Here is a 72,089-nt window from a genome sequence, read left to right as displayed (position 1 = left end):
CCACTTTTAGAAGCAGAGAAAAATAAAAACATTAGACAAGGAAATTTAATTCCGATCCCGAACTGCTCAGGGCCAGTAGAGATAGAGTGTTTACTTGAGACCACCGCATAAGTGCTTTTGAAAGCCATACTCGGTATCTTTGCCTGGTTTGAAGTACTTCTTTATTTGCAGTGACATATACTGCAGGACTTCTAAGAGAACATTGTCACCTCTTCTTCTTCACCAAGGAGCACTGAAGGCCAGGTACAACTCCATGGTTTTCTTCTGCACGGTGTTTAAGGTATAAATTATCCAGCAGTTTAAGAAACAATGTGGAGGCGGCTTTAAATAAATCCAGGGTGGCTCTGGACAGTGTTAAGCCATCTGAGACTTGCGCTGGGGGTGGGATGGCTGTCAGGCCTCTCAAAGCAAGCAAAGATGGCCCCTCCACTGAAACGCATCATTTTAGGGAGTGGAAAAAAAAAGAGCAACAGTCTTATAAGAACTTAGGGAGGCGACTGCAGAATAAAGCAAGAGGCTCAAGATTTATAATTAGTTCTCACACTCAAGGAGCCCTGTGGGCCTGGGCCATTGACTTAACGGCTCTGAGCCCGTGTTTGCATTTCAAGTGTGGTAATGACAGTCATGGCACTCAGCTGAAAGGTTGTTGTTTGTGTCTGTAATAAATCTTGACAGAAACCTCTAGTGTCTTTTCCATGGGCTTGGTGGTGATTGTAAAAGGAAGAGAGGAGTTTCAATATTTGTAAATATATTTACTCTGTAGTAGTAGTCTGCACAGTACATCCCGTGTTTCCCAACCTCCTTGCTAGGAATAATACTAAGAATTAGAACTTTCAGATGCTTAAATGATACTGAATATTTAGTTGTTCATCCTCTATGTGCCTCGTGAAATGTCCTGTGTAGTAATAAGGACGCGGCGGGGCGTGTTACGGGAGGTCCTCCCACTCCTCCAGCCTATCACCGCTGAGATACCAGCCCCTTGGGGCGTGGTCTCTCAGCGGTGATAGGCTGGAGGAGTGGGAGGACCTCCTGTAACAGTCCTGTGCAAATGGTAGTGAGCCTGTATTTGTGTGTCAGGCACTTGTCTTAGGCCGTTTGGGATGCTCTAACCACATTCTTATAAAACAGGCATTTGTTTCATAAAACTCTGGGAGCTGGGAGGTCCAGGATCAAGAGGCCAGTAGATTCTGTGTTTGCTGAGGACCTGGTTTTGGATTCACAGATAGTCTCTTGCCATGCTGTCACATGGTGGATATGGACGAGGCAACTCTCTGAGGGTTTCTGAGGGCTCTTTTTTATTTTAAAGATTATTTATTTATTTACATACACACACACACACATGCATGCACATACACACACACACATGCACACACACATCATGGGTGGGTAGGTAGGCGGGTAGCCAAGGAGCCCAGGAGAAAATGTTAGATCTGCAGCTGTAGTTATAGGTGGCTATGATCTGCTTGACATGGGTGCCGCGAACCAAGCCCAGGTTCTTCGGAAGAAGGGCAATCCCTCTTAACTGCTGAGCCATCTCTCCAGCCCCTGCTGGGACTCTTCTGCAAGGGCACTGATCCCATTCACGAGGGCTCCACTATCATGTCTCCATCGCCTCCTAAAGGCCCCGTTCTGATAGGGTAACGTGGGTGGTTAGGTTTCAGTATGTGTGTTCTGAGGAGACACAGATGTTCAGACCACAGCAGCACAGGGTGGTATCCGGAGGAATAAGAACGGCTTATGGTATTAGCAGTCAACAGTTACTGAAAGTAACTTGGAATCAGAAACCTGATATAACTTGGCCCATGTTTTCAGGACTGGGCCAGGAAATGAGTACCATTTTTATCCTGAGAGAACACTGGTTCCGTGGGTCACACATCTTGTTTGCTGTCACCCAAAAAGTGAATGGTAAACTGGGCTCATCAGGGCCCAACAGTCTACCTGCAAGGGCTCTGAGCCAGGATTTGGTGTGGTAAAGAGAAGAGGCTGACGGGAGCTTCCGCTAGCCTTCCCTGTGCCGTCACCTCCCCCACACAGCTTATATAGACACTGTAGGTTTGTTTTTCCCCTAAAGTAAGACCCTCAGGATGAGACTAATTACTTGAGTGTGAAAAATGTGAGCCCCTCCCAAGTTTTAAAATAGTACAGAAAAGCCTTGCTGAGAGAGAGAATCGGAACTGGAATGGGGAGGGCACCTCATACAACTTCTTTCTCTGTGGGCAAGCCAGAAGTTCCTGCAGAAGCAGTCAGAGCAGGGCACGCTGAGGTAAAAAGACAATGTTCCAGGGGACCTAGAAAGGGGTGCTTTTTCAAAGCTGCCTGTCTTGTTTTGCTTCGCTCCCTCTCTCCTCTCACCTGTTTGTCCTGGGAGATGAAATAGTTTGGGTTTGCAGGCTGTCGCCAGGGAATGGAGCAAGACTGTGTGTCATAAACAGGAACACCTGCCAGAGCCCCTAGCGAGTAACCAGACTGCCAAGGAAACCTGGCCTGGTGACAAGGTCCATTCAGTATGACAGGGGTCACCCAAGAGTCTGGCTACTTGCTGGGGCCTCTGGCAGGACCCCATTCTGCCTTCAAGAGAGACAAATGTGGTCTTCCTCTACTGAGCCCTGTAGACCCAATGCATAGCCTCAGCCTGAGTGATTCAGAGCTTGTAAGAATAAGAAAAGTATATGTTTGTGTCTGTGTGTGTGCACACGTGAGTGTGTGTGTGTGCATGTGCTTATATGCGTGTATGTGTGGTCTGTGTCTGGCACACGAGTGTGTGTGCATTCATGCACGCATATGCATGCATGTGTGTGTCTGGGTTTGTGTGTGCGTGCACATATGTGTGTGTGTGTGTGTGTGCACATGTATGTGTGTGTGTTTTCACTTGTGACAACTTGTGGCACAAGCTCTTGTGGCAACTTTTTAGAAAAAAAAGGTCTAGAGCCTTGCACAAATTCCCAAGGACCCAGAGCTGTCACAGGGGAACCACATGCAGAAGGAGCATGCTCTGGGCCTTCTGAAAACAAACAGCTGACCCCAGCCTTTACTTCTGGAGCAGTCAGACCAAGGCTGTCAACCCATTGTCCTCTTATGAAATGGAGACACTTATGAGACCACAATATGGAGTTGAGGGGGTTAGCACGAAGCCTGCCCCTTTTCTAGTCTAAGCCTAATCCTTTTTAAACCTCGCTTGGCCCTGGCTACCAGGAACCATGCCAAGGCCAAATGATACGCTGTTTATTCATCTCAGGTCTAAACTCACTGCTCCGGAGCCACAGAAATCAAAGGGAGTTGGAACCGCCACCTACTGATGAATGGTAAACAAAAGGGTAGTTCAGAACCCACTGGGCCAGGCTTGGACCACAATCCCTTTGTGCAATTCCAGCTCAAATAAGGTCAGGGCTCCTTGGGAGCGGGGGCTGGAGACAGGCACAGATGCTTTTCTCAAGTAGCTGGGAATGTAGACACAGCTGCTCCTAATGGGCCTTTTTGCCTGGCTGTCCTTTCTAACTACAATAGGGCCCTAGTGACAGTGCTCCCTCCCAGACAGCTCCTCAGCCAGCTACGACTGTTTGAACAACACTTTCCAGATTATTCTGCGAGAAGCCTCAGATCTACACAGATCAGGTGGAGCGGAGCACATGGTCTGATCCCTATTTTTACCAGAGCAGTTGTTTTGGCCTGTTTTGTATCTGAGGGAGTCACAAGAGGTGTTGTTGGGGAAGAGGCGGGAGGAGGGGGACAGAATTCCGTTCTGAAAACTGCCTTATATTAGGTGTATTCTTACCTGAAAGAGTTAAAAAGGGAGAAATCTTTTGGATTCTGAGACCTACTGAGTTTTCTTTTTAGTATTCTCTGTTGTGCTTTATAAAGCTAATGTTCTTATAACTCTTTGTAGGAGCATTTGACAGTCCTGTCCTCACAGAGAGCATGGTCATGAGAACAGCTGGGTGTAGCCAGCACCCTATGACCCACTGATGTGCGGCAGCTCACATTAATTGCCCTACTGGAGCTCAAGGGCACCCTGTGATAGATGATCCTCCCTTGACTCTCTGTAGCAGCAGCTGCCTCTGTTTACCCAGTCCAAGCTGGAGTTTTAGAACCTAGTTGTTGTCCCAGTACAAAAGGTAGCCATTAATGCTCAGTGACGAAGAAAGGCATATGTATAAAAAAGATATGAATAATTAATAGTTAATAAAAGAGTATATCCTGAATCTGAGAATAGAACAATAGCAATTTCTTTTTTTTCTTCTTTGAATTCTCCCCCTTTATTTCAAAACATTTACATGTCAAAGATTGACAATGAGGGATACAATGTGATAATTATATACATGTACCTATATTACATATTAAATATATATGCTTACTATAATCAAATTAATTAACATGTCAGTCACCACCAGTTTTGAATATTAAATCTTTATAAACATTTATTTTGTCCCTGAACTGTTATTTATTTATTAAAGATTTCTGTCTTTTCCCCCGCCACCGCCTCCCATTTCCCTCCCCCTCCCCCAACCAAGTCCCCCTCCCTCGTTAGCCCAAAGATCAATCAGGGTCCCTGCCCTGTGGGAAGTCTAAGGACCACCCACCTCCATCCAGGTCTAGTAAGGTGAGCATCCAAACAATAGCAATTTCAAAAGAGCTTCTTACCATTCTGCAACCATTAAATTTCCCTCAGTCTGTTTTTATGCATTTTTTTAGCTCTTTGTATTAAAAAATAGCTATGATTATTTGGGCATATTTTATTTTCATTCTGTAACTTCACTTGACAGTGTAATATGATGATAGCTTTCATATTATTCCATATTCTTTTTCTTTTAAATTTATTTATTTTATGCGTGTGTGCATGACATATGCACATGAGTGTGTGCACATGCTTGTGGAAAAAACTGACAAAAAAAAGGGAACTTAAAGAAGGAAGGGTTTATTTTGGCTCACAGTTAGAGGATTCAGTCCTTCATGGCAGCAGTGTCAAGTTGACAGGAGCTGGAAGAAGCTGCTCACATTGCTCTCCCGGGTGATTCTGGAACCTGTCAAGTTGACAATCAGCACCGACCATAGCAATGCATAATTACACATCTGGCTCTTTCCCTTCCATGCAAAATGCAATCATGCGCACTGTCTGGCATTGGGCACTGTCTGGCATTGTGCACTATCTGGCTTTCTGCCCATGGGGAAGATTTTCCTTACCACTGTCCCTCAAGGTTGTCCCAAGAGGAGATGTACTGCTTCAGCTGTCTATTTCTGGGTTGTGCCTGCATAGTGTGCAGAACCATTTGCAAATGGGGGCCCAGTCTTCTCTTCCCGACCCAATCAATCACAGGACATACCCCCAAGAGACCAGAAGTATATTCCTAGGGACAGAATGAATTGTAACTAGAGCAGAAATCAAAGCTGCAATGTGTTGAATAGGAATGGCTTCTGTAGGGTCATCTAGTGAATGCTTGGTTATTAGGGAGTAGTGCTACTTGACTAGGATTAGGAGGTTGTGGCCTTGTTGGAGTAGGTGCAGCTGTGTTAGAAGAAGTGTGTCATTGGGAGTTGGCTTTGGTTTCAAATGCTCAAGCCATGCCCAGTGCCTCTGCTTCGCCTGCTGTCTGCAGATCCAGATGTAGAACTCTCAGCTACTCTCCAGCTCCATGTCTGCAGGCATGCCGCCATGCTTCTCGCCATGATGACAATAAACTAAATCTCTGAACTAGAAATGAACCTTAATTAAATGGTTTCCTTTATAAGAGTTGCTATGGTCACGGTGTCTCAACACAGCAGTAGAACATTTACTAAGACAAAGGGATTTAGATAACTTCTTCATTTAACTTATGTGATTTCGACTTATTTGGGATCAATCATGTAGTACTTCTGCTTGATAATAGATTGTTGATATATATTCCATTTTGTGGCTTGGTGTGTCAGATAATGCCCAGCTCATAAGGGGAACTTCAGGCAGGATGGTTAGCTGAAAGTCCATCGTCAAGGGCTCAGTTTCTACTAAGGCTCATGTCTCTCCAAGGGAAAAACAGATCTCTGCGGATGATGTTAGGTTCTTGCTCCAAGATTCCAAAGGCCTCTACTATTATTTGCCCTGACGGGCCTGCCAAAGGTTCCAAACAGTGTCCTTACTTGCCACTGATACCTCAAGTGCCACGGTGTATGCTGGATCATGTGAGCCAAGTGGTAGAGCAGCCTGCACGGTAGTCTGGGCCTGTTGAAGAGCTTTCTCCTGTTTCTGACCCCACTCAAAACTAGAAGCTTTCTGTGGCACTTGGTATATGAGAAATAGTACCACATCGCAGTGACAACATGCTATCTCCAAAACCCAAATGAGTCATTAGACCTTCTTCTTCTTTGCTGGAGAGAAGAAGCATGAACTCTAGAAGGAATACCACCGTAGACGAAATATTTCTGCCTATCTTACGGCCCTAGGCTCCTAGAGATGTTTCTAGCAAGATGGCCCTTGATTTGGGTTGTATATACTGATGCCATATTAAAGAATGAAAATGTTCTTCCTCTTAGCGTTTAGATCGAGAGTGAACACAAATTTGAATTCCTCACTTTTCTCCCTGTGGCTTCCATCTATGTCTGTTGTCTCTCTCAACAAAGAGACCTGCTCTGTCTTGTGGGCTTGACTCCGGTTCCCAGCTTGGTGGCATAACAAGCATTCTGTCCCACCGGTGCTCCCCTTCCCGCTGCCCCCTTATCTCTCTTCCATTCATGGAACCCTGTTTTTTACCACTGCTGAGCTGCGGGTGAAAATCTTAAACCTGGACCTTCAGCCAGCCCACTTTCCAACTTTCCATCAGTCCACTGGGATAACTGGTAAGACTGTTCCCTTTTTGGCCTAGAGCCTCTCACACGATTGCCCTTTCTCTGCTTCTCCCTTCGCACTGCACTGTTGAGCGGTGCATTCATTTTTGGGCCTAGGGACCCTCAGACACTGCTCCCTTTTTGGCCTACTGCCTCTTGCGTGACTGTCCTTTCTTGAGTTCTCCCTCACCACTGCACTCACTGAGCAGTGCATTCGCTTTTGGGGCCCAAGGCCCCTCAAATATTTTTCTGCTTCATTGCTTCCCATAGTTAAAAACGTGAGTGGACCACTCAGAGTGGTTCTTGTGCTGTTTAGATATTTTGTGTGTGTGTGTGTGTTTTTCTTTTGAACCTCTCATAAGTGGTCCTCACTGTTATAAGGACAGCTCAGAGCAGTCCTAACCCCTGGTTCCTGAGCCAACGGGCCAGGAATCATCTTGCCTTTATTATCAACCCCTGCACTAGCCTGGAGACGTCCAGCTAGTTGCCCTGGGGTTTGCATCGTTTTTGCCATTCTCACGCTTTTAGCTATGGAAAACCAACCACAGTTCTAACTTTTACCAGCAGATGCCTAAATTTAAATAGTCCCATCATGTGGACAACCATGGATGCTGCCATTTTCTTTGAACTTAACAAAGGGAGGAGCCAGAGGTTCTGCTCCTAACCAAAGCGCACTGGCAGTCTCTTACAAAAAAACACTGTCTATGTAATCCAGCCCTGCTTGAAAATATATTAAGCTGTTCTCCACGACTGTCAGTTCCACCGTTCAGCTTCTATTGCAAACAGTTTTTTCCTTGTTTGTCTTTCACAAGTACAAATATCACCTGTTAAGTTGAGAGCCAGTACAGTCAAGCTTAGACTCAGCTCTTCAGGCAGATTCTATACTCTAGTTATACCCAATAAACAGCCCTCAACTGCTCAGAGATCTGAGCAATATGGCATTTAAATATTTAATTATTAAAAGACTTTTCATAACAGAGACAGGTTGGTTCCTAGCAGCACTCTGTTTCCTCCAAAGAAGACAGAAGACAGATGGGCACAGAACAACATCCATCCGCAATTTGCTTCAACCGCCAAGTGCTGACCACTGGGCAAAGCTGCCTTTCATCTGAACTGAAGATCTCCAGACGTGGACAGAATCACTGGAATCGACAGCCTAGCTGCTCAGGTAAAGGAAGGCTTGTCTTCCTACAGATTTCTAACCCACAAGATTTTCTAAAACCCGGCAGGCCTTGCACTAACAGCAAAAGGCAAATACGACCCTCAATGACCATGGAGGACCCTGAGGAGGAGCTGTAGGTAGCCAACCAAGTAAGTTCTTTGTTGTTTTTAATCAATAACTCAAGTAAAATTTTGTCCTTCTCAAAGATCTCTGATGCATTTTGACAGCTGAGAGGTATTGTCAGTTTAAAAGGACAACCTCGCCAAACAAATTTCAGTAAAATACAAATACAAGTTATTAAGTGTGTGCCTGCAAGTTATAAAGGTGTGAGGACAAACACAAGTTATCAAATCTCTCTCTCACACTGCCTTCCATAGTCTTAAAAATGCTTTTCATTGTGCAAAAACATCTGTCACAGTTATTCTGACATAAATATGCTATTGTTTATATAATATATATGTCTAAAACTTATGTTTTTACAAACCCAAAAAATTCTTGTGAGTTCCAGGGAGCTGAATTGAAGAATCATATTAAATAGGTCAGATACAGCCTTCTCAATCCCTGATCCTGAAAAAATTTTTTCCTTTTCCTAAACTTAACTTTTTCCTCTGTTCTGCCAACACCTTGCCAGGTCCAGGAGACACGGGACAGTTCCACACCACAAACCCTGGACAGGAGTAAAGCGACCAGCTACCCCAGGATGTGACCAGCACCCAGCTTTCTAAGGTCCCACCCCCAAGATGATGCCACCTCCAACTCACTTGGTTCAAACAGCAAAATATAATCAATACAATGGTCCAGTGTGATACCTGTGTAAGAGAAAGATGATCAAGATCCTGAGAACTAAGTTATGATACAGGACTGTTGAAATGATATACCCTTGGTGCCAGGGACCAGCCTCAACAAAAATACCTCTCGCCGGGGTAGAGGCATGGGGAATTTAGAAATATAATAAAGAATATGAAGACGCGAATGAAAATAATGAAATGGAGAAAGAGGATAGTATCGGGAAGAAATTCCAATGAGTACTGAAAACTCACCCACATTTAATTTCCCACTGCTTAAAATACCCCTGACCTCAAAAGGTAGGAGTAAGGCAAAAGACTGCATTAACATGGTACAAGGAAGTGAATATACCAATTGAAAGTCGTGGGCTACATTCATAGTTAAACATTCTGTTGCTAAAACAAAACAAGTCACACTTACACACTAGACCAAAACATTCTGAGGCAAACCACTCCCTGGGTGGAATCCCAAGTTATCTCCATAAAGGGAACTTGACTTCCTGCTACCATAAACCTTAGTGGATTCTGAGGGACCCTGCAATCATTCCTATGTGAGACAGAGAAGGAAACTTCCTCTGGTGGTCTAGCAAAGGAACTGCCATGATTGGTGGTAAAGGGGCGAGACTGTGACTGGCGTAAGCATAACTCTAAGTCTGTATATAAAGTGTGCTCTGATTGGTCCAAATATCCCCCTGTGTTCCTCTTAAGTGGTCTTTTCTTTTCTTCCTTTAGAGATGCAGGATAACTGGTGATAGAGGGGCAGCAATGGCAGAGCTGGTGGAGTGTCAGTGACTGCAACAGCCAGGCAGTTGGAAGGCCAAGCTGCAAAAGTGGCCAGGAAGCTGACTGCTGCTTGACAGCTCAAGTGGGCAGTAGGCCAAGCTGCAGAAGTGGTGAGGTGGTGGGCTATTGACAGCTGAAGAAGAGGCTGCTGAGCAGAGAGTGACTGATGCCCAAACAAAAGATAGAACAGAAGTTGAGAGAACAGAGAGTTGATGTTGAAGGAGAGAAGGTTGTAAGAAGCCAGAGAAGACAGCACAGACCCTGGTCATTTGTAGAGCTCCTGAGAGTTCTCAAGCCTCCATGAAGCCAAGAGTCTCACTCATTTCCAGGCCTGGGAGCTGTGACAGGATAACCTTGTCAAGGGTGGAGGAATGCTGGCATGTAAGTAACCAACGGTTGCTGTGGACTAAGAAGTCATGATTTCCTAGGCTTACCCACAGCTGTTCCAGTTGGAGAACTGAAGTTGCCAGGACCTGTAACAAGCACACAGGATCTGACACCAGAATATACCACCCGTGGCCGCCTCTGCTGTCTGCTTGCGGAGACAGCTTACAGCCGCAAACTCTGAGTCATACAAAAGCTACCTAAAACCATTGCTTAATAATTGTTTATTCATTGTTAATAAAAAGTTGATTGGCTGGTAGCCAGACAGAAAGTATAGGCAAGACAACCTAAACTAAGGACTGAGAAAAATGAAGGGAGGAATCTGGAGTCGCCAGCAGATTCAGGGAGAAGCAAGACGGGCATGCGATGCTGAGAGAAGGTAGCAAGCCGTGTACCAAAGCATAGATTAATAAAAATGGGTTAATCTGAGTTGTAAGAGCTAGTTAAAAATAAGCCTGAGCTATTGGCCTAGTATTATAGTTAATGTTAAGACTCCAAGTGGTTATTCGAGAGCAGCTGCCAGCACCGGAAAACTCTACCGTGGAGCCATTTGACACTAGAGAAAATCATAGTCACCAGTTGAATGCTTTCAGAGACAGTCACCTCCGCTTGCAAGGAAAAAAGCTGCAGTCAGCCCCAAGGGACTATAAGCTTGTCTCTAAAGTTTTGTTTCCAATAAGGACCACGAGACAAACTTAAGTGGGGATCTAGACTGGAACTCTACCTGCTAAACTCTGAGCCTTCTTAACCTAGTGGTTCTCAACCGACATGTCACAGCGCATTTGGGGTCAAATGACCCTTTTACAGGGGTAGGCTAAGACCATCAGAACACACAGTTATTTACTTTACAACTCATAGCAGTAGCAAATCACAGACTTGAAGTAGCAACAAAATAATTTTATGGTTGGGGGTCATCACAACATGAGGAATTTTATTAATGGGTCCCAACATTAGGAAGGTTGAGAACACACACACACACGACACACACACATGTGTGTGTGTGTACATGGAGATAGTATGGTCCTAGCCATGGTGAACTGTATAATGGGAGAGAAGATAAGGAAACTAGCTTAGAGACAGCATTGTCTTGTCCACTTGTAGACAGGCTCTACACGGAGTACTTATGAATGTACTGCGTGGAGGACAGTTTTCATTCGGTACAGTACACATGTCCTATACAGTGCTGATATATCTTGGTATAGTAATACCTAAGGCTGCCACAACAAAGTTGCATAGACTGGATACCTCAGACAGAGGCTAACTTTCTTACCGCTATAGAGCTTAGATGTCTGGAGTCAAGAACTGGTTATTTTGGTAATCTTTATCCCTGATTTGCTGATGGCTGCCTTCTGCCTGCGCTTGCACACAGTGGTTTCTCTGTATATCCTTATGTCCTATAAGGTTTATAAGGATAGCAGTTGTACTGAAATAGGGCTTGACAAGCTTGTTTTGCCTTCGGTACCTCAATCAGGACCTCTGTCTGCAAAGACAGTGACATTTTGAAATGGTAGAGTTTAGGAATTTAACATATGAATTTGGGGGAGTGCAATTTAGTCCATAATACATGGAAAAAGAACTCTCCAGAAGAACAAAGCAATATCATTGGAGGGAATTCTATTTGTATGGGAAGGAAATGTCATAATATTGTAGTACTCCTCAGTAGAACAGAGCTTGTAAACAAGACACAATGGCTGTCAACAGCATGCTCATTCCTTGTTCCCAGTCCCATCTCAATACCTGCCCTGAGCTCTAAGGCTAAATGACCTCTTTCTGACTTCTATCCTTGAGGTTTAATCCTAAATCTGCTGTAAGCAAAAGCAGCGTTTTTCTCTTTTTCTGTTCTAGTCCCGTTTCATTTCTGTAATCTGTGTTCCAAAGCAGAATAAGAAGAGAGAATATAAATCATAAAGAGAAAAGAATTTGCCTATGTTGTCTCTAGGCAGAAGTGTTCCAGCAACCTCTATGCGCCTATCCTTGGTTGCCGAGACAGATTGCAATTATCCCCTCTTGAAGTGGGAAAGCGATCCAGAATGTTCTTTGTGAGGATAGCACCACGAAGGAGGTTTGTAGAGTACAAACCACAGTTTAGCAAGGTATTTCTGCACGAAGTTAGACCGTAGACATTGCAGAGCTCTATGCCCAGAGCATCTCTGCTGTAAACTCACCAGCGCTTTCACCATGGCACAGAGCAGCCATGGAGAAAAATAACACCATATCTAATAGAATCATATCACCAAAACAAGCAATAGGTCACCTTCAGTCTATGGGCAAATTGGCCAACCTTTATCAACTAATAATCCAAGAAAATAAAAAGTTACTAGATTGAACATATGCACCTGTCTGTCTGTCTGTATGCATTCTTGCTTGTATGTAGTGAGCCCAGACTTATGATGAACTATACTTTTTGTTGGCTCGTTTAACAAATTACATATGCATGAGTATAAGTCACAGTTCAGTTCCTCTGAAATATTTCCATCCGTGACCCACAGACTCTCTGGGTAAGAGGTCAGGCCATGGGTGGTTTCAAGGGCTCCCTGGTGAGTCTTCCCTTGGGCTAATGTTTGAGAGCTCTGCTTCCAGCATTTCTAACCTCAGCTCCAATCAATCAGGAAGCTATTTCACCTTCTCTGAAAGGCTCCGGGGTAGCAACAGCTCCCCCAGGCTCTCTTGTTACCTAAAGGGAAGTAGAGGCTCCCTTTTTCTTGGTATTCCAGGTAGCCGGCAATTACTGAGAACCCTTTTTTGTTCCTGACATTTTTTATTCCTCCCCCAAGGGAGAGTTTAGCAGCAAATGGCTCCCTACTAACCGTGAAGAAGTAATCAGGATGCAAACAAAACTTTGCTTTTGATAGGTGTGAGAACTAGCTGCCTGTGTCAAAGAAAGTCGTAATTTGCAAACCTCAGGCAATTCTTTGTTTTGGGTTCTCCAAAATGCCCAGATGTAACCTACACTAACTGGTTATCATTTCATCAGAGCTTGTAGAAGACTGAAAAGTTGCTGTCAAAGAATTAGCAAATAACCCCTGAAAGGGAGATTTAGAAAAGATAAGCCCAAGTTGGTGGGGAAATAGGAGGCAGAGCACAGACTGTTGCCAAGGGTCAAATGGGCAGATTGGGTCAGTATGACCTCTTCCATTGTTTTCTGGTAGGCTTCTTCTAAATTAGGAACCAACAAGCCTTTCTGTAAACATCATAGGCTTTTCAGCCATATTCAAAGAAGTAGGTTAGCTCTGTTGTTTTGGTACGAATACAGCCATAGCCAGTCTTCAACAGTGAGTGTGGGTATGCATCAATAGTTCTTTGTGATGAGCCCTAAAATCTGAAATGTGTACACATTATCTTTAGATGTCACAGTTTTCTTTTAACATTTCCCCCTAACACAATTAAAAGTATTAATAACAGCCTTCCTTTGGAATGTATACAAAGACAAATGGACTAGAAACCCAGTCTAAACCTAAAACCACTTGCTGTGTATACCACATGCTCTGCCATGGTCTCTGCATTGGCTCCTATGACTCCGGCTATTTTCTACTCATCTCTGCTTCCCCATCATGGCTGTCTATAGTACCTCAAATTTCAAGTGGCATCTTATCCTCTAAGACCTCCTCCACTTCCCTGATGTCCCCATCATTTTAGATTTGCGGTCAAGTTGTTTTATTCTTGTAGCCTTTGTGGCACTTAGTCTAATACACAGCTTGAATAAATGTTTCCTGAACCAGAGAAATAACACATAGGAAACAGCAAAAGTAGGTTAGGTACCTAGATAATCCTAGTTAAAAGAGAAGGTATTCCTTTTAAAAATAAGATTATTATTATTATTATGCTTTGTTTAGAGACAGGATTTTTCTGTGTAATGGTCCTGGCTGTCCTGGAACTCACTTTGGAGACCAGGCTGGCCTTGAACTCACAGAAATCCACCTGCCTCTGTGTCCTGAGTGTTGGGATTAAAGGTGTGCTCCACCATCTTCTTCCAAGAAGGCATGCTTAATTGCTGTCAAGTAAGTTAAATGATAGCCTCTAAATTATATCAATGGGACAGAGAGGTGGCTCAGTGGGTAAAGGTGCTGTCAAGCCTGATGTTCTGAGTTCAATCTTTGGAACCCACGTGCTGGAGAGAACCAACTCTCACAAGTTGTCCTGTGATTTCCACATGTATATTGTGGCACACATATACTAAACAGACAGACAGACAAAGAAAATATGTCCTTGTTCTGCTATCCAGATCTTGTGATATGCCCTTATTGGGAAAAAAAAAAGTTCTTCACAGATGTAATTAAGGGCTTTGTGTTGCCATAACCCTAGGTTGCCCAGGTGCTCCCTAAACACAGTGATGGCTATCCTTCTACAACATAGACACGGATACACAGGGAAGGTTATGTGAAGATGGCGGCAGAGGTTGGAAAGCTACAGCCACTAGGAGTGGGACGGACGTTAGAAGCTGACAGGAAAGAGAGGATTTTCCAACAAAGCCTTTAGAGTATGACACCACCTAAACCTTGGGTTTAGAACTGAAGAGATATTCCTATTGCTTCAAAGCCTCAGTTTCTGGTAACTTGGAACAGCAGACGCTGGGGAGTCTATGTAAGACTCAATACCGGTCTCCTGCAGTTGGGTTAGTATATTTGTACCTAAGCTTCATTTAGCACGTATCCTGTACAGGTTTCATAAATTATGAATCAAACTTTTGTAACCATCTTATGAAGCAGTAAGTGCCTTTAGTCCCTGGCTGTAAGTGATTGAAGCAGAACCGAGCCCAAGCATTCACACCTGTCTCCTCTCGTTCTTCATGCTCCCTGCTGGGCTCCTTCCCTTGCCCCTCTGGGTCCCAAACCTTAAGGAGAAGGAGGAGATTTTGACTTCTGAACTGGATTTTTCCGTCCCAACATCTCATTCTTGGTTAAACAAGGTCAGGAGTGTCTGTTGCTCAGGTTTCAGCAAAGAAGTCTTGCTTCCTTACTGCCAATCATCACCCTCTTTTATTCTTGTTACACTTCTATACTCCATGCCTTTTTACTTTTTATTTTGGTTTTTGGTTTTTTGAGACAAAAACTCTGTAGACCAGGCTGTCCTAGAACTCAACAGAGATCCACTTGCCTCTGCCTCCTGAGTGCTGAGATTAAAGGTGTGTGCCACCACTTCTTTGATTTTCAAGAGGTGGAAAGCATGTTAGCCTTTAAAGGGATGCAGCTTCGGGAAAGTCTGTTTCACCAGGCAGCATCTAACAACCACAGGTTTTACTTTCCAGTCAGGAAAACAGTAAGGGGAAGCCATGCTAGACAGCTCTGGGAAGATGCCAACATTGGAGGTCCTATTGCTGGAAAGTCATGGAGGACAAAATATCCAGTGGACATTGGGATCTTCCACAGAAGAAGGTTCTGTGGACCAAGTACTGGTCTCACAGTAAGTGTTCCCCAGGGAAATTAAGGGCATGAGAGTCCCTGGCACAAGTTTTAACTATCCTGGGGGTTATATAACTCGAGCAAATGAACTCCACTGAAACTTAGTTTCTATTTTTTACAAATACTAATAATACATTTTCTTTAGAGACAATACAGCCTGGATATTCCTTATCCAAAAAGCTTCAGAGGAACAGTATGTCTGACTTCGGATTATTTTGGATGGTGAAATATTATAATCATACTAAGGTGTGGAACTCATGTTTATTTTTTTTTCTTTTTTTTTTTTTGTTTTGTTTTTCGAGACAGGGTTTCTCTGTGGTTTTGGAGCCTGTCCTGGAACTAGCTCTTGTAGACCAGGCTGGTCTCGAACTCACAGAGATCCGCCTGCCTCTGCCTCCCGAGTGCTGGGCTTAAAGGCGTGCGCCACCACCGCCCGGCTGGAACTCATGTTTAAATGCAAAGTTCATTTCATGTGTCCTTTATGCACAGATCTTAGATAATTTGACACTTTCTGCTTTCTTTTGCTTGTGGTGTTGAAGGCTGGAAGTAGAGCTTCAAGCATGCTAGACAAGAGTTCTCCCACCGAGCTGCGTCCTGAGCTCCAGGGTTTATGTTATGTGTTCAGCATATGTGCTTCTTGACTGCGTTGCTCACATGAGGTCCAGTCTAAGTAGCTTTTTTTTTTCTTCCGTCTTGTGAGCACTCAAATTGTTCCAGGGGCTAAAGCATTTTGGATTCTGGGTTTTCAGATTAGGAATTCTCAAGCTAATTCCTGTTAAAACACTGGCCCAGGGAAGCACTGTTGTCAGGGCTTTAGCTACTGGACCTGCCTTAGAGTCTGGAGTGATGGCTTGAGCATGCTGCGTCCCCTTCCACCAGCCTCCCCATTCCTTCCATGTTAACGGTTTCTTTTGCTCGATGTAACATTGTCACTTCATTAACTTTTGAGAAACTAGATAAAGGCTCAAAGTAATCGCAAAAATAAGAATGTCTGGGGATAGAGAGATGGCTCAGTAATCAAGAGCAGTTACCATTTTTTCCAGAGGTTCCAGTTCAGTTCTTGGCACCCACAAAGCGCTTATAACCATCTGTAACTCCAGTTCCAGAAAATCCACCCTCTTCTGGCCTTCTAGGCACCAGGCACACATATGGTGCACCTACATACGTGCAGTGAATCACTCATACACATTAAATAATGAGTATTAAAAAAATGTTCAAAGCTCACATACACAAACCCACCCACTGAAAATAATTTACAAAATAAAAGATAGTTTCAGAGAAGAGAAATCTTTCCATTAGCAAAATTAAGATTCCCCCGCCCCCTGTGTTCGGACCCAGGCTGTTTTCACAACCCGGCCCAAGAACATTTAGTTAGTGCCTTTTCATCAGATACTGCCTCTTCTCTGCATTCCTGTTGTCTTCTAGAAGCATTCATTATCTCAATAGAACTCCCCTGATTATTGAGGCATTGTTATTCTGCTGCTTCCGCTGTGACCTCTTCCTTTCTGAAGTCACCCCTTTTACTTCAAAGATGACACACGACTAAGAATATTAATTCTCTCTACTGTTGTATTAGCCAGGTCCCGTAGTCCCTACATGTCACATTGGAGAAACCAGAGTGCATGATATCATTAGTAGAAATTAGCCTGATATATGCAGACGGGGAAAGGTCACTGTGAAATCTATTAACATGTACATATTAATGTGCACTAATAATTATAGCTAAAAGAATTATCTACTTTAAAAAGAAAGTAGTAATTATGATAATACAATTTTGGTAAAAATAGTCAATGCTTCCCTCCATTACTTTTGATGTATTTTCTATCACTTTATACAGAATATACGTATATTATTTTTCTTCTTATAGTGATGGTTATAGTCTATAGCATTATCTACTCTATACTTTGGGTAACACTTTTTAAAAAATGATTTGAAGCCAGAGGAGAGTTAATTAATTGTGCTGCTGCAGTGTTGAAATCAACACAAAACCATGAATCTAAAGTCCTAAGTCTGTGTATTCTTTTAAAAGCAATTTTAGAATTGCTATGTATCTGAGTGGTTTGCCTGTATGTGTGTATGTGCGCTACATGAATCCCTGGTGCCAACAGAGATCACAAGAGGGTAAAAGATGGTTGTGCACCACCACAGGGATGCTCAGAACGGAACTCAGGTCATTTGAACGAGCAACAAGAGCTCTTAACTACCAAACTAACTCTCCAGTCCCAGTGTGTGAATTTTTAAGGTTATGGTGGAACTACAGACCTTAGCCTCTTGTGCCAACATCTAATATCACTGGGTATCCACGTGGTTGTCATTGTCTATCTGCTTCTTCAATGCAATTGTTAATCTTGGTGACTTGACCAGATTGAGAGCCATTTAGAAAACTGGCAAGACATACATCTGACTGTGTGCTGGATTGTGTTTCTGGAGAGGACTGGCCTTAGGGTCAGTGAACTGGGGTGGAAGTCCCATCCTGGCCTGGATGCTTCAGTTTGGGATCCCAGCTGGAACAAAAAGTGGCTAGAGGGGAAAATTCACACACACACACACACACACACACACACACACACACACACACACACACACAATATCTCTTTCTCTCTCTCTCTCTCTCTCTCTCTCTCTCTCTCTCTCTCTCTCTCTCTCTCTCTCTCTCTCTCTCTCTCTCTCTCTGCAAATGGGAGCTTTCAGACATCAGACAAGATTCTTCAGCATTTGAATGAAAATGTGCCCCAGCAGTCCTCCAGAGTAGCCTCAGACATGACTGCATCACTGGGCGAATTTGCTCTGAAGCTCCCAGGTTGGTGAACTAAACAGCTACTGGATTTCCTGGCTCTCTAGCTTGCAGAAAGGCATTGTGCAAGCTAATCCAACGAGTCCCTGCACAACTCCATTCTGCCTCTCCAGAGGTTCTGATCCTTTGAAGAGTTCTAATAACTTAGTCTGCTTAGTTCCACTTTCTGTCAAGTGTCATTTCATCCGTAAGGAAGCTGACCTGTGTCACAGATCCTATATAGCTTCCCTCTGAAAATTCATCTACAGGGTTTGAAAGATGTGGAGATTGTAGGCGCCCATGTGTGACTCAGTTTCCGTCTGGAGTCCATTCTGACTTATAAGTTATTTGAGTTCAAGCTTGCCTGCCCTGCTTTTTCCGATAACCTTAAGGGCTACGAGAGACTTCTGGTTCTGCCCGTGAGAAAAGAGCACTCTATCTCATAAAAGGTATACTGCTGACAACAAACCTCAGGAACAAGACAGAAAGTGAGGCTGCTTCTGAGCGGCAAGCGATGTTGGAGAGGAGGCTGCTCACTGGAGGACAGGAATGGTCTCGTGGTTAGTTAGATACTGACTGACCGTCTGTGCTGTGCTTTGTTCTGCTTCTGTATATAAGCAAGTTCTGAAATAAACTCTGAACTTGTTGAAGGACCTGCGGGCCGCTTCCCGAAACCCAGCTCCCGGCTGCCTGGCTTATGCCCCGAAATAATTACACGGACACTGTATTCATTTAAACACTGCTTGGCCCTTAGCTCTAGCCCTTACTGGCTAATTCTGATATCCCTATCAACCCATCTCTAACAATCTGTGAGCACCGGTCTTACCGGGAAGATTCTAGCCTAAGTCCATCCTGGGTCCGAGCTTCATAGCATGCATCTTCCCTGGAGCGGGCAGCATGGTGTCTCTCTGAAGGCGTCTGCTCTGGAGAGGAGAGCTGTCGAGTCTGACCTCACTTCCTCTTCCTCCCAGCGTTTTGTTCTGTTTACTCCACCCACCTAAGGGTGGGCCTATCCAATGGGCCTAGCAGTTTCTTTATTGCTTAGCCAATGAAATCAACAGATTGATATATGACACTCCCCCATCATGAACTGATTGGCTGATTCAACATGACCAAACAGACCTCCCAATTCTATCCTGTATTTTCTGTCTCTGTTTCTTTCATCTGACAACTCCTTAGCCTTGATGACTGATCCAGGAACCCTAGCTGACTTTGTAGGAGCAGGCTCTGGAAATAGCTCTGTAGACCAGGCTGCCCTCAAAAATCAGAGATCCACCTATGTCTGCTTCCTGAGTGCTGAGATTAAAAACACTGCTACCACTGCTGGCTTGAGAAGGCTCTTAAGAGAAGTGGGGCAAATACGCACACGGGCAAACACACAAACACACAGACACACAAAGAGAGAGAGAGAGAGAGAGAGAGAGAGAGAGAGAACAGCAGCATCAGCACATGGAGAGAAAGACTTTCTGCAAAGCAGATGGGAGACTCAGAAGCCCAAAAACACAGTATTTTTCATTTATTTATTTTTACTGAAAGTACATTTTTTTTCATACAATATATTCAGATTACAGTTCCCCCTCCTCCAGCTACTCCCAGATGATCTCCACCTCTCCACCCACCCAAATCAACAACACCCTTTCTTTCTCTCTCATTAGAAAATAAACAACCATCTAAAAAATAATAATGATAAACTAAAATTAGATAGAAAAAAAAATCTAACAAGCTAGAATAGGACCAAACAAATGGAAGAAAAAGGGAGCACAAGGAACACACAGGGACAAAGAAACAGCACATCCGTGCACACAAAAATCCCATCCAAACAAAAGACCTGTAAGATTAAAAACAAATCAAAACGAAAAGACAAAAAGAATAAACAAAGCATTATGAGATGTACAAAATAAACAAACCTTAATAAATACATTCAATTCATTTTGTGTTGGCCGTCTACTGCTGGGCATGAGGCCTGCCCAGAAATGTGGTTTGTATACCCAGTGATACGCCGTTGAAAAAAAAAACAACTAGCTTTTCCCTTACAAGTGGTTATCTGGGGTAGACATGAGGGCAAGTGTCCACTTCTCCTTTCAGCTTCAGGACCCCATCTGGTGCAGACCTGTGCCTTCCCTGTGCATGCTCCCACAGTTTCTGTGGGTTCATCTGTGCTTCAGTCCTGCTGTGACTAGTAGGCCTTCCTTCTTGATGTCTTCCATCCTCACTGCCTCTTACAATCTTTCTCCCTATTCTGAATACTTCTCCGAGCCCAGAAAGGAGAGTTTTGGTGAAGACATTTCATTTAGGACTGAATCCTCTAAAGCTTTTCACTCTCTGCACATTGTCCATTTATGAGTGTCTATTTTTGTTTTTATCCTCTGCAGGAGGAAGCATCTCTGATAATGGCTGAGTAAGATGCTGATCTGTGAGTCTAACAAAATGTTGGTAGGAGTCATTGTATTGTTATGTTCCTTTGACAAAACAACAGTTTTTGGTTTTCCTCTAGGTTCATGGCCAGTTTAGTCTTGGGTTCTCGGCCACCTGAGTAGTGTGGAACATGGGTTCCGTCTCATGAAGTGAGCCTAAAATTCAATCAGGTAGTGGTTGGTTACTCCCATAATGTGTGTGTCACTATTGCACCAGTGCACCTTGCAGGCAGGTCACTACTGTGGATCAAAGGATTTGTAGTTGGGTTGATGTAGAGTGCCTTCCAGTACTGTGAACCCTAGTCAGTAGGGGTGAGGCCTGTAAGTAGGCACCAGCTCAGCTCTTTTGCCAGTATAAACTGTTATTTGTTTTATTGATCTTGGCCATTCTGACTGGTATAAAATGAAATCTCAAAGCAGTTTTGATTTACATTTCCCTGAAGACTAAGGATATTGAACACTTTAAGTATGTCTCAGCCATTTGTGTTTCATCTCTTGAGAACTCTGTTTAGATATGTATCCCACTTTTAACTGGGTTATTTGTTTTCTTGATATTTAGTTTTTTGACTCTTTATGTATTTTGAATATTAGCCCTGTATTAGATGTGTAGTTAGTAAAATTCTTTTCCTATTCTGTGGGCCTCCATGTTGACTGAATGGTGATGTACTTTCCCATACAGAAATATTTCAGTTTCATGAGGTCCTGTTTATGAATTTTTCATCTTAGTGCCTGCGCTATTGTTCTCTTCAGAAAGTCTTTTCCTAGGCCAATGAGTTCAAGGCTATTCTCCATTTTCTCTTCTATCAGGTTCTGTGAATCTGGCCTTATGCTGAGGTCCTTGACCCATTTGGGGTTGAGTTTTATGTAAGATGATACATATGGATCTATTGGAATAGTTTCCCTGTCCTGATTTAGGGTTGGTGACTGATTGCTCTTGAAGTCCTCCAGGCAGTCCAGAAGCATGGAGGGCCTACTGGTGGAAGAAAATAAAAAGGTTCTGGGTCTTTGCTTTCAGGTCAGGAGAGTGAGGAAGTTTGCCTTTATTACATAGTTATGATACCTATCGCTATCTGCCGATCAGAGAATCTCATTCTTCATTCTTGCCTGTGGAGGCGAGAAGTGGGCATCGGATCCTCCGAAACTAGAGAGAGAGATGGTTGTGAGCTTCCATATGGGTGCTAGGAGCCAAATCCAGGTTCTGCGAAAAAGGAGCTCCTAGCCACCATCTTTCCAGCCCCTAACTCCAGTTCCTTATAAAGCATTATTCTGGCTCCCCAGTGTCTCCATATCAGGCTGTCAGTGTGGGAAATGGTGATGTGTACAGCAAAGGCTTGCTTCTGGTCAAGATTTTGATGGTATCTAGGCTTCCTAATATGACTGGATTTGTTGTTCATCACTATTATGCAAAGTCACAAGAAAGAGAAGGAACGGGCATTGCTATTCAAACCACCTGAAGGCCAATCTCCCTTAAGGCTATTAGTACAGACTTCATGTCCGGGTCTTCTCTTCCTTTATAGCCCTTTCCCTCAGACCTGACATCTTGTCTTCTGTCATACTTGGAACCATGTCAACTCTCTCTCTCCATATAGGCATAAATGATACAGGCACAGGTATATATCTAGGTATAGACATAAATGGCATAGATATTGATATACACATCTTTCTCTCTGTCTCTCTCAGAGTATCCTTGGACAGGCTTTGTAGTCCAAGCTGGGTTTGAACTCTTGCTCCTCCTGCCTCAGCTTTCTGTGAGCTGGAATTACAGGCATGTGCCACCACCATACCAGTCTTTTAAAAATATCATCCCTAAACATCCTGGATTTGCCTCATTGATACTTTGTCTTAGGGCCTGTTATTTATTGATTAGAGCTGGGATTTCTTTGTTTTCGTCAATGTGGTTTTTGTGTTTTATCATGATCTTCTAGTATCAAGAATCTTCTCCTCATTAAGTCATACCCCACTTTGACTGAACTTGCTAGAAGAATAAAATATATACTTCACCTACACATAAACCTGTGATTTCTTAGCCAGCATAAGATTTAAAAGGCATTTTTAAGTTGCGTTTATAGTCTCTGTTTATCAACCTCAAGAAGATTAATTTCAGTGTTTGTATTTCATTTCATCGTCTGCCTTCTTTAAAAACAGCAACGAATAACACTGGAAGACAGCTTTTCATGAGTTTGTTTATTGGATTATCTTTAATAGTCTCATTTTCTTATTTATTGCCGGGGCTCAAGTACAATGCAATCTTCATTAATGAACACGTGCAGGCACTGATGGTATCATAAATAAAGCAGTGTGGAGAGGATAGCATTGTTATGGTGCCTTGCAAGGTAGGTTAGCCTAAAAGGAAAGGCATGCGCGTTCTCTGGCTTGAAAAAAAGAAAGGAGCCTTCCCCACCCCCTTCTTCATCTGCTTATGAACATACACCAGACAGTCACTGATTTTCCAAGTGAAAGGTCTTTTCCTGGCCCCTAGCAGGGCTAACTTTATGGCAAAATGAAAGAGTATCCCCACCATCTGTCACCGAAACTCAGTCTCCATCCTATATCCAAGTCTCTGAGTAGTGAGAAAGCCAAAGAAACGGATAGACTTAAATGTACTGGGAGCTGTTTCAGGAACAAATGTGTTTCTTATTTGTCTGCAGAAGAATTTCGAGATTGGCTGGTGAACAGGCCCCTCACTGACAGCTGCAGGGAAGGTTAGTGATCACAGGCTGGAGGTACTCGGGAAAGCAACTCGTTGTGCCATGGGGCCTGATGGGAAAGGAACAGAGAGAACTCCAGGTCCTGAAATGGAAGCTGATTAACTGAAAGCCCAGAAAGACCCTGCTGGGGAGGGAGAGAAATGAAGTCAGAAACTTGTGGAGAGAGCATTTCGTGTCTACCCAGGGAAGGCAAGCAGTCCTCTTTAGAGAAGGGGAAAGTAGATCTGTCAGCTTTCTGGTATTGTAACAAGTACCTGAGATAATCAACTAAAAAAGAGAAAGGTTGATTTTAATTCATGGTTTTGGAGTAGGGCCCTTTTCCTCCAGGAAAGCATGCTCGCCCCATTGCCAATCTTGGAGTTGTTACTCTGGTTTGGTAGCTATGGCAACTAATTGAATGGACCAGTCTAGAGGTAGCTATGCCTATGGTGATGACAATAGAGCTGTTGATATTTCTTATAAAATGATAGACACAGGCCTCCAGGCTGTGATCACTAACCTTCCCTGCAGTTGTCAGTGAGAGGCCTATTAACCCTCAAAGGGAACGCAACCCTTATTCCTTCCTGTATGTCCCCACCTGCAAATGGTCTTGGAAAATGCTAGTGTGTATGGAAAGTGGAAGGTTAACAAAGAGGGGACTCTGACACAGCCAGGAGGCTGTCATCTGTCTTAGAGACACCCATATTTTTATAACTAATTCACCCATGCTCTGTAAATAAGCACAAATAAATTCCTTGGTTTTCAAAGCCGGATTTTGATAGAGCGGCACTCTGTCTGCCACTGGTATACTATCTGTGGTGAATAGATGCTTGTGTCCATTTCTCTGAGAAAATATAGCACAGTGGGAGGTGTCAGTCCATGGTTAGTCAGCCCAGGACTAACTTCAGGACCAGTGGCAAAACAGCACATCCTGGCCCATGCACATAAGAAAGGAAGTTGCTCTCCTCATGGTGGCCCAGAAGTGAAAATGAAGAGAAAACCAGGATCCCCATATCCCAGAATCAGCCAGCTTTTTCCTACTCCACACCCTAAAGGGTACCTAGTGGCCCTTCATGCCCAGGACCAAGTATTAAGCACATGAACCTTTGGAAACATTTAAGATTCAAACTGCCACCGTAGACAATGTGGTGTTCTTGACAGAGGCAGTTGTGGAAGGCTTCTCACATCTGGGGGGCTCAGCTGTAAAGGAGAAAGAACGTCTGTGTGAAGTCACGGCCTTTGTGGACAAAGAGATGCAAATCTTAGTGTACACTGAGATTGCTTAACTCCAGTGTCATCGCTTACCAGAAGTTCACTCACAGGCTGTGTTTCCAGCCTCAACACAGTCACAGGTTTGCAGCTGAGACATGAAGCTGTGGGCATTTCTATGTTTAAATCCACAGGCAGCTTAGGAGACAGATGAGTTGTTGACTTCCCTGGTGTGTGTTTGCCTTTCTTTTCCTCTCCATCTGCCTCAGAGTTTTGTGTTCACTCTGGAAACAAAGATGCAGGCACACTTAGCACAGATACTTGAACTGTCAAGCCAGAACTGAGCCCTGGTTAAACTCGAGGGACAGTGAGACACTTGTTAGTGGCCAGGGCAGGGCAATCTAAACAAAGACAGCAATGGCCTGAAAGGTAAAGACGGTGACACGCCAGAGCCCAGTAGATGCTCCAATGCCCTATGGGGAGCTTCTCAGGAGACAGCATAGTGAGCCCAGACCCGGAGTTCAGTTCTGTCAGGTGGGGGAGGAAACGAGGCTCTGGGAGGGAGTTCTGGAACCACAATACCACAAAAACCACAGTACTGTCTCAGGCATGACTGTCACTACACATAAGAGGAACACCCAAACTCAAGACCAGCCTGAGTCACCGAACTGCTTCAGGCAAACCCCAGAGCAGCCTACACTTGCTTTCAGGGAACTATTTTTAAAATCCATTTTGAAAATGTTATTTTTATTAGGAAATAATGATGCAGGTTTATGAGATCCAATGTAATATCTTGATATATGTTTATCGTAGCATGCACAAATCAAACCACCAAAGAAGCATTTATTTCCTAATCATCATGAAGGGGAAAAATAAGGATCCTCTTCTTTCAAATGATCATGTCTAAATAATTTATAAGAAAGAGAACTAAACCGCTTCCTGATGAGAGAAATTTTAGATTTCTAGCAAAAGTGTCTGTTGGTTACCAACTGAAATGTGTCTTTCTAATTAGATCTTGCTGAGTTTCTGTGTGATTCAGACATGGTGCCCAGCCTTCCAAAGACTCGGCGCTCTTCTCAACCCACTGAAAATGCTGCTTAGTTCCTTCTCTGCTCCCAGTGAGCCACCGAGATCCCCCAGTTCTGCTGAGATTACTCTTTTAAGTTCCTGCACATTTAATAAAGTATTATTAAAACTAAAATTTAAATAGCTTATCAATCCATTTAAATAGAAGAAGGGAAATCTGAATTACAGATTATTTTAAAAGAAACTAACCTGACTTAATAGCAAAAAAATGAATTTTGGGCCAGAGAGATGGCTCAGTGGTTAAGAGTACTGGCTGTTCTCCTAGAGGACCCAAGTTCAATTCCCAGCAACCACATGGCAGCTCACAACTGTCTGTAGCTCCAAGATCTGACACCCTCACAAGTCATATATGTACACCAATGCACATTAAAAAAAAGTAAAAATAAATAAGTTATTAAAATGAATTTTATTTCATTAAAAATAAAGATTCTGAAAGAGTAGGGTCCTAGATAAGAATGACCTATAATCAGCACCAGATTGTTTCACATTTTATTTATTTATTTATTTATTTATTTATTTATTTATTTATTTATTTATCTTTGTATATCTTTGAAAAGAAATTTGCTAAGTATTGCCCCAGTTAGTGTATGGCTTTGGCCCTTGGCACACTGTGACCATGCTTAGCAAACACAACTCTTCTCACATAGGTCTCTGAAAAGCACGCAGAGCTTTTTGGAGGTGTCCAGCCTGTGGAGGGATGGAAAGGGCGTCATCAGAGGGGACAGGGCTGCAGCCAGAAAGGAAGAATAACTATGATTGGTAATAATTAAGAGAATATTTCTAAAGAGGATTTTAATGTTCCCAATATAAAGAAATACATCTGAGGTATGCTATGCCAATTACTCAAATCTGATAATTAAATTCTCACTATAAATATATAAATACTTTATGTCAGTTAAAATATATTTTCCCAGGGTGTGTAAAGCCATGAATTTAATTCATAGTAACGCACAAATATACATCATACATATTTTTTTTTAAATGTGGAAGGCTTTTTATTTCCACTCAAAAATCTATTGAAGTAATTTTCAGAGGTCAAAGGCCCCAACAAACAAGCATTTTCTTAATGTATCAGCCCCTGTGAGCTTGAATTTTACTGCTGTGTTGGTCTGAGGAAACTAAGCTGGCCATTCATTATCAGTTTTTCAAAATGCATGTCAAAACTTCCTGAAGGCTGGATCCTTCCTGGTTTATCTGCGCCTGCAGCTGTGGTCTGTCAGTAACGATTCTCATGGATACCCCTGTCGCTTAGCGTTCCCCCAACTCCAGTTGGCCCAGCTGGATCTGTGTTTGTTAACTGCCCAGTTATAAACACTCCTGCTTCATTTTAAGCCTGACTATACATGTGCCTACTGCTCTTGAAGGCACACCGGGGCCATCAGAACTTCTCCTCCTGGGGGACAAAAAAAATATTTCATGAAGTGATGAAGTCCCTTCTAGTTTTTTTTTTAAAGTAGTGATAACCTTTATAAAAAAAAAACATAGCCAATAGCTCATTATTACAGGATGTTATACTAACTTTATTAAGGTAGTTTCATAAGTGTGGAGTACGTAGTTGTTTTTCCCCTCTAAAGTTAGTAAAAGTTCTGTTGTTTTAAAGCAGAGCTTTTGGCAGGAGATATGACTCAGAGGTTAAGAGCACTTGTTGCTCTTGCAGAGGATTTGAGCTTTGTTGCCATCATCCACATCACAGCTTACAACTGTCTCTTAACTCCAATTCCAGGGCATCCAGCACCTTCTTCTGGCTTCCATAGGCTCCTGCATATGTGTGGTGCACAAAACTCATGCAGGCACACACATGTAAATAAATCTTTTTTAAAAAAAACAGAATTTTTCATATGGAAGGTATTTATTATTTTCTTGTGTCCTTAGCATATTTCTACAAAATAACTACAGATCATTTTTCTCCAAATCATCCCAAGTATGTAACAACATTGAAAATGGACATCATTATTTCTTCCTAACATAGGAAATATTTTCATAGTGACTATGGTACTTCTGAAAGAAGGCTTATTTTCCTTCATGGAGTCTAGCATGTCAAAGGAAAGGGACATATGAGGGTGTTTTTATCTGTGGCCACTGCTGATGATCAAGGGCTTAACTACAGTTTACCTGAAATATTCGGAATGTAGGCAACTTGGCTGTTTCTCTGTGTTCTGTTGTTATAGTTGAAGCAAGAATTCCTGCTCATCCATTTTAGTCATTTTTGTGTTCTCTCCCAAAGAGAGATGACTAAGTTCTAATCCCCTGTGCCTGCTAATGTAACCTTATTTGGAAATGGGAACTTTGAAAGTCAAAGTGTGATGAGTTCTGCAACCAATGAGTGCTGTCTTAAGAGAAGATTTGGACACACGCTCAGACACATCACCAACACCCACAAACACTACAAATACAGCCACGAAGACAAGACGGTTATAGACTGAAATAATACAGCTATAAGTCTAGATGTTTGAGAATTGCTTCAGGGCTGAGGGTGTAGTTCAGTCCTTTGCCTTCAGTGCATGAAGTTCTAGGTTCCTTCTTTAGCTCGTAGAAGGAAGGGAGGGAGAGAGTGAGGAAGGTGGGGAGGGGATGAGGGGGGAAGAGGGAGGAAGAGGAAATATGGAGGCAGAAATGAGGGAGGAGGAGAGGGGAGGGAGAATGATTTACAACTGTCAGAAATTAGAATTCAGTTATGAAAGTGATTTTTTTCCCCAGAGCCTCCAGAAGGAAGAAACTCTTCTGACACATTGAGTCCAGACTTCTAGATTCCAGAACATGGGGGAAATAAATTTCAGTTTTCTTGAGGTCATCTGTAGCTCTATGAAATGTGTATATTCCACTTATAATGAATCTAGTCTTTAAGAGGTGTCATGTCTAGGGTTTGGGGAGATGACTCTGTAGGTAAAATGTTAGCCACACAAGAATGAGGATCTGAGTTAAGATCCCTTAGAAGCCACATAAAAAGCTGGGTAGTAAGCATGTCTACAAGCCCAGCACTGGGAAGCAGAGACAGGAACATTCTAGGTTTAGTGAGAGAAACTGATGGAAAAAACAAGGTGGAAAAGCAATTGAGAAAAGCATCCCAATGCCAACTTCTGGCGTCCACTTGAGCCTGCATGGGTACACTCCTGCATACATGCGCATATAAGCATGCAACACACACACATGCACACATACACACACATGCACACATACACACAATCAATCGGCAAAATGAGAAAGACAGAGTAAAACATACACAGGGTATTTTTAGGTACTTTGGGCAAAATACTGTTAGGCACTGATGATTCCAGGAGGGTGTAGGAGATTACAAACTAGTTGAGGTGAAAGATATACAAATAGATTTCTTCTTATTTCTATTGTGGAAAATTCTTGTCTTTTAGAATATCTAACCCAAAAGGAAATGTATCTAATGTCAAAGATTCTATCTGTATAGTCTCTTCTTAATAGTCCTCCATTAGTCAAACTGTTCACTTTAGTCCAACAGATGTCTATTGCTTAACTACAATCTTTGTATATAGTAAGTATATTACTGGTTTCATATAAGTGATAAAGGTGAAGGAGACATCCATTTATTTATCATGAAGTTGTAAAGAAAATATCACTGATACTATGCTTGTTGAGACCTTTTCTTTTAGAATGTTGCTACAAGCTAAAAAGTACACAAAAACCAGAAATCATTTCGTATTGAAAAAAAAGGGAAAATAAAAAACACAGTCCTCGTGGTACAGTTTTGTTGTTGTTGTTTTTAATGTCAAACAGCTGTATTGTGTTTTCAACTCAGATCACCACTGTGTTAGTCTGTTTAACCTTTTAGGACTAGGGGTAAATTACTAACTTATTCTTACTCTTCATAGTTCTTGTGGCTAGAAGTCTAAGATCAAGGTCCATTGTCTTCCTCAATTGCTATCCAAACTATTTTGGGGACAGGTTCTCTCACAGAAGCTTGATGACTCAGCTAAAAGGGCTTCCCAGCAAGCCCCAGGGATCCTCCTGTCTATATACATACCGACCAAGCCAACTCCCTAGGCCCTCTGGAACCTCCGTTATAAGGTTATAGTTGTTTTGTTTTCATGAAAAAAAAAGACTCCAATCACTTCTAAGAGTAGATGATTGATAGGCTGCTCTGGGTTTTGTTCTGTTTTGCTACATCTGTTCAGTGTGAGACCCCTGATCATTATCAACTTGCTGTACAGTAAGCTGATACTATAATGAGATTCTGAATGTGTGAGTATGTAATTCATGGCTTTCAAAAATATGCCATCGCTGTCCTAACTCTGCAAAAAGAGACGACTAAATGTTGGTTTCAATTTCTAGGCTTTTTCTAATGGACTAGATAAAATAAATTCCAAGAATGTCATTGGTTTAGTTTTGTTGGCCTTGGTGGAAAATGTCATAGTACGTTTGTCATGTTCAAATAATGTGTACTGTGGTGAAGTTTTCTCAGAGAAAAAGAAATGTCAAGTGAATAGGCCTAGACTCAGTGAGATAGCTGTCTATAGATCCTTTTCTCCTGAAGTTCTCTGTTGCCAGATTAAGGCAAGCCACCCTGAAGTTGTCTTCAATGCAAATTTCAATATGGCTCTGCATTCAGGAAATATTCAAGTCAAGAGGTTCCAAGGAGAGGGATGGGGAGATGGTTCAGGTGGTAAAGTGCTTATCATCACTCAAGCATGAAGGTCGAGTTCAAATTCCCCAACAAACGTGTCTATAGCCCCAAAGCTGGGGTAGTAAAGCCAGGCTAGTGTCAGGAACTTTCTGGTCATCCAATCTAACCAAATCGGTGAGGTCCAGGTTCATGGAGAGACCCTGTCTCAATAAAAGAAAATGGAAAGCAACTAAGGAAGACACTCGGCATCAACTTCTAGCTTCAATGCATGTTCACACACATGACTTGCATGCACACACACACATGACTTACATGTACATGTATATACATACACACACACATGTACACAGCACCCAAACACGCACAGTGCCCCCAAAAGAGAAAACTAAGAGGATACTACTCAGATATTCATTCCTGTCAGCTGCCGCAGAGCTCAGTGCCGTGTCTCCTCAATTGGTCCATCCCTACTATTCTATTTTTCTTCTGGAGAAGAACTCTATTACTTGAGAGGTAATTCAGTCTAGTTTGCCTGTATGTGCCGCTGTCTAAACTATGTCCTAAAGTTCACTGCTTTCTGAAGGAGAAACCCAAGGATCCTCCCAAACAGTGTGCTAAGGTCTGCATTTTCCCCAGACCCTGTGACTCTGCTGATCTTGAGCTACAGCTGATGATGAGTTTTTCCTTGCAGGTCATCTCATTTAGGTAAGTTTTAGAGTTCTCACTTCCAGGGTTTATGCTAGCAGTTGATCTCTTTCCCTTCCACAGAAAGAAGGCTACTCTGCTACCCAGTTATCAGCACAGTAGTTCGACTTCGATGATTTTATACTCCTTTCCAGTTCAGGTATTTCTTTACTCGACTAACAGAGTGAAACTTATGACAACAAAATTATGTATAAATGGGGATGGAGATTCAGTCAGTGGTGGGGTACTTGCCTTGTATGTGCTAGGCTCAGTACCATGTCGTGGTGGGATGTAAAATGTTTGCGTCTCAGCGTCTGCTCTGATAAATAATGTGTTAACTCTCTGGATGTTGTTTCATTTGACTGGGTTTAGAACACTGGGTGTCTTGTTTACAATCCCTTTGTATTAGGGAAACAAAGATATAAGACAACTTGCCCCCAAACTCCTTATCCATTAGATCTAAGAGGAAGCTGGAGCAACTGAATCTCAAGGTCCTTGATTTTTTTCTCCTGCATTTCTCAATGAGACTGGGGACACACTTCCTTTCACGATTCTCTATACCAGGTGGGCTCTAGGGATTGGACTCAGGTGGTTATTCTTAGTGGCAGGCATCTTTACCAGCTGAGCAATCTTGCCGATCCCATGTCTTTTGAATATGTATTTACCCTCAATTAAATCGTGGCTTGCTGGTCTGAGAATGACTTTGAATAGGAATGTGCAGTGGGATGCTGGGAACTGTCTGACCTCCTTGCCCTAGATTCCCACTCAACTTCTAAATAGCTCAACATAGTGCATTAGAAATGGATCCTTTTTCACAGTGCCCCTCCTTCACCCCTTTCCTGGAGGTGGGAATGTGTGGGAGTGTTTTGGGAGTGAGTGACTGGAAGCTTTATGCAGCTTTCCTTCAAGGATGGTAAATAGCTGGGTATCAGTGAATAAGTGGGTAAAAATGAGTGGTATATTCATTGGTGCTGGAGGCTTATTGTTGGATTTCACTGAATTCCAAGAAATGATGGGTCTAAGTGGGTGCTTTTCAGAACCACCAGGCTAACGTCTGAGCTACACTTTGAGAAACACTACAGTTTCTGATCAAAATGGTTTGGTTCCATGTCAACATGTTGTGGAGTGCTTTAATGTGTTCCTGTATACACATGAGACCATGTATACTCACTGTTAACTTCTTAACATGACGACAAGGTACCTCAAAAACAAGAACAATGATAACAACAACACAGTTTAAAGGAAGACAGATGCATCTGATTGACTGTTTTAGTCTGTGGTCATTTGGCACCATCATCCTGGGCCTGTGGTGGAGATGGCATAGCAGAGTGAGTTTCTGACTTCAGGAGAGAGAGAGAGAGAGAGAGAGAGAGAGAGAGAGAGAGAGAGAGAGAGAGAGAGAGAGAGAGAGAGAGAGAGAGAGAGAGAGAGAGCGCAAAGGCCAGAGAAAAGCTTGATGGTAGCCCAGACCTGCTCCCTTTATCAGAGCTGACTTCCTGTCAAGTCTACCACCTCCTAATCCCTCTGGCTATGTTTCAGTTCATTAACTCTTGATGATGTCAGAGCCCTCATGATCCAGTCATCTCTCAGCATCAGCCCCATTTCCTAACACTGCTGCCCCAGGGGACCACATGTAAGTGAGTGAGCCTCTGGACTAAGTTCCCCTCTCTTTTTATTATATGTCTCGTTTATAGGAGAGAGTAAGTATATTTCAAAAGTGTTTCTGATGGCTGCTTGACAAAATCGCATAGGGTAGAATAATAAAAAAATACAGGGTCTCCCATTTTTTTTTCCTGATACACTGGGAATGAATTAAGACCAGGAGAGTACTCACACATGCATGTGTGGTTATTTTTAACTCTCCAGTTGATGTTGGTGATCCACGGTTTGAGAATGTCTTTTTTAAAATACTTAAGCTACCTTTCCACTCTTCAACATGACTTAAACAAACCTCACCAAGTCTGCACTTGGATCAAAGGATTAGAAGAGCTTAAAGATTGATTCTAAGATAGTTGTACTACACTAGCAGTTTGATGTAAACCGAGACTGCGCTTTTGTTTCCCAGCCACCCTGACCCGAATAATCACACAGAAACTATATTAATCACAGCACTGTTTGGCCAATGGATCAGATGTATTTATAGCTAGCTCTTACATCTTAAATTTACCCATTTCTATTAGTCTATGTATTGCCACAAGGCTGTGGCTTACTGATAAGGCTCTGGTGTCTTTCTCTTTCGGCAGCTACATGGAGTCTATTTGACTCTGCCTACTCTCTCTCTATAGCTCTGTTCAGATTTCCCGCCTGACTTTGCTCTGCATTGGCCAGAACAGTTTCATTCATCAATCAATAAAAGCAACACATATACAGAAGGACATCCCAAATCAGTTTGGGATGCAAATTCAAGTAGAAATCATATATCAAGAGAGGAGTGATAATGATAATGAACCACTGTCCTGATTAGATTGAGACTGAACTTCTCTACTATTTCAGCCATGGAGACAGCAGTGTAGAATGAATCAGTTTTGTTCATTATACAGTTCAGCTAGGGATACAATGAAAGATTTGGAAAAAGTTAAGACAAATGTGTAAGGTAATACATTTGAAACTCACATTCTTGGCTTGGAAATATTCACCTAACAAAGTAAGACCATGGTCTGTGTTTGAGAGGAGTAATAGGATATCAGGAAAATGTCAAGGCAAGAAGATGATGATGAGGAGGAAGAACAGGATGTTGTTTCTTTGAGATAGGATCTCACTATATAGTTTTGCTTGGCTTAGAACTTGGTATATAGGCCAGGCAGGTTTCAAACTTGTGGCAATCCTCCTGCTTCTACCTCCCAAGTGCTGTATTTCAGATATGTATCACTGTCTTAGTTACTGTTTTATTCATATGAAGAAACACCATGACCAAGGCAACTTATAAAGGAAGGCATTTAACTGGGGGCTTGCTTACAGACTCAGAGGGTTAGTCCATGACTCTCATGGCAGGGAGCATGGTAGCAGGTAGGCAGGCATGGTGCTGGAACAGTAACTGAGAGCTTACATCTTACCTGTAAGTTGAAGTTAGAAAGACTGAGACTGGGCCTGGTACGGCCATAGCTAATTCCCAGTGACATACCTCCTCTAACAAGGTGCCACTTCTTAATCCTTCCCAACCAGTTCCACTAACTGGGGACCAAGCATTCAAACATATAAGCCTATGTAGTTCATTCTCATTCACACCACAGCAGCCACTAAGACTAACGAGGCAAATGTTAACTTTTCCAGGAAACACAAATTAAAGTCCAACCACCCTGGATAGGTATCACCAACAAACTGACGTTATTTCAACAAAGTTCAACTTGGTGAGAACGATTGAGTTTATTGTGCTTTCTTAAAGAGTACAGGTGAGGGGTTACTTAGAGGTGTATGGGTAATCCTGCAAACAGATGCATTGCCATTAAGTCCCACCTCATTAAAGACAGAGATGGCAAACTCATGAAGTCCTGTTGTCTGTCTTACATCTCCCAAGATCATGTGCAACTGCGAAGTGATACTTGAACCCAAGTAAGGGCCTCCTGATCCACTACCGTGGATCTGGCCACCACTGTTTGTTCTGCTCTAGTTGCCATGGCTCCAGAACACAGCCCAAGAATAGGATCTTGCTGTGGTCAGATGAAAAATCTGTCACAGAAAGATGTGACAATGACTTTTTGAGACAGGGTCTGATTTTACAGCTCTTGGGTGGCTTGGAACTCACTATGTAGACCAGGCCTGGACCCAAACTCATGAAGAGTCCAAATCCTGAGGTTAAAGGTCTATGCCACCGTGCCTGACCAGCTAGAATGCTATTTTTGTGCCTCATCAATGCATATTCTCCTTCAACGTATACACATTCTTGTTGCCTCTGATACGAGGAAAAGTACTAGTCTTCTAATGTTTCTGTAAAGGGGGCAAAGTTGGTATCCTTGACTCATGTGACACACAATTCCCTCTTAAAGGACGCAAGATTCTTCCCCCAAAGGCAATTTAGATCCAGTCTTGGGACATGGACCTGTTTTGATTGAGAAATACACCATGGAAATGCAGTTTCCATGAGCAAGAAACATATCAAATATAGAATGTAACTTGTGACTTACAGACTCCAGCTAAAAGTCAGAAGGCAATGAAGAAAGCCTATTGGTGGGATTCCATTTTCCATTTTCCTTCCACCACATTGATTTTAGTTCACTACAAAACACTGATTTTTACATTCCACTTATCCAAATCAGGCTTCCTAGACACCTTGAATAGGCCTTTTACAGAGGTTCTCAGTCGCATTAAGTGATGTAAACAGCAAGGTATAGTGATGTATACCTGTAATTCCAGCAGTGGAAAGGCTGAGGCTGGAGGACACTGAATTTGGAACCAGCCTGGGCCACCCACTAAGACTCTGGTTTTGATTTTGTAAAGGTGTGTGTGTGTGTGTGTGTGTGTGTGTGTGGAGTCCTTTCTGTTCTTCCAGAAGACTCAAGTTTGGCTCCCAGAACCCACATGGCTCCCAAGACCTGTAACTCTGGCTCATGGGATCCTACAGTCTCTTCTGGCCTCTGAGGGCCTTGAATATAACACACGACATATACTCACACAAACATACATGCACAAATCCTAAAAAGGGAAAAATAGTGAAATATTTAACCCCATTAAATGGTGTGTTGTGTTTAATGCTGTTCAACCTATTACCCACTTCACCATTTCATCTATATAGATGAAGGCACTCAGGAGCAAGAGTTAACATTTCCAGAGTCACAGATTATTCTCAGATAGAATCTCACTGTGTAGTCCTGCCTGGCCTGAAACTCACTTTAGACCAAGCTGGCCTCAAATTGATAGGAGAGCTGACTGCGTCTCTTTCCAAGTGCTGGGATACTGGCACTACTCTGGATATATGAGGTTAAGCAAAATGCACAAAAATTAATTTCATCCTTTTTATTCAGAAGTGGTTGTCAGGAAACTTAAAATTATATACTTTAATTTCTATTGCAGCACCTGTATAAGGATCTTAAAACACTGCACAAACCCTCTTAGTCAACAGTATTTTAAGTAAGTTTTATTTTCTTTCTTTTTTTTCTTTTTTGGTTATCAGTCCTATAGAATAGCCTCAGCACCTCAGACACCAGAGCATGTTGCCTGCTGGATACTGGAGATTCTGCCTAATCACTGTGCTCTTGATGTTCTTAGTAACTGTAGCTCATGGCCTTTTTTTTTTTTTTTAATCTCTAGGCTAAACAGCTCCTGATGTTCTTAGTAACTGTAGCTCATGGCCTTTTTTTTTTTTTTTTTTAAATCTCTAGGCCAAACAGGAATGGCTGCATATTACCATCCCTTCCAAGAAGGTCTTTGAAAGCATAAAAAGCATAAATTAAACTGACGCAGCACAGGGTGCTCTAGTCCGAATAGGATATGTTTTCTCGGTAAGCAAATTCACAACATTTCTAGCTTCTGTTTAAACACATTGCACTTGTGCTAAGTATGCCTAAACCAGACCTTGTTTCATCACATCAAGATGTTCTTAGGAATTAAATAAAACTGAGTTAACTGTGTTGAAGAACCATATACAAAAAACAACCATGGACTTCAGAAATTTAAGATTTCTACTATTCTTAATACCACAAAAACCTACTTAAGAAAATTCACAACAAAACATGAAAGAGCCCAATGAAAGGTCTTATAAAGGCAACATTACTGTTAATCTTTCCATTTTATACCTTGGTTCTAAGTTTTCCAGGAATAAGTGTCATCTTACTACTTCCTTTTTTTTTCCTTTTTTTGGTTTTTCAAGACAGTGTTTCTCTGTGGCTTTGGAGCCTGTCCTGGAACTAGCTCTGTAGACCAGGCTGGTCTCGAACTCAGAGATCCGTCTGCCTCTGCCTCCCGGGTGCTGGGATTAAAGGCGTGCGGCCACCACTGCCCGGCCTTACTACTTTCTTCATCCAGTATTTCTTACTGGCAGAATCCTCTTAGTATTAAATTACATAGCCGTCATGTCTTACACAGAAGTCACCAGTTATATGTGGGCTTCTTGCTAGTTGCTAGTTACACATCTCAATTTACCAAGTTAACCGACAAACTTTTAAAAATTCACCACAGAAACCTCACTTTCCTCTAAAGCCACAAACATATCACCCATGCTTAAAAGCCCTGCCCAAGGTGACACATGAGTAGACTGAACTTGCTTCAAGTAAGTATCATCTGATACTATTTTTCTCATCTGGTAATCTAGGCAGTAATAAAATTGGTTATGTGAGCCCAGATCTTCAACACAATCTAATTTTTATGTCAATTGAGTAATATAAGTATAGCTAAAAATGGCACTTTAAAAAATGTTTTAGCTTATCTGTATGATGTAAAAATGCAAATGGCTAGACTAACAAGTTGGCAGAGTAACCATTCTTCTAAGTTTTTACTGCAGAATGACTTTACATTAACCTCAAAGCATGTTAGAAGCCATTTAATCCCCTCTATGTAACTTTATTAGCTATATCCAAGGAAGGCTTCCTTGTTAAATATTACTCTAGTGAAGTATTTTTCTCATAGGTGTGGACATAGAACTAAAAAAAAATCCCCAAACAAAAAACGTAGGGGTTTTGTAGTAGACACCACAGAAAGCCTCAGGCACTATTTTGGTATTAATTTGCATGTTTGACTATCTTTAGTGATGGGAGGGACAAAAAAACAGAAGCATGGAAAAAAGGCCAATGAACTTCAACACCACACACAAGCTATTTACACATGAGTGTTTGAGCTATTTCTTTGTGAGCAGTTCCTGCCCGTGACAGAATGCTAATAATGTATAGATTTCTTATTATAAAATTAACTCTAAACTGCCTTTGTATATATCATTTCAGATGCACATAACCCCCAAATTCTAAAGTGTCTTATACAGCCCAGATTGGCCTGAAACTTGTAGTAATCCTCCTCTTAGCCTCTGGAGTGCTAAAATTAGAGGTACAAAGTGCTACATGTCTAGCTACAATCTAAGTTCTGCGGTGGCAATTGCAAAAAAAAAAAAAATCATCAGGAAAAAAAATTCAAGAGTATCAATTTGCATATTCTCAAAGTTCAAAAACAGCCTGGCTTACATTGCAAGTTCCAAGAGAGCCAAGGTCTATATAGGGACCAATCTCAAAATTCAAAACTTCTCATGTGAAGAATGCACCCCCTATCGAAAGGAAAGCACTTAGTTGTTGTAAACAAAATGGATTTATATTTGTGCTACAAAGCTCATTTTTACTTGGACAGAAAAGTACTCTGTGGGAATATAAAATTGTACACACAATTCAGTTTTTGTGTTGGGTGCTTGCATGCAGGTCAAAGAACGGGAATTTCTCTGAGTCCTCCGGTTCAAACCCATGTGCTACCTACCCAATCTAGAATGGTCCCTGAAGTGTTGCAGTTACAGTCATAATGTAGGTGCTGGAAACTGAACTTGCCAGCCCTCAGGCACACATTCTTCATGACACTAACACTCTCCAGTTATGATCTAGTATCACTGACATCTACTTTAAAAATTGTTTCAAATGAAGACACACATTAAATGAATTTATACATATGCAGGTTATTTACAGAAAGTAAAGAATCATCTAAGTTATAACATTTACCTAAAATGCATATTTACCTCAAGTGGTGGGTATTGGACAAGCAGAGGCTTCATTCATATAGCCATAAAATCAGTCTGAAACCCTAAGAACATATTATATGAAAAACCAGACAGGTTTAGCATTTTGCTACTACCTTAGATATTTACCCTTTGTGGGTTACTACTTAGGGACTTTAATATAGACATCTTCACAGAGAACCCAACTCAGAATGACTCCAATCACTTCAACTGACTGTCAAAGTTAGAGATCTTAAGTTAGGCATGGCAGCTCACCTATAACACAGCACTTGAAATGCTGAGGTAGGAGTTCGAGATCAGCCCAAGCTAAAAGGTGATTTACAGTTGGCAGCTAGTCTCAAACATTATCAACAAACCAGCCAGGCACGGTGGGACAATCTTACAATACCAAGACTGGTAGATTGCCATAAAATCAAGGTCAGCCTTGGGTACAAAGCAAGGTCATTTCAAAATCAAAAACAAAGCTGCACATCTTAGCCTCTCTTATGTAGCTTTATGCAACCAAACTTTTTTATCCAAGTCCTAAATATCATTCTGAAAAACTAAGTGCAAACATTTTGAATTTTAAATTCTTTACTGTAGTTATGTACTTGACTGACATTCCCGATTTACATGCTATCATTTTAACAAATGGAGCAGGGCAGTGAGGCCTTAAAGCAAATGATAGCCCAATACTAAATCCTTAGTGCAAAAACAAAATACTCCACCTTTCCTTCATAACCATCCACTGGGTTAGTAGCCCTAGAGATAAGGCCCACTTGATTACATGCAAAGATTTGCCTATTTAGAGGACTAACATAGGACTTCATTTCAATACACATAGCAGTGAAGTCTAGTCTAGAATGAGACACAGAGTCCAATAGTCTAGGAAGAATCCAAAATCTTCCTAAGTGCCTTACACACTGAAATAATTCTCCCAAGCTGGTATTCTTAAACTCTCTAAATCCAATTCTTAAGGTCCATATATATATATATATATACATACATACATATACAAATCTTAAGCCTCTTCCCAAATGTGCTTTCTTTCCTCTCCACATCAGAGTCAAACGCATACAGAAATAAGGCAGTTGTTTTCTGTAAGGAAAAGTCATACCTACTTTATCATTCAGGATTCTTATGTCACCAGAAGAATCACAACATAGAAAACATACATATATACAATTATTTAAATTTCATTCCTTTTTTAAATTTTAGGATCATTTCACCTGAGCTCTGAATTTGTCTAGCATTTACCACAGCTGAGGAAGTTTCATGACCAACTCACAGTACTCACGTGACTGAGTTCAAGAATTAATCATGAAAAATTAGAAATATAGTCTTTATCAAGTTGAAGGAGTATTTCGCTATTTTCCCTGTTTTAGGTTCTAAGGCTTAAAAACCCAATGAACAAGAAGTTTCCCTCTGTACACTGCTTTTATTATTTACATAATACAATATAGCATCAATGCTGAATAGCATGATTATGTGCAATACATAAATATGAACCTATCTGTACACATCTGCAAATCTAACTCAGAACTAAAGTACATAAAATTGAAGCAAAACTGAATGTTTTAATAAAGAAAAACTAGGACTGAACACTGCAATAAATCAGAAGTAGTGCCTTGTGTACATACTTAACTATTTACAGATGAAAACAGGCATTACCACAACACTAATCTAACTATACTCATTTATATATAAAAAACACAAGTTTCATACATCACAAAAAACCTTCCATTATAACACAGAAGTGATATTACCAGACAAGCATCAGTGAAGTATACTGCCTTTTCTAGTTGTTATTGTACAATGCTGTAGATAATGCAGCCCATGCAATACACCCAAGAACACTAGAGTCCTACACCCAAATACAATATGATAAAGCAGCCCTCTGCAAGTGGTGCTGGATACCACTAAAGAAGTCTACTGCAGCCATGTTGGTTATGATTTTCCATGCAGAAGGGTACAGTTACATTAAGAACTGAAGTCTTTAAAAAGCTTTAAACATTCTTTCTTGAACCGAAACATTCAACAAAAGATGCACATGAAAAATTAACTGTTCAGATATCTTTGCAACTTAAAACTCAGATGCATGTTATTTAACAGAGCTGCTGTATGTGAAAACCAAACGTAGAGTTTAATTTCTTCTTGTAAACAAATCCTAGTGCAGTTCTGTGCTACAATTTTTAGTAATGAGAATGCAGGTATCTTCTGGTGCAGGCCAGCACAATAAGCTCCAAAGATTATGTCAGGCACCCTGTTGTTGACTCGATGGTTTTATTTATAACCAGCTGTGACGTTACCTTTCGCAGAATGTCCTAATTGACAGCTTTTAGAAGACCAATTTAACCAGGTTTACACATGGCACCAAAATACTGGTTTTGTAGCTTTCTTCCTGCTTCCAAAAGTCATGTCGAAATTAAAGTGAAGTTTGACTATGGTAGTAGACTGCCAGTCCTTTTCTGGTGTACCATTTTTTTTTAAGTACAGGCACATAACACTAGCCAAAGATTATACCTTGATTACATTCCCAAAAGGCAGATATGCTGCAAACATGCAGAGATTTCATTCATTTAATTTGGCACATGGAACTAAATTTTGTTCCCAATATCTGTGTATTTTAATTTGTTGTGCAGATTTTTGTCCAATTTTACTGAGGGGAGGGCATATACATTTGTAGGGCTGTATCTATCCAATTCTGCCTGTAACAAACACCCAAACATCCTAAAATATCAATTATAAGACAGACAAATATAAAGCAAAACTCTGGAGAACATCAAAGGAAAATGGCCATGCATCTGCTCTTTAATGTTTTCCTACGATATATTAAAATAAAAACAAGTTTCAGTCTTTTCACATGTAGTAATTTATATTCTCTGGATTTTTTCAGCCACAACAACTGGATTTTCTTTTCTGATTTTTGCTGCAGCTTCTGCTTTGTAATCGTATGGACAGTTGTGCTTGTCAGAGTAACGGTGAAGTCCACAAAACAAATTTCCACATCGGCAGTCAAACCCTGCACAAACAAGAAGAAATCACTTGGCAACTTGTATCAATTGGGAAAACAAGCACTCTAGTCACTAGAGAAAAAGAATGATTTTTATTGCTCTGATTAATTATGAAAGACTGTCAACTCCTGACAATAGGGTAGAATTCAGGCAAGTTCTAGAATTAGGATGACTTTTCAAAACACAGCCTTACCACACCACACCAGGGTGGAGTGTCTCAAATGAAAACTATATACAACAAACTGCAAAATTCTGTTGTAAAAAACACCTAGACCATATCATGCCTGGCTCCAAGTAGGTATTCACTTCTGTCAGTTCAGCTACCTTTTCTCTGTAAGCATCAAAGGAAAAGGAATCAAAATGGACAGATTTTATCTATTAAATTAAGAAAAATAATTCACAAGGCCTGAGGTTAATGATAATCACATGATTAGGCCAACATTACAAGTGGATGGAAATGAAATCCAACTTCAACAACCCACCAGGTCCACCCTTTCTGGATATGTGAGAATCCTTCCTTTTTTTTTTTTACACGTGTAAAACCAATAGTTCCTTTTGGAGTTAATACCTGTAAGGCCAACTTTCTTTCTACACATAAAACACCTGTTCTTCTTTGGTTTGGGCAACTCAGGAGCTTTTTCTTCATTTTGAGAAGTACTGGGTTGAGAAACTGATGGACTGGGCTGAGTGACAACTGAAAGACAAGGTTATAAATTAGAAATTTGTGTGGCAATCATTAACTGACAATTATTTAAGTTTAAAAGAATAATATTTCAGAGAAACAGCTAAGATTCAGAATATATTTTTAAGTAGCCCTTTCCTAAGTTTGAATATTTTCTGACAATTACTATACTAGTATATACCTCTAGTAAATGACCAGCTAAATTCCTTTAAACAAGAAAAGCAGTTGCTTTCTAAAAATTTAAACAAAGATTACCAAACATACTGGATAGGTTTCTGAAGTATTCATTTTAGACTAGATCCAGATTTGTTTTCGTTGTTCTGATACATAGTCTTACACCTGTAGCCCAGGCTGCCCTAGAATTTGATGCCACCACTCTGCCTAATTCCATGGGTGGCAAGATATCAGGCATAGAACTAAACTGGGCTTCTGACCAGTTTTTTTTTTTTAAAGGCACAACACTGAATTTCACTGTTACTTTGACTAACTGACATTATCAAAAGGCTCCACCCTTTCTTAATCCTTTTGTTAATTTCTATTAACAAGCTTAGTCACAATTCAGAGTGCTTTACTAAAGCTCCAAACCCTACTAGTTCTTCAAAATGAAATTCCAAAAAATCTAACACTTATATTAAGCCTAACTGTATCTGCTTATAAACCTAATTGCTTATATTTATATTAAACCTAACTGTATACTATAAAAGATTTACAGTATAATTCAAAGAACAAGAACAGCAAATTTAGCCATACAAAACCGCTGCCTAAACAATAAGCCAATTCCAATGCTTAATAGGACCAAGTTTCCAGGACAAGCAGATTGCTTTAATGTAAACTGATCTCTCAATTCTTATTAGCAAATATACAGTGCTATCAACAGCCTAGTAGCAGAACAGAAAACATTACACCTTTTCCCTAAAACTACTATGATAACTTAAAATAATTTTCCCTAATGCTATGAGAGCAAGTAGTTGGCTATGTAAGTGTTAGCCATTCCTTTGCCCACGCCTAAAATGTTATAAGTTCCTTAGACATACAGGGGAAGTGGAGGATAGAAAAGTAAAAAAACAAAAAACAAAACAAAAAATAAATAGCAGTGAATCATAGATTTCTATTAAGTAACAAATGTGGTTATTAGCTACAGATCTACTTCCAAGTAGTGAGAGAAAAGGAGGGAGAGTGTGTGTGTGTTAAACATATTTAGTCAGTTTTCCATTTCATGACCAAATAATTTGACTTTGAGATTGATACAGTACAGGGGGAAAAGAAAAAACTGGCATATTAGCAAGTCTTTGAAACAGAGTGCTATTCCCTGCCATTTCCCCCTACATTTGTTTTATACTTCATTGTCTCCCCTCCATTAAGCTGATTTGAGTAAATCATGTGCATACAGATAACACTAACACAAGTCGGTCTTCTTGTAACATTATAGAACAGCATTAGGTGGTGCTATAAAAATAGCTCCCAAACCACTACTCATCGAAAATAAATGCCCTTCCATACCATTAAATTTCACAACACATGCAATGGGGATCCCACACTTTTTAAATTCTCAGCATTAGTACGTTCTTTTGCTTTACTGTTTCCTACAACACTGACAGACTTGAGACTAAACAGTTATTATAAAACTCCCCATGGCCATGACATTTAAAGTCATTAAGTTCTTACCACATAAACAGTTTCCAGACTACTTGATTGTTTTTAGGAGTGAGGGTAATGGGGGGAGGAGCAGAAGAGGGTTAAAGTACTAACTAGTTTATATATATATTTTGATACTACTTATTTGCTTGGTCTGTAATTTCTAGCCCTTCCTCTTTGGTCCTTCAATAAAAGGAGCGAATCCCATTACCAACTCAATTCTTTCTCATACTTTGAAATTCAGAACTGAACTAGTATTAAACTTAAAAAGCATACCTGGCTCTGACACCTCTGTTTTCGGGGTAGTTATTTTGTCCTCTCTTGAAATGCTCATTTCTGTCATTTGTTGAGTTACAGGCAAGGCAGCCACAGGCACATTTCTATTTGAGTTCAAGCAAACAATTATTTTTAAAGATGTTAAGGGTATTATTTTTTGAGATAAGTTGTCAATTCAAGTTCAAATTATGTGTTATTTTCAACATGATCACACGGCACCACATCAATTTAGAAATTTGGAAAAGATATTGGATGCCAAACATAAATAATGAGTAAAAATGAAGAAAGTAATTTCATAAATGGCTCATTGACTCATGGCTGCATATCTGTATAGTATCACATTGTAGACCTAGAAAGTGTTTTAACTGCCTATAATTTAAGGACAAAAGGAGCAGCTGTGTGAAGCACCTTGTGAGGCACTGTAATACAGTCAACAGTCTTACTCTTTACAACCCCTAATCCTCAATTACAAAGAAATAAAAACACAGCATTTTTAACAGTGGTCTCGAGGGGTTTATGGAGTTGAGATATACACCTTTAATCAATGATCCAAGAGCCAGACATTTATTAATGGAATCTTTCAGTGCACAATGCAGGCAAAGCCAAGGCCACCTTGATTATTGTACATATAGTACAGACATCTTGACTTTTCTGTTAGAGACAGAAATGTTCACTCTTACCTTGACTTTTCAGATGTGCTGCCAGCAGCACCTTCACAGTTGTTTAAGCTTGCATCTGCTCTCTGTACAGATGCAGAATCTGAGGTAGGACTGTTGGAACCACTAGCTGTCCCTATTTAAAAAAAGGGAGTTGTAAGAAACAAATCAGCACTACAAAAGCCCATTTAGTAAAGACTTAGTAAATATCAATACTTGCATTTAATTTAATGATTTAAGCACCTTCACTGCACTGCAATCCTACACTTGATATTCAGACAAAAAAGGTCATATTCCAAAGAATATATGTATGAAAACTTCGAAAAGGAAAACTAAAAATATTACAAGATCTTTGTAGAACAGTCACTTGTTCCTGAGGTAGTCACGGCAAGCACTTGGGCTGTTGTCTTAATGTTTAGCTCTTGTCAGGCACTCTCTCCTTGAGTTTTCGATTTTTTCTTGATTCTTAGGTTTTCTCTCCACCAGTTCAAGTGTTTTTTTCCTTGGAAACAACTTACCCATTGGGCTCATTCTGCCACTATTCTGTTGCCTCTGAAGATGTTCTTTGTAGCAAACAGAACACATTCCATTTGTTCTAGGATTCCCATAAAAGCCACATCCTGTACTACATAGCATGGGCCCTGGGGTCTGGTTAGTTTCCTGAGCCATATTTTTCTGCTATAAACAAAACAGAATTTTAGAAATTAGCATGTCACAAGAAAACCAATTGAATACAATCACCACTATTCCTTTGATATTTTTAAACACCAAGTCTGTTACTAACAAAAACCAAGATTATGTTAATTAAACAGAAATGAGTATCTTATTGCCTTTAAGAAAGAAAGAATGTGAAAGAATTGTTCTAGAACCAAAAAGAAATTATACCATTAAATAATAAATGCATGATTTTATCTTTTACTACTGAACTTCAATTTCTGAAGATGTCACCTTGCCAGTTTATTAGGGTTGTCTGAATCAATTTTGAGTATTTGTCTCTTTTACTTTCAGCTCTTGTACAAGTCAACTATTTCAAATGATGGTTACTTCAATAGGGTAAACACATAAACAGAAAGAAAAAAATCCAATTAATCACTATCTGACATTTATTAGTTCACGTTGGCTGAATCCTGGATTTAGCCCTACAGGTTTTAAATTAAGATTACTCTATGTTCTTATATGTGCATTAAATGCTTGCATGTATGTATGTGCACATTACTCTACGCTAACAGCTGTGAGTCACTATGGGGGGTGCTGGAAACTGTACCCAGGTCTCCTTATGAGATCATCAAGCACTCTACAGTCCACCTACAGCTTTCTTCAAACCACACCCTGAACCTGACTGAAAGACATACCTGGGCCCCACCAGTAATACTTCTACTAAGACAGACACCTCAGTGCCTAGAAACTTGCGAAGCAGAAATTATCAGATTTTTCAGTCTCTATTATCTTTAACAAGCATTTTTCTCTTGCCAAAACCTAAAACCTTTCCAAACCTAAATTTGATGATGTAAGCAATATAAAAACACACTCTTTGGTCATGGTTAATATTTAATGCTAGGCTACCAGATACAACTTTACATAGCAAGCATACCTGGGCCTTCCAAAATTTGTTTAAACTGGCATAAAAATTAGCTAAATTTACTAAGTTTCCAAAAAAAATTAGGAAAACTTACTTTTCAAAAAAATTATGTAAAAAGCATTATTTGGGAGCATTTGGTTAAAAGGAAATTGTGGTCATGTATTTTTTTAAAGCTACTACACAGTAAGACACAACCTATTAATTCCTTACCAAAATTACAAAAATAAGGAAGAAAGGAGGAATAACCAATTTGACGGGACAGAATGCTGACCCTAAGTACCCAGTCTTGAACAGTTAAATGACAGCAATCTTTCCTTTCGTTTGCACAAGAGCACTTAATTTGAGCAAATCAAGCTTGTATATAGTGATTAAAAGCCACTGTTTAGAACAATAGTAGTAATTTAGTTGACACTGTCTCTTTAAATAGTGAGTGGAATTTAGCTGACTCACTTCAGAGCTGGGCAGCATAAATATTTCAAGATTACTTATGCAGTTTAATAAACACTTTCAATTGAGGTTTTTAAATGTTGAGTGTAACACAAGCACAAAAAAAATAATTCAAATAAAAAATTACGTATCTTTATTTTTTCCACGCTGACCTTTACTCTATGCAGAAAGTTGGGCGTTTTTCAGGAACTATGCTAATCTCAGTTACTACACTAACTTCCAGTGACACCTGGCATTCTCTAAAAGTATACAGAGGGAATTTTAAGACCAAGGTTTGATCGAGCCGGTTTTTAGTCAGTAAGAAGGTACTTTTCATAAGTGAATGAGATCCCACACCTAATGACTTCCCCACTTAGACAAGGACTCCACCTTCTTCAGAAAACAACTCAAAATCTTGAGCACACAGAAAGGCAAGGAAGAAGGCGTAAGACCACCTCCTAGTAAGTCAGATTTTAAATGCCATCACATGTGCACAGCTTGCTTTAGTATTTCTCTGAAGCTCAGATCACATGGGAGGGCGCTCCAGCCTGTCACAAGGCTGCAATGTGACAAGCTGAGCTGGATGGAGGCTCTCACATAAAGCCTAGTCAACAGGGGCCTCTGAAATCAGCTTCTATTTATATCTCAGAGCCTGCCAACTCCTACACAACCCCAAGAACTAACGATGCAGTATTCATGTATCTCACATAACAAAACAAAATGCAATTAAGGCCTCCAGGTTTTTCTAATGCAGGATCAAAGAACAATTTCACCTTCAACCCACAATACCCAAGCAGAATTAAGAACAAAATAAAATGTTATTGAAAAGGGGGCAAGAGGGGAGTAAGAAGGCAGTGGAGAATGCTGGGAAGCATAAATATTCCTTACATTTAATGAAAATTATAGGCTGTTTGTCAGTTTACATATAGTGTATTTATTTCCCTTCTATTCTGAAAAAGCAAAACAAGTTGTTAGAAACTTAGTATTCATCCACTAGCCTTTCCAGGTAGAGCTGCAATGGGTTTATTTGTTTTTGAATAAAGTTCACCGCTTTTCTTCGTTCATAGTTTAAAACGAACGTCGCTGGACTAAAGAATTTTCCAATTCAAAAACTGAAATGAATGAGCTTTTCTTTTAAACTATAGGTTGGCTATTTCAGGTGCACATAGCTAAAAATGGCAAGACCACTCACTAACCTCGAGCTAAGACCCGAATTCTAGGCTCTAAAGTGCCACTGAGCCTGACCTTGGGCGAGTCCTAGTCTACAGGTCTCGGTCACCTCAGTTCTTTAAAAGCTCCTTTTACAAATTTAACACCAGTCCTGGGCACACACACAAAAAAAAGGTACAACTAAACAAATCCGTCATTTGGGGCGGGACACTTGAAGGATAAACTTGGAAGGTAAAAGTGAGCTATTTCCATCAACTTGAGATATGAAATCTCACTTTTAAAGAAATCATCAAAATGAGAAAATTTATTTTTAATCTTACTATTCCCCCAGTTACTGACTACCAAATTTAGGAGACGACGCTCTGACCTATATAATTACTTCCTCCTAAATATCCAGGTAATATTCTTCGGCAACTTCGGTCGACAGACAACTTATACTACCTTCCTCAAAATAGAGCTCCATGGAGGGCATGGAAGGCGAGCAAAATGTTAATGTTCCCCAAGGTTCCCGTAGACAAAGGGAGAGGCGCTCCACCGGCCTCCGTGACCAGGATCCTGCGGGAGCCGCTTAATTACGCCGGAAAAAAAATCTAAAAAGCCTCCGGGAGCGAGCGGCGGGGCCGGCTTCCAGCGGTTTCGACCGAGTCCGGGACCCGGCGGCCCCCATCCCCCTCGCAGCGCAGGCCGCGCACCGGGAAGCCCGGCAGGGCCTGCTCCAAAAAGCACTGAGTCATGCACTCGGCGGCCCCTCGCCGGAACGACTCGGCGGCGCGGGGAACCGGGCGCGGCAGCCGCCTCGGCCTTTGTCTGCCGGCCGGCCGGTGGGCGCCGGGAGCCGCAGCACGCCGGGCATTGTCCCGGCCGGCCGCTCGCTCGCTCGCCCGGGCCCGTCTTTGTGCTCGCTGCTCGGGCGTGCTCCCGCCCCCGCGCCGTCCCGGCCCGCGCCACTTACCCTGCGGGGGCCCGGATGCACTAGCGAGGCGGGCGCGCGACGCCGGGCGGTGGGCCGGGCCGAGGCCTCCGGGAAGGGCTAGCGGCCGCCGCGGGCCGGAGCGGACCGGAGGGCGGGCGGAGCTACGCCGACGCCGCGGGGGCCTCCTTTGTTCGTGCAGAAGCGCCGAGGCGGCCGGGCCCCGCCGCGGTTAGGGTGGGAGGGCGGCGGGGGAGGAGGAGAAGGACAAGCGCAGGCCGCGGGGCTACCGCCGCTCCAGACGCTCGGCCGCCGGCGCCTCACGCCTCCACAGCGGCGTCCCGGCCGAGCGACGAGGCGCACGGAGCGCGCGGGGAGGCCTGAGCGCCGAGAGGCCTGGAGGACGGGGCTCTTCGGGCTTCCGCCTCCGCCGGGGAAGCTGCGCGGCTCCGGGCAGCGAGCGGACGCCTGGCTGGATGCGCACGGCTCCACGATCCGACCGACTGACGCTCTCGCTCTGACCGGCGCTCGGGATCTGAGGGAAAGGGCGGAGGGGGCGGGGCCTGTGCGTCAGCGAAAACCCGGTCGGCGCGCCGCGGCGCGGTGACGTTGCGGGCCAAGGCCCCGCCCCCGGCCTGCAGGCACCAGCGGGGGCGGGGCCGCGCCTGGAGGGCGGGGCTAGCCCGGAGGTTGCGGTCACCGTAAGCCTAGTCATTCTCCGGCCGCTGGCTCCCTGGGTGGAGCTGCTGCGGCCGGTCCACGGAGGCAGCGCGTCTATTTTTAACCCTATTGTCCTCCCCCAGCCACCCTCGTCAGCCCAGTTCTCACGCCTCGTCCCCAGCTCCGCCGCTGTACCTTCCCCACGGGACGGGCAGCGCGGCCGGGAGGAGATTGGCTCGGTTCTGGCTGTCGCCGCGGCTCCGCCCGCCGCCGCCGCCGCCCAAGGTCGCGGTTCGCTGCTGGCTCTGAGATGCGACCGCCCGCCAGCCCGAGCCCCGCGCCGCCGTTCTGAACTGTTAGGCCAGCCTGTAGACAAGCCTGGGAATTGCAGTGAAGCACGGAGAATCGGGATAAGACTGAAGAAATGGAGCGAGGGGACAAATAAGCCGGACCCGAGGCAAGGGCAAGGTGCTGGGTGCCTGCCCAGAGCACGAACAGAAACACTTCTGCTTGCCTCTTCGCGGCTTCTGGGCACAAATGTAGTTTCCACCCACATACACAACATGGTTAGGGCTACCTTAGCCACAACTAGAATGCAGTTAGGGCCCTTTACCTCGAATATTTAAGAGTTCTTTCCCCTAGGTACCACTAGAGTTGGCCTTGCCTGGAGCACAGGAACCTTATTTCTAGGTCATACTTACAGGGGATTCGTTGTTTTGATATGCGAACTACGTGAGCAGTGTGGGGGAGGGGTTCTGTCCCGATGCTCCAAATCGAACACCTCTGGGACATAACATGTTTAAAAATCCCTATTTCGGGGTTATATTGCTATGATCAAGTAATGTATTTGAGATTTAGTCTGCGTCATTGGCTCTAGGATCTTTGGTGTTTATTTCCACGAACTAGTAAACATTAAAAATAACGACTCCCGTTTAACAGCCATTTTCAGTGTCACAGATTTTTCATGTAGGGTTTCTTAATTTATCACAGTAATTTCCTGAGAAAAATGTCCTGTCTATTTGTCGGAGTGAGATAGTCGTGATAAAGGATGCTTGCCTGGAGCCCTAGAGGGTGGAAAGGCTAATGGAAACCATACTTATTGAGGATAAAAATAACAAGAGATTAAAAAAAAAAAGAGAGCAGAACTTACTGTCTGTCTCCCTTTATTCTCCCGTTTCAAAAAACGAGTTTTTGCAATTTAAACGACAACAAAGCCGTTTTAAAATCAAGCTGCCGAGGCCTACACATCTACTGAAATCCTAATCAATAATCGGCTTAGACTTTCTATCTTCAAAATCAAGAATTTTCTGTTTTATTTATTCTGAGTCATTTTTGGATTGAGGATTGCTTAATGTTAACAAATTAAAACTGATCAATATTATAACTTAAAATTGACAAGTAACACAAAAATCTGTATACATCTGTATATTGTCTACATGTACTTATGCTTTTAGGGTGTTCACTTGGTGACACTGACTTATGTATAAGTGAACTGTCAGATAAATTAAAATTGCTTGCAGTATGTATAACTAGAGTTTTAAGGAAAGATAAGCCTCGGCTATAGCAGATTCCACTACCTGTGCTGCCGGGCGATGGCGGCGCACGCCTTTAATCCCAGCACTCGGGAGGCAGAGGCAGGCGGATCTCTGTGAGTTCGAGACCAGCCTGGTCTAGAAGAGCTAGTTCCAGGACAGGCTCCAAAACTACAGAGAACCCTGTCTCAAAAAACCAAAAAAAAAAAAAAAAGGGACAGAGTTTGGTTTGTTTTTAAGACAGAGTGTCATGGTGGCCCTGACTGGCCTGGAACTCTCTTTATAGACCAGGCTGGCCTTGAATTCACACAATTCGTGTGTGTGTGTGTGTGTGTGTGTGTCTGTGTGTGTGTGTGTCTGTGTGTGCCTGTGTGTGTGTGATTTATAGAATCACAGACTATGGTCTAACTAATCCAGCAATGGAGGCCTAAGAACGGAAAGCCCAAGAACAGAGAAGTGTGCAAGTCCTCAAGGCTGGATGACTCAGTTGGTCTTCAGTAGACACTGGAATCCCAAAAAAGTATGCTCTAATGCCAGTGAAGGAGTGGACTTGCTAGCAAGGAAGGAGCAAGCATGCAAAGGGCAAAGGCTTTCTTCTTCCAAGGCCTTATGCAGGCTTCCAGCAGAAGGTGTGGCCTGCATGAAAGGTGTGTCTTCCTGCCTCAAGATCCAGAGTGGCCGGGCGGTGGTGGCGCACGCCTTTAATCCCAGCACTCGGGAGGCAGAGGCAGGCGGATCTCTGTGAGTTCGAGACCAGCCTGGTCTACAGAGCTAGTTCCAGGACAGGCTCCAAAGCCACAGAGAAACCCTGTCTCGAAAAACCAAAAAAAAAAAAAAAAAAAAAAAAAAAAAAAAAAAAAAAAAAAAAGATCCAGAGTGAAGGTGTGTGTCTTCCTACCTCAAGGGTCTGTCTGGATTAGTGGATTCACCCACTTCAAACCAAGCAAAATATCTCTCACAGGTGAGCCCTCCAATTCTGGATTGTGTTCATCCCAGATATAGTTAAGTTGATAGCTAAGAATAGCCATCACACATGATAAAGATAGAATTAAAATGACAGCTTCGCTTCTGGCATTATTAAAGTTATCCTGCCGTGGATAGCTCTTCTTCCTCCCCACACCCCACTTCAGGAGAATCAAGGCCTTTGCTGGGTTCTGAAATCTTTCGGGTGCGATTTGACATTTGCATCATGTTCCTTTATTTCCAGTCCTTCCCACATTTCAAAGATGAGGGCAAACCAACTCAGTATTTAAAAGTCACTTTTGAAATTGCCAACCAAAAGGATTATGGAGTTATATTTAGAGCGGATCAGTTAAAAACGCGATGTAGCAGCTCTTTACCGTGTTTGCCTCTGTAATAATTAGGGGCTACGATAAGTTTGCGGGCGAGGGAGATGGCTTAGCCGTCAAAGTGCCTGCTGACCTGAGTCTGATCCCTGTGGGCAGAAGCAGAGAACTGACTCCTTCCCGTTGTCCTCTGTCCTTCACATGGGAATACACATGCACTAGAAAATCAACTATTTGTTCTCAGCTAAATGAGTGGCTGGCTGCCCCCCGCCCCGAGAAAGTAATAACACATGTATCAGTTATGTAGACCTTGTGATGATTTGTATATTTTTAATTTTCTGTGTATGAGTGTTTTGCCTGGACTATATCTGTACACCATGTTCATGCCTGGTGCCTACAGAGGTCAGAAGAGAGTATTGCCTTCTCCCCCTGAAACCAGTTGCAGATGGTTGTAAACCATGAATGGAGCTGGGAACCCACCCAGATCCCCTGTAAGAGCAGCAGATGTTCTGAACTGCTGAACCCCAGCCCTCCAGCCCTGACCCTGTGAAAAGTTAAATGTCATATGCACTTTCACGACAAACTGCTTCGTTGATGAATCTTTAAATAAGTAGCATGATAGTCTTTTACCCAATTCAAGATCTTTTTGACACACTTAAGATACGGTCAATATCGAAATAAATAATTTTTAAGACTAAAAGACTAAGCATTGTGTAAATCAAGAATTGAATTCAAAGGAAGTGAATGGCTTAATATGTACATGTAATTTGCCAAAATATCATCACCCTTTAAGAAACAAGATCCTTTGGTCTTAAAAACTCTTAGAAATCTTTATGACTGAACACAACATGTCAAATGTGAGCTTTTAATTTGATTCCAATGCCAGCAGTTAACTGAGAATTACCCAGAGACCACCTGGGTTCATGGGTGGAGTCAGCCAGTAAAATAGGCAAAGACCAGGCTGGTGACTCAGGTCCCGCACCTAAGATGATCCAGAGCTTGCTTAGTGAGGAACTGTCCTATGGCCCTAGCTATCAGGCCACAAGAAAGAATTACAAAAAGTGGGCAGACACCCTTAGGAAGGGAAGGATTCCGGCAGAAGACTGGCAAAGGAAGAGAGGGCAGGAAAGAGTGGGCCGGTGTCCTAGAGAATGCAAATCCTAAGCAACAAGCCAAAAGTTGGCATCTTAGGTTTGTGTAGGGTTTTCCCACTTGAGTGTTCATTAACATCCAGCAACCCAAGTGCCATCTGCCTTGGTGTAGAGTAGACCGAAGCTGAGCGTGCAGTATGTGTCTTGATTGTTAGGTGTCTAGTGCCTCTGGCCTTGGGGCCCTTGGTTCAGAGTTGTGTCAAGAGGAACAATTCCCTTTTAGTTCTTGGTTGCATTTCTTATTTTGGTGTCAAGCATCCTTTCCTAGTACATAACTCACTGCATACAGCTATAAGTTAGCCTTCGACGGTCCTTAACAGGCGTCTCTTTGCTGGCTCTACTTCTTGACCCAATCTCTAATGCTGCTCTTCCACAAGACTAGCCAGGGGCACTCTTTCTCCGTCACACGTGCTCTCTTCCAGGGGCCATATCCACTTCTGAATAGCTACCTGCTCCCTGGACTTCTTTCTTGATTTACAAATGCTTGGTTTATGAATTTGTTAACAGAGCTATATTTATTTAGACATTTTATTTATAATGACATTTCAATGTAGCTAAAAAACTTTATGTATTATTTTGCAAATGAAAGTTACATTATCAATGGATAAATTGTAACTACCTACTGTCTTTTATTATTGATTAGTAAATAAATAGAAGCCTATAGAAATAAAGAGTTTATTTTATTCCTTGTGGTTCCAGTAATTGTGGAGTGGACAAAATAAAGTCAGAGCCTTGAAATTCTGGAACTGTAGTTATTGATATATATCTAATTTAATTTTTTTCTGTTTGTGTAGGGTTTTCAGTTATCTTTAATTGTGCCACATACAAACAAACATATAAGGAAAATCATGTTTGTGTTGGGGACGTGAAATGAAATCCTGAGTTGAAAGTGTGTTGTTGACGTGAGCATGCCAAGGTCATGTCAAGGACCCCAATGAGGGAATGACAAAGCCTTCTCCAGGTCAGGCTCCGGGAATTGGCAAAGACTTGCCCTGGTTGGTGTGTAAATGATGACAGTGTAAACAGCACAACTTCCTCCTTTCAGATGCTTAGAGCCTGGGAGTCCTCTCACCAAGACAAGATAATCCTACTTCCTGGTTCAGGTATCTAATACACCTCCCTCCTTATTCAGATGTATAAAATAAACTTGCTGCCGGGCGGTGGTGGCGTACGCCTTTAATCCCAGCACTCAGGAGGTAGAGGCAGGTGGATCTCTGTGAGTCCAGCCTGGTCTACAAAGGGAGTTCCAGGATAGGCTCCAAAGCTACAGAGAAACCCTGTCTCGAAAAACCAAAAGAAAAAAAGAAAAAGAAAATGTATTGACGTCAAAATTTAAGTAAAAATTGTTTAAAAAAAAATAAAATAAACTTGCTGAGTGTCTTGCTGTCTTGGCTGCTGGTGTGTCTCCATTAGAGAATAAAACCCACTTCATCCCAGTTTTCCTGTGCTTGTGTATATTGTTTCTTTGTTCTCTCAGGGCCCGAGCTAGGGCAATTCCAAAACCACGTAGGTGGAGGAGTGTGTGTGTGTGTGTGTGTGTGTGTGTGTGTGTGTGAGCTCGTGCGTGTGCTTGTGTAGGGGCGTATGTACACATGTGGCTGTACCCCGATACAGAAGCCAGTAAAAATATAGTGAAAAAGCAAATTGAAAAAGGAAATACTAAGCAAACAAAAGTTAGTTTCACCAAAAATGTACGGATGGCAAACAAATGTGTGAAGAGATACTAAACATGATTTGTTATGAGGAAAATGAAAAATTAAAACACAGTGTGGTAGGTTTGCCTTTCAGCCTTAACACTTGAGAGATGGACACAGGAAGACCATAAGTTCAAGGCTAATCTGGCTGCAAGGTAAAAACCTGTCTCTAAACAAACAGCAGTAATACCACCCAAAACCTGCTAGAAAGGCCAGTCATCTAGAACACTGATAGACATGAAACCCCAGTAAGGGTGTGACAAAGTCACATTCACTGAGAGTACAATGATGGCACTTTAGAAGATAGTTTGCTCCCCACCTCTTCCCCAAATTATACATGCCTTGGTATGTACAGTCACATTCCTTGCTATATACCAAAAGGAGATACAGATGTGTTGACACAAAACCTGCTTACAGATGTTTATAGCAGCATTGCTTATTACTGCCAAAACATAGAGGCAGCCAAGATATCCACAATACTGAGTGGAAAAATAAACTGTTAACACATTTTGTGTTGCTAATACAAAATACTTGAGGGTCAAGTAACTTTAAAGAAAAGAAGATGAGATAAGAGCGGAGTGGAAGAGTCTTGTCTAGGTTATATAAAGCCCCAAATCCAATCCCTGGTTTGTTCTGGTTCTAAGTTCTGGAGGCAAAGATCATAGGTTACTGTAGTTTTGATCTGGAATGCTCCCCAAATGCTCATGTGTTTGAGGATCGGTGCCTAACAGAGGAAGATTATTGTTGATGGTGTTCTCTTAAGGGGGTATTCCTTGTACCCTCTCCTTGCTTTCTGTCCACTCGGAGGTGAACAGTATGTGCCCCTGCTACTATGTACTTTGCCATCACAGGCCCTAAAAGCAACAGAGCCATATATCCATGGTCTCAAACTGTGCTAAAACATACCTTCCCATTTTATATGTTGATCTCAGATTTTTTAGAACAATATAGTTTTAGGGTAAGGGCTAGACTTTAGCTGTAGACAATGAGATGTCCCCACAACCACTCAGAGGAACCTCTTTAGTATCTCATCCTCTTCTGTCTTTTCAAAAGCTTCACCCACCACTGTTTTCCAGCGGAGAGTTTAAGGAGTACCTTCCTTACTGACCAGGCTTCAGACAAGAGCCTTGAGGAAACAGTCAATCAGATGAGTAATTTACATAAGAGTTCATGATTTTTCACTACTCGTTCAAATGAATTCAATGAATTTTTAGTTCATTTACTATCTAAAAGAGGGTAAGAGCAGAGAGTTATAATATGTTGTTTGTTTGTTTGTTTTTGAGATAGAGTCTTACTTTATAGCCTTGGCCAGTCTGGAACTCCTTTTGTAGACCAGCTGGCTTCAAAATCATACAGATCTTCTTCCTTCTCCCTCCCAAGAACTGGAATTAAAGGGCATATGCTACAACCCCTGACCAAAAAAAAAATTAATTTCAAAGTGAATCATTTTAACAATGCAACTACACAAAGATTAAAGAAATTATAAATGAGTTATTTTGTTAGTGTGATTTTTCTCTTTCCCTAAGACTTGTTCCATTATGTAGTACCCATTCATAGTACTGTTAAAAACATATGGCTAGATAGGTCACAGGCCCTAGAGGGGAAATGACCACTATTGCAAGGGGGCCTTGGAGTCAGCACAGAACATATCCAGACACCAAATTCTCGGCACAAAGGAGATTTATTGCCCCAGAAGGACAAGGGGGCAGGGGATGCCTCTGGATTGGGTGAAGAATGCTTCTGCAAGAGTGGGTTTTTAAAGAGAAAAAGTGAAGTCTATAGTATTATGAATTGGTAAGTCTTGATTAAACATGTTCACCAGTGTAATCAAATAATGAATTTTGATGGCTGGACCTTGGTGTTTTGAACACCTTCGTGTTCAGTCTCCAGAGTGAGTCAGGCATAAGGAAGTGGCTAAATAAGCCAATAGACCTTGGTGTCTAGCTTTAGGGATGTAATCTGTTTAGCAAGGGAGAGGGAAGGGGCAGGAAAGACTTGCTGGTGCCATGTTTGCCATGCATGGGCCTGCTAGAGAGCCCTTTAATTATTTTTCTATTAAGTGGGGGCATATTAAAATGACTTCTAATGATGTATTTCTATACCCATAGAACAGTGCATCTTTCAACACTCAGTGGAGAAACTGCTTCTTGCCGTGGATGGGTATTAACACAGAAGTACTCAACAGGTCAACACAAGGGTGATATGAGCCTGGTCTGCTCAAAGGTTATGCACATATAAATCATACCCTTCCGGGAAGACTGGGGAGGATGACTTCAAGGAAACAGTTTTTTAGACACAATAGGGAAGTTGCACATATGATCTTACAGTGGTTGCAACAGCATGCATAAGGCTGTGTCAGCTCAAGCAGACAAAATCACAGCATGGAATAGGGGAGGTGGCCCCAAATCCCACCACTAGCTGAGGAGCTACTGACATTCGATGGTTGCTGGGAGAGGAAGAGTCAGTTTTCGTTAATGACATGACCTCTGGTAGGCAGGCCCAACTCCTAAGAGTAGTTGGGAGACACTCACTGTACTCAGTGGTGTAAGGGTGGAGATGGGGAGGGAGGGGGTAGGGGATGGACAGTTAGGGGGGTAGGTGATAGGGAGTGGGGAGAAGAAAACTCCAAGTTGGGTAGATAGGGATGTAGAGGGTTGATATGTTAATCCCACTGGTCTAGAATAAAGCCAAATTTGAAGCAAGCTTTAATTAGACACTATCCAGGTGGATGGGCTCTGGCCAGGTCCATCTCTGGTTCCCCAGAAAATGGCCCCAAACAAGTTTTACAAGGGCTTAGGAAAGAAAAGCCATAATTTATTGCATTTCCCATCAGGTCCAATGAGGAACAAGCGTACATCCGGCTGTACCTTCAGCCTACATCCAATCAGGGGCAAGCGTACATCCCGATATATTTCCTACCTGTGAACCTCCCGCCCACACGTGATCAAGTATGTCCAGTGCACCTGGATCAAACACACTAGTGTAGGGGAAGGAAAACGTGTGACTTGTTATCTCCCATAAACAACAGCCTCCAGCAATTCAGGCACTCTCTGTCCTTGGGCAAAGGGCCTTGCAGATAGGAGGCATTTTTGTTTCGTGGATCTTTTAGGCATAGTAATTAAATCTTAAAATGTAACTTTGGCTCTCACGGATCTTGGAGATGGTTGGGTGGTGTATATGATAAAAATACATTGTAAGAAATTCTCGAAGAATTAATAAAAATATTTCAAATAAATTGAAAAAAAAATCACAGTCTCAACTGAGAATATATGTAAGCCTACCCCTGGCCTCCTCTCCACACCCCCTTCCTTCCTATCTCCCTTTTTCAACAGTTGTAAAGAGTGTTCAGGCAAGCTGTTTAAGATTCAGTAAGGGAATCAATCACAGGGCAGGCAAGAATTCATCATTTCCCTCCTAACATATTCTAAGAACTGAAATCCCAATGGGTAGGATTTGCTTAGCATCCATACTGTACCTGCTCCATTGTCAACAGTTTGCACATATTATTTTGATTCTCATAGAGAATTAAGACGGAAGCATAATTACTAATCCCATTTTGATAATGTGGAAGTTGCCAGAGGCTATTGTGTACTTCATAGAAAAGCAAGGGTACCACACCACCCTGTATATCAAAGGCCTGGACCGGGAGGCCTTGCTCCTTCACTGTTTTTTTTTTTTTTGATTTTTCGAGACAGGGTTTCTCTGTAGCTTTGGAACCTGTCCTGGAACTCGCTCTGTAGACCAGGCTGGTCTCGAACTCACAGAGATCCGCCTGCCTCTGCCTCCCGAGTGCTGGGATTAAAGGCGTGCACCACCATCGCCAGCCCGGCTTTTTTGTTGTTTTGTTTTGTTTTTTGGGAGTGTTGTTTGTTTGTTTATTTGTCTTTTTCAGACAGGATTTCTTTGTGTAGCCTTGACTGTCCTGGAACTAGCTCTTAGACCAGGCTGGCATCAAACTCAGAGTTCCGCCTGTCTCTGCCTCCCTAGTACTGGAATTAAAGGCATGCGCCACCACCACTGCCAGGCTGTGTTTGTTTGTTTTTCTTTTCTTTTTGAGTCAGGGTCTCTTCATGGAGTCCTAGGTGTTACAGCATCTTTCGCTGTTAGGAGGAGGCCCTGCTCTCCGCAGTTGTGGTGATAGTTTATATTAACTGCCAACTCGACAGGACCTAGAATTGCTAAGGAGACATACTTCTGACATGTCTGTGAGAGACTTTCTAGACTGGGTTAACAGAACTAGGTAGGCTTACCCTGAATGTGGGTGGTAATGAGGAACCTGCCTGACTCCATTTTGAAGACAGAAGCTTCTGTGCTATATTGTTAAAAATAAGTTTCTATTCATTATAAGAGCTGAGTTAGTCTCTGTTTCCTGATACTGACCTTCCCCAACCCATGACCTTGGCTTATTTCTGAGAATACCCCTATCTTCCATGACCCTCCCTAGTCAAATGTTGACCACATAATTTTTTTTTTTTTCAAAGAATTATTTATTTATTATGTATATAACATTCTGCCTCCATGTATGCCCACACACCAGAGGAGGGCGCCAGATCTCACTACAGATGGTTGTGAACCACCATGTGGTTGCTGGGAATTGAACTCAGGACCTTTGGAAGAGCAGGCAATGCTCTTAACCTCTGAGCCATCTCTCCAGCCCCACCACATAATTTTTTTTGAGATTTTTTTTCTGTAATTGTTCCTAATTGCTTCCCTGTCTCTCTTCTGTAAAACTACTCATGATTTTACTCCTTAAAAGGGGCCTAAGAAATGGATTCAGAGCTGCTCTCTTTAACCTGTTTTAGGAGGTAGTCTCTGTCCTGTCCTTTTAAGAGACAAGCCCTACCTACTCCCTCTCCCATCCTTGGAAGCAAGTAGATCTTCCTTCTGCTTCCAGCCTGAGTGAGCTTCCCCCCCCCCTTTCCCTCCCTTTCCTCCTTCTCCCTTTTTCTCTCTCCCTCTCTCTCTCAGAGGTAGTTTCTCCTTTCTTCTCCCCCACCACCTCTCTGTCTCTCTGTCTCTGTCTCTGTCTCTGTCTCTCTCTCTTCTCTTTCCCCTTCCTCCCTTTATCCTTTTCCTTTTCCCCTTCATAACCCAGTAAACAAATACCTATTTTCTCTGCATGGCGTGCCTATCTGTCTCTGCCTCTCTCTGCTCTTCCCCCTTCTCCCCTTTTCCCTTTCCCTTCCATAATCCACTAAATAAATATCCAACCTCACTCTGCATGGTGAGGCTATCTATCTCTGTCTCTCACCCACCACAGCTCCTCATGGAACTGGCTGACTGCTGAGGTCTCTCACTGCCATGCAGCTCCCTGCCTGGGACCCACTGCCCCTCATGTCCCGCTGCCTGCCACTGCCCCTCAGGGAACAGCACTGTTTTATTTTTACCATTACAGGGTGCACCCCAATTAAAAAAATCAGGCTTGCTTCAAATTTGGCTCAAATTGTGGTAGTGGTCTTATTCTTGCCATTGAGATCAATGGTACCATCCAAGGGTCACAGACATGGATGAAAAAGGCAAAGTGATATGAGTATGAACAATCCCCCTCTCTACTCCATGACCAACTGCTTCAAGCTCTTGCCACCACAATCTCCCAATGCAACAAACCATGAGCCAAAAGAAAGCGAAGAAACTTCCTGTAAGTTTCTTTTGCCAGGAATTTTGTTGTACCAATGAGTAAAATAACTCAGCAAACTGCCAGCTAAGAACTGCTCCATGGGCTGCGTGTGGGGGGTATGGCCTTTAATCCCAGCACTCAGAAGACCAAGGAAGAGGCAGGCAGATCTGATTTCAAGGCCATTCTATCACAGTGAGTTCCATGCTAGTCAGGGCAACATAATAAGAATCTGTTAATGCTCCTAAAAAGGAAACAAGACTATTGTGGCCTTCGAACCATGTTCATGAAGGGGGGCTTTGCAGGGGGCTTTGGGCATCTCATCCTGGAGGGATCAAAATCAAAGTCACGGAATACAAAGAGCAGAGCACAGAGAAAGAATTCAGATTCTGAAAGAAACCATACTGCTGCAGTGTTGACCAGACCCTGGAACTTTTTGTTACTTGTAAAAAAGAAAAAATTGCTTGTTCAAACTGGAGGTCAGGAAACCTTTAAATCTAGTTCACTTTTTTTTTATGAATAAAGTTTTATTAGAACAACAACAACAACAACAACAACAAAGAATCTGTTAAATAAAGCAAAAAGCGAGCTGATGGTGGCTCATACCTTTAGTCCCAGAACAACGGAGGCAGAGGCAGGTGGATCTCTGAGTTTGAGGTCAGTCTGATTTACAGAGCAAATTCCAGGACTGCCAAGCCTTCACAGAAAAATCCTGTCTCTTAAAAGAAGTCCATGCTGGTAGGTGGTGAGCTCCCTGCTTCTCAGAGAGCTATGGCTTAGATCTAAAGTATTGCCACAAGGGTCTTACGGTAAAGGCTTGACGGTCGTTCTGTGGCACAGTTAGATGCAGACAGGCAGGAGATGCAGTCTAAAGGGAGGAAGTTAGCTCACTGGGATGCGCCGTCATAGAGCCTAAGGGCCCTGCAGATTGTCTCCAGCTCACCCTACACTTTGCTCGGCTTCTCAGGCGTTCTGAAATGAACAATTTCCTATGTCATGCAGCTGGAGGCCACGAGAAAACTGGCCACAGTCTGAAACCTCTGAAATCACGTGCCAAATAAAACATTCCGTCTTTTGAAGCTGTTTGTCTTAGGTGTTTTGTCACGCTGACAAAAAGCAAAACAAAATAAGAAAATTAATAGACAGAACTCAATCACACAGACTCCAAAACAGCAAAAGATATATTTGTTTTTATATTTTAAGATAGGGTCTCACTATGTAGTCCCACCTAGCTTGGAACTCACTATGTAGATCAGACTGGATTCCAACCCACAGGCAACCAGCTGTCCCTTCCTTGGTTCCCTGAGTGGAAAAGGCTCTTCTAGCACTTCCTCCAGTCCAGAGGCAGTTTGAGGCACGCCGGGATTGTGGAAACCGGTCCACTTAAGACAGCCTCACTTCTAGGAATCACTGGGTCCCTCCATCTAAAACCGGCATGATTGGTGAGCCCTTTCCTTTCCCCCAGCTCTGGCTATTTCCCCGGGTGAGGGCTTGTTTCTCCAGGGACCGTGGAAACAGGCAGCCATAGCTCTCGGACTCAGAACCCTCAGGCCCTACCCTTTGCATGCTGACTCACTGGGTGGCCGGTGCCTTTCTTGGACCCTTGGATTTTTTGGGTTTTGCCCTATGGCCTCCGCTCCTTGGGTGGCTTGTGCCTTTCTCGTTCCAATCCTCGCTCGATAAAAAGGCTTTGGATCTCGTTCTGCCTCACTCATGGGGAATAAGCTTACCAAAAAATCTACTTCCTGGCACTCTATATCCTAATATTTTATGGGACCTTTGCAACATTCTGCCAGAGATCCTGAAAGATGGAAGGGAGGGGTCACCCTTTCCCCCTCCCCCAGTAGACCTCTCGCGTTAACTCCTGTTTGCTTAGAGGCAGAGCCCACCTAAAGGTAATCAGTTCACGCTGGGACCCTACCCACCTGCTCCACCCTCAGTAGATCTGCTCTCTTACCCGCAACAAATCTGCTTTCTTGTTCACTGTTCGTTTTGCATTCCATTTAATATTGGCAGTTGGGTCTCTGGCAGGGCTACCCACCTCTGACCATTCCCCTGGATGTGAGGCTTCATTTCTCAAGCACAGTCCTCTCCTTGCCTTCTAGCTTTTCTCCAAGTCCTGGCACCAGATGACTGTGTCTCTCTGGGGCTCAGAGTCCTTGGCTTCTGCACTTTGCATCATAACCTACTGGATGGCCTGTGCTTGTCTCACAGTTGAGCCTCTCTGACTTCCTGGGACACTAGGGACTGCAGACCCTTGGGTCTTACTTCTCTGCCTCATTCATGACGCTGTGTCATCGTCTATACCTTCTCATGCCCATTGGGCTTTTTTTTTAATTAATTTATTTTTAAAGGCACACAGCAGACTCGTTTGTTCAGCAATGGGGAGAGCCTTAGGTACCCTCCTCCTAGCACCCAGGCTGTCTTCAGATCTGTTGACATTGATTGCATGGTCACCCCTCATTTGCTAGGCTTCATCAGGACTTCTGACAGTGCCTGTTGCTAGGCGCTTAGGCAGGCACCGGTTGGTTCATCTCTCAGCCTTATGGGCCTTATCTTCCTACAGTAGGCACCTTATCTTCTTCCAGACTTTGGAAGAAATAATTTTAATTTCTCCCACTTAGTATAATGCTGAATATTAGTTTGTTTTATATAGTATTTATTATATTGGGATATTGTAGTTACTTTAAGACTTAGCATGAAGTATAAATGGAGGTTTCTCTCCTGTCCACCAGTTCCTGAATAAATACTCAGAGGCTTATATTAATTATAAAAGTTTGGCTGATAGCTCGAGCTCTTACTTTTAAATGAACCCATTTCTATTATTTTATATTTTACTATGAGGCTTGTGATTTGTTTACCTTACATCTTTCTTCTCCAGTGGCTGCTGGCATCTCCCTCGACTCTGTCTTCTTTCTCCCTGTATTCAGTTTGGCTTTCCCACCTAGCTATAATCTGCTCTCTCATAGGCCAAAGTAGCTTTATTCATTAACCAATAAAAGAAACACATATACACAGCATATAGAAGGGCATTCCACATCGATGAAGTGGTATCGAATCATTTGAAAGGCCTCTTAGATGTCTATTAAGATCATCTGATTTCTGTCTTAAAATTTATTTATATATCTATACATACATAAATGCTAAGCCATTGGGATGTTTTTTGGAGACCCTCTGACTATTCCTGATCAGCCATTGTTACAGGACTACCAGCTGTTGGCCGTAGAGCTTGAGGCACAAGGACCATCAAACACGTCCGGGTGATGCCGTGGTGACGGGAAAGGATCAGGTGCATTTTGCCAGGTTCAAGTAGTGCCTGACAGTTCCACAGAGCCTGGACAGTGAAGTGAAACAGCAAATACTCCAGGACATGGCCAGCACCCCAACTTTCCCAGGTCCCCAGAGATGAATGATACCCCCAGGTATTCAGCAGAAAATAGAGAACATGTCATCCTTATCCCCACCTCACCTGCTACCACTTTCTAACTCCTCACCTTTTATAATAAATAAAAAGGGAGGATTGCTAGTACTCAGGGATCTGCACTGGACTGACCTTGGGGTATATGCTCTCAGCTGTAGCCACTACGAACACCACCTGCCTACATTCACTGTGTTCCCTTTTAAAAGGGCTCTGCCCACCTTCCATCTCTCTTGCTCTCCTTCTCCCACCTCTTCTCTTCTCTTCTCTTCTCTTCTCTTCTCTTCTCTTCTCTTCTCTTCTCTTCTCTTCTCTTCTCTTCTCTTCTCTTCTCTCCTCTTCTCTTCTCTTCTCTCTTCTCCTACTCCTGTCCCCAGATGCCAGTCTCCCTCTCCCCTCCCCTCTTTCCCATTCACTTCCCCTAAATAAAAAATCCTTCCATCTGAGCTCTGTTGCATGCATCTTTCTCTTGCATGGTGCTTTTTCTAAATTATAACATTCCTCTTCTGCCAAGTGCTGGAATTAAAGGTATGTGCCACCATGCTTGGCTCATTTGGTTTTTAATGTCAAACATTTAAATCTAATGTTTTTCCTTTGTGCAGAATAGATCTAGTAAATGCCTGTTTTTTCCTTGGTTTAGGTGGCACTCCAAGCTACTTCATTATCAGTATTCAAACTAAGTATGTAGTGTGTGTGTGTGTGTGTGTGTGTGTGTGTGTGTGTGTGTGAGAGAGAGAGAGAGAGAGAGAGAGAGAGAGAGAGAGAGAGAGAGAGAGAGAGAGAGAGAGAACAATCTGGAATTAACCAAATGTCACCAAAGTCAAAATATTATTAAAATACAATTATGCCAGGTTTGGTGGCACCTGCCTCTAATCTCAGCACTTGGAGGCTGAATCAAACAAAGATTTGGAGCTCAATGCCAGAGAGCTAGATGGGGCAACACACACTTTACAAATCAAAGACTGAATGTTTTTTAATTGTACAATCATCTTGCTGTGCTTAGGATTGTAAATAGAATACAACTTGATCATAAATTGTAAAGAGGGCCAGAAAAATCATGATTCACTCAAGAGGGGATGATGGGGCCCAGATTGTCCTTTTAAAGTAAGCACAAGATACAGAACTATTTGCTAAGATGTTTCCAAGCCAATCTAAAAAATATTTGAAACTGACTCCAACCTGGGCATGGGGCCTCATGCCTGTAATCCTATCACTTGGGAGGCTAAGACAGGAGGATTCTCATGAAGTAGAGGCCAGTAATAAGGGACCTAATGAGTTCTAGATCTGAGTGTGAGATAAATATATCAAAATAAGTAAGTAATAAATAAATTTGATATCAAAAGAAAGGCAAAATGGAAGAGACTGTTTTCACTTAAACTCTGATGCTTCCTCCACACACACAAACTGAAAAGTAAATCAGTTTCCACCAATGCAGTTCAGACTGCTGAGTAATTGAATTCTCTGACCAAAACTACATTCCTAGACATCCTATGAAATCCAAAGGTACAGAGTGAAGCCACTAATTTTGCAACAGTTTCTTGCTTTTGTGATTTAAAGCAAGATGTGTTCTATGTGCCAGGAGATCTGGGTTATTAATGGCATCCATCCTTCACCAGCCCTCATTTTCCTGGGAACAAACCACAGTGTAATCCGAGCAGGGAGAACATCAGAAACTGACTCAGGATGTGGTGAGACCTGTAAACACCAGGGACACTTTGTTCTCGAGGCCGGGCACACAGGGAGATGGTACTTTCCAGAAGAGATGGGGATGTTCTGCACTGTATCGGACAATAAATCATAAACTTCCCATCTCTGGTTTGGGCAGAAGAGTTAAGAAATGAAATGTATTGTAAGACATACACAGCAGTCTGCTCCTATAATCCAAGAGTTTTGATGCTGTGGGCAGCAGATTCAGAAATTCAAAGTCATCCTCAGCTATATGACGAGGCAAGCCTGGGCTACTTGAAACCTTTCTCAAGAAAGTGACCAAGCTGAAACAATGACAAATATAAACAAGTAAATGAAATTCAATGATATTTTTTATAGTTTCTTGCCAAAAGGAAGAAGTTTCTTGTGGGGTATAGTGGTCCAAACCTTTAATCCCAGCACTCTGGAGGGAGACAGAGGTAGGCAGAGCTCTGAATTCCAGGATAGCCCAGGGCCTTCACAGAGAAACCCTGTCTTGAAAAGAAAAAAATAATCTGATTCTGTTTATCATGTATATATTAAGATTGCTATTATTTGAAAATAATTTTCAGGGCTGGAGAGATGACTCAGTGGTTAAGAGCATTGCCTGCTCTTCCAAAGGTCCTGAGTTCAATTCCCAGCAACCACATGGTGGCTCACAACCATCTGTAATGAGGTCTAGTGCCCTTTTCTGGCCTGCAGACATACACACGGACAGAATATTGTATACATAATAAATAAATAAATATTTTTTTAAAAAGAAAATAATTTTCATTCTTCAAATACCATGCTGTTGGGTCAATTTCGTGATCCACACTCCTTTGACCCTAGCACGTGGCAGCCAGTGGCAGACAGATCTCTATGCGTTCCAACAAGGCTACTCGGTGAGACCCTGTTTAAAAACAAAAAACAAAAACAATAACAGAAAATCCTTCTCCACACACAAAAACACGTTATTCCCTGGGTGTGCCCTGCCTTTAATCTGCAGGATCCAAACAACAAAACAAAAGAGTCTATGTTGAAACTTCACCTCCATTATGAAATATTAGTAGGAAGATCGAAGTGGGACCTTTAAGAGGTTGCTAGGGTCTAGTTTCATGGATAGTTCAGTGTCTGTAATCGCAGATTAACGAAGAAATGGATTATTAGGTTAATGGGTTATCTTGAGAGTGAGTCTACTCCAGAAGCCAGCCTGGCTATGTATCTTATCCATGCCCAGTCTTTCCCTCCTCTGCTTGGGGAATCTGCTCACATGAAGACCACCAGATGCGCTTCTTTAATCTTATACCAAATTGTGAGCCCAAACGAACCTCTTTTCTTTGTACTGTACTCAGTTTTCTATGCTAAAAGCAATGGAGAGCACAGTAAGAGAGGAAATCTACTGCGTCACTGACTAATGGGCTCCAGGGAGAATGACTCACATCTTCCTTAGAGAAATGTCCTGAATTCACACGCTAGCGACGGTTGTCATCCTTGCTCACTTGGTTCCTGATAGTCAGGCTTCTTTGCTCTTCCACCAACATGCTGTGTGCTGTCTTGCTTTCAAGATTTTATACTTACTGCTGCTTCTGCTGGAATATCTCCCATCTTAAAATATTATTTTCATTTTTTGTGTTTGTGTAAAACATGTTTAAATATGTGTGTGTATGGGCGTGTGTATGTTTGCATGTGTGTATGGGGTAAGGTACACGTAGAGGTCCCAGAAGCTGACAGCATGTGTATTTTATCACTTCTAACCTTATTTTAAGAAATGGTTTAATTTTAGCATTTAAAATTATGTGTATGCATGTGTCCTTGTAAGGGTGTGAGCACGTGAGTGCTCTGAGCATCTTGAGGGGTGAGAGTCCCTGGAGCTGGAGCTCCAGGTGGTTAGGGACCACCTGATGTCAGTGTTGTAAACAGAACTCGGGTGCTCTTGAAGAGGAGTACTTGTTCTTAACTGATTAGCCTAGTTAACTGATTAACTAGGGCCCTTCCACTTTATTTTTTTTTTTGAGACAGGGTCTCTCACTGAACCTGGAACTCACATTTGCTACACTGGCTAGCCCTCGAAACCCTGGAATCCTCCGGTCTCTGCCACCCAGAGATTAAACTCGGGTTAGCAGGTTTGGTGGCAAGAGCTCTTCTTGTGGAGCCGTCTTCATCAACCCTTTATTTTCTTCTTGAAGATTCCCTAAACAAGGAGACGCTCCCGGGGCCCTCACGTCACAAGACATGCATATGAATACACATACATCCCGCACACTTATGTATCATCTTGCACTGTTCTCTTATACTGTTTCAGTTTTGTTTCTGTTCATTTTCTTATCATTCATGCATATTTTTGTTTATTGTCCTTCCCCATGATCATGTATGCTCCACGCATACATGGCAACAGGCAGAAAGTGTGTCTCCTTTGCTGACAACTGATTTCTCATGGTTAGAACAGTCCCTGGCGTGTTGCAAACACCCAGTGGACAGTGTGGAGAGAATGAACCGATGAAGTGAGCAAGCAGATCTCCAGAAGCTCTGACTCTGGTTTAAGCGCTGAACGTCTCAGGATCGTTAGTCAAGTTCTACATGCTGTTAGGTACTTTCAGGTCAAGAGCTCCCCCACCCTGCTCACTAAATGACTAAGAGTGCATGAATGTTTAGATCTCCATTTATTCCCATCCTTTTTCATCTTGTCTCTTATGACTTCAACTCTGATTTCAGTAGTTTTATACCTTGAGCCTCTACAAAAGATACCTGGTAAAGACAAAGTTCCCTGTGCTAAACACCAAAAAAAAAAAAAAAAGAAAGAAATTTCCAGAATTTCAGTAAGTAGATTTAAGTCTTCACTTCACATTTCTACCATGACTTCTCAAAAGCCAGCAAACACCTGAACTGAATGAGTGAGAAGGCTCTGGAGTCTTGCAAAGGCTCAGTCCACTCCAACACACAACATAGGAAGAACCCTTACAAGAGCAGCATTGTTTAATGTCTTAACCACATCAACCTTTAAAATTAGTGCAGTTCCAGAAAACTTTTATCCTACTTGCTTTATATTTTACTGTTAGATTGCTTTAATCAAATTCAGGTCTTTCTTGACATTCATGAAATCTTTCTTAAAACGTATTTTCATATGTGTAATTACCATCCTTAGCAGGGAAACTTTTAGACAGACAACAGTACCCAAGATTTCAACAATGCAAAGTTGTTTGGCCTTGTCACAGCTGCCCACTTTTGGCTGTTTTAACGAACAGTTGTGAGTGAGCTTGGTGCTCAGTTTCCACATAACCCACATGTCCTTGGGGGATCTTAAAGTTACCATCTAGACAAGCATATTGTTGTTGTGTTGGGAGAAGCTCTTACTTTAATTCCACTGTGTGGTTTGAGCCAGCTATTGGGAGAATTAATAAAAGTCAACACGCTGTGAGGATTAAGGCTCTCCCTGCCCTTGCCTTCTATTTTTCGTTGTTTCCATGACTCTCGGAACAGAATAAGTGTATGTTAGTGCCCAGCTGGAAGGAATGACAGCACAGGGCACACTAGCATTGTTGTGTGCCCATCTCAGTGTTAAGGACTTCAGGAATCCATTCTCTTCTTCCACCATGTAAGTCTCGGGGATTAAACTCAGGTTTCCAGGCCTGACAGCAAGTACCCTTTATATTTATTGCTGCTCTCCTGCCACTGATGTAGCCATTGAAAGATAATTTGAAAGGTGTGAACACTTGTGGTGGTCTAAAAGAAAATTGTCCCCAAAGGGAGTGGCACTATTAGGAGGTGTGACTTTGTTGGAGTGGGTGTGGCCTTATTCAAGGAAGTATGTCACTGTGGAAGCAGACTTTGCGGTCTCATATATGTTTAAACTATACCCAGTGCCTCGGTTTACTTGCTGTTGCCGGCAAAAAGAGATAGGACACTTGGCTACTCCTCTAGTACCATGTCTACCTGCATGCCACCATGTTGCACCGTGATAATAATGAGCTAAACCTCTGAAAATGTAAGCCACCCTGATTAAATGTTTTTCCTTTCTAAGAGTTGCCATGGTCATGGTGTCTCTTCACAGCAATGGAAACCCGGTGACAACACAGGCCTGACAGCACATGTTTGTATCCAAGTTACTTATGAAACTGAGTTAGAAGCACCACAAATTCAAGTGTTCCTGGGGTATAAAGTGAGTAGAAGGACAGTCTGGAAAGACAATGAAAAAATAAAAGGTAAAAAGAGGGCCGAGAATGTAGGTCAGTGAGCCACCATATGAGTGCTGGGAATTGAATGCAGGACCTCTGGAAGAGTGGCCAGAGCTCTTGACCTCTGAGCCATCTCTCCAGCTCCTGAGAATGTAGGTCAGTGACCACAGTGCTTGCCTGGCATGTACAAGGCCCTAGATTCAGTCTTCAGTACTGGAGAGAGAGAGAGTGAGAGAGAGCAAGAGAGTGAGAGCAAGAGACAGAACTCTCTCTCTCTCTCTCTCTCTCTCTCTCTCTCTCTGTGTGTGTGTGTGTGTGTGTGTGTGTGTGTGTGAGAGAGAGAGAGAGAGAGAGAGAGAGAGAGAGAGAGAGAGAGAGAGAGAGAGAATCCTCAAGAGTGAAGAGTATTCTAGGTGGTTATGAGTCAACAACTCGAGAGAAAACACGTTTCAGATTTATAAACAGAACACAGAAGAAAGAAGAGGAGAAAAGGACTCTGGGATATGACAGATGGGGACCTCAAGGGTAGAAGTCACCTGTGGGCCGTGAAAACTTTTGGAGGTGCTTTGGGTTCAGAGCCAAAGTATCAATCCAAGCTGTTCTGTAGCCTGCTAGTAGGCCTCCTAGCAAGAGAAAATGTCCATAGCATGGGGATAAGATTTGCCCCGCTGAAATGAGGGCCGAGATCTTCAATTCAAAAGAACTGTGTGAGTCAGAGTCCAGTAAGAAAAAAAGCAGAGATCCATTGTAAAACCTCAGTAGACCAAAGGCTTAAAATGTCAATTTAATATTTATGCTCCACATTTGAACATGTGTGTCAACAAAGTGAAAGTAAAAACCCAAAGGAAGAGGATGTGGATTTGGGTAGAAAAGAGCTGACAATGTCACGAAAGACTGCAGGTGATAAGAAACTCTAGCCTGGGGATGTCATGCTGTACAGGAGTGTTTGTGTGTGTGACAATCTTGGTTAGACAGACAATAATAGTTTGATTTAGGATGAGGTATTTGGGTCACACTTTGTCTTAGCCAGGGCTTCTGTTGCTGTGAAGAGGCGCTATGACCATGGCAGCTCTTATAATTACAGTTCAGATGGTTGGTCTGTCGTCACCATGGCAGGAAACATAATGGCACACAGGCATCCATGGTGCTGGAGACATAGATGAGAGTTTTATATTAGGATCTTAAGGCAGCAGGAAGAGTCAGTGAGACACTAGGTGTAGTAAGCTTTGTTATTTAACTTTCTTTGGGCTATTAAACCTCAAATAATGACTCAGAGATAATTATGAAAGCCTGGCTTTCTCTTAGGCCTGTTTCCCAACTAGCTCTTATAACTTAAATTAACCTATTTTTTTTTAAATCTATGTTCTGTCACGTGACTCTTTACCTTCCCTCCTTAATGTATGTCCAACTTTCTCAGTGTCTTGCTGGCATCTCCTCTGCACCTGGATTCTAACTCTGAGTTCCTCTCTTTCCCTGGGAATCCTGCCTATTCTCTCCTGCCTAGCTAATGGCCATCCAGTTCTTTATTAAACCAATCAAGAGGCACCTTGGCAAGGATACATCTTTACAGTGTACATAAAGAGTATCCCACAACAACTAGGCCTGGCTTGATGTTCTGAGACATCAAAGCCCATTGATGGAGGAAGGTCATTGGCTAATAAAGAAACTGCCTTGGCCCATTTTATAGGTTAGAACATAGGTGGGTGGAGTAAACAGAACAGAATGCTGGGAGGAAGAGGAAGTGAGCTCAGACTCGATAGCTCTCCTCTCTGGGGCAGATGCGATGAAGTTCCGACCCAGGATGGATGTAGGCTAGAATCTTCCCAGTAAGTGCACCTCGGTGCTACACACATTAATAGAAATGGGCTAGGCAGTGTTTAAATGAATACAATTTGTGTATTATTATTTCGGGATATAAGCTAGCCAAGCGGCCAGGAGCCGGGCTGTGGGAAGAGGCCCGCAGCTCCCACAACAGCCCATCTTCAGTAATATACTTCCTCCAACAAAGCCTCACTTACTCAAACAAGGCCATACCTCCTAATAGTGCCACTCCCTATGGGCCTGTAAGGGCCATTTTATTTTTTTTTTCAAATCACCACACACTGAAAGGGGCTGGAAATAAGAAACTAAACAAGCCACATAGGCACCAGTTTTGTTTCTGTAATGGAGCCTCACTGAACAC

At 42.3% G+C, this 72,089-nt stretch overlaps 1 protein-coding gene across 2 annotated transcripts; it reads right to left on the bottom strand.

Moving 5' to 3' along the window:
* Window positions 1-39,782: 39,782 nt before the first annotated feature.
* Window positions 39,783-49,247, bottom strand: Zfand5 (zinc finger AN1-type containing 5). 2 transcript variants are annotated; one of them, XM_075973668.1, is made up of 6 exons: window positions 48,755-49,247; window positions 45,146-45,305; window positions 44,652-44,763; window positions 43,972-44,075; window positions 41,947-42,072; window positions 39,783-41,386 (listed from the first exon to the last, which is right to left on the bottom strand). In XM_075973668.1, the coding sequence occupies exons 2-6, from the start codon at window positions 45,294-45,296 to the stop codon at window positions 41,238-41,240; spliced, it is 642 nt and encodes a 213-aa protein (XP_075829783.1). In that variant the 5' UTR covers window positions 45,297-45,305; window positions 48,755-49,247; the 3' UTR covers window positions 39,783-41,237. The 2 variants fall into 2 exon arrangements, with proteins under 2 accessions (XP_075829783.1, XP_075829784.1); XM_075973669.1 differs by having other exon boundaries at window positions 45,146-45,302.
* Window positions 49,248-72,089: the final 22,842 nt, after the last annotated feature.

The sequence above is a fragment of the Microtus pennsylvanicus genome, chromosome 5, assembly GCF_037038515.1.
Source record: "Microtus pennsylvanicus isolate mMicPen1 chromosome 5, mMicPen1.hap1, whole genome shotgun sequence".
Taxonomy (NCBI): Eukaryota; Metazoa; Chordata; class Mammalia; order Rodentia; family Cricetidae; genus Microtus; species Microtus pennsylvanicus.
The sequence above is the reverse complement of the archived record's forward strand: the minus strand, read 5'-3'. Positions and strand labels throughout refer to the sequence as shown.

Bases quoted from the DNA above. Each gene is read 5' to 3' on its own strand.
- Zfand5 (XM_075973668.1), bottom strand. From the start codon at position 45,296: ATGGCTCAGGAAACTAACCAGACCCCAGGGCCCATGCTATGTAGTACA. The intron at 42,073-43,971 runs GTATGCTTTTTA...CTTGTCTTTCAG, and splicing joins AACAGAGGTGTCAGAGCCAG to TTGTCACTCAGCCCAGTCCA. The intron at 41,387-41,946 runs GTATTAACTCCA...TTGTTTGTGCAG, and splicing joins AAAGAAAGTTGGCCTTACAG to GGTTTGACTGCCGATGTGGA.